Source organism: Argopecten irradians, chromosome 13 (genome assembly GCF_041381155.1).
Source record: "Argopecten irradians isolate NY chromosome 13, Ai_NY, whole genome shotgun sequence".
In the NCBI taxonomy this organism is placed as follows: Eukaryota; Metazoa; Mollusca; class Bivalvia; order Pectinida; family Pectinidae; genus Argopecten; species Argopecten irradians.
Genome location: NC_091146.1, coordinates 20,304,405 through 20,376,493, shown reverse-complemented (window position 1 = coordinate 20,376,493; position 72,089 = coordinate 20,304,405). Strand labels below are relative to the sequence as shown.

Below are 72,089 nucleotides of genomic sequence, written 5' to 3'. Positions count from 1 at the left end.
CATACATCATCATAAACTTTAAAATATTATAATAGGTCTATCGTATAATTCGCAATGTATGCTCTGCTTTGCAGAAAGGGAGACAATTACTCATCTCTTGTGGGAGTGTGCTGAAGTACAGAACTTTTTAAGTGATTTTGAAGAACTCTTTTTTTTATACCTTTCGCTATCAATAAAGAAACATTTGTTTTGGAATATACAGCCACATTGGAATATTCAACAGAATTGATAATGAAATTTTACTCTATATTAAACATTACATTTATAAAAGTAGATGCTTACAAAATTCACTTAATGTTATGAGATTAGTCAATTCTATTAAAAAGTTATCATACTGTGCAGAAATATATAACCTTTGGAAAAGATTAAATGTATTTAGAAAAATATAATAATGATTGGAAAAATGGAGAAAACTGGTTAATCTTGTCTGAACCTTGTGTTTTTAACAATGTGTATTTTATATTATGTGCTACTTTATGTGTTTATGTTCAACTATGTTATTTTTCCCCTTTTTTCATACATGGATTTGAATAATATAATTATTTTATCTCTTTCAATTTAGCAAGTAATAAAATCATGCACGAAAAAAAAAGTCCATTCCGTCCTCCTCCTCATCCCCAGCTCTGTCCTTATATCTCTTTCTTCCCAATTCTCCTTCACCATTTACTTCTCTTCCCTTCACCTAAACTGTTTCAATCTTCTTTACGAATTTTAATGATTCTTTTTTAAGAATTTTAATGAATAATATACATAAAACTTCAAGAATGGTTCTTGACATGTTATTTCATTCATTTTGATGAATTTTAATGAATATACCCACTGAAGTCACATGACTTGTCACATGACCATTAGAGTCAGGTGACTTCTATGTCAATTTCCCGCCAAAACAGTCACAATCCAAAATGGCTGCTGTAACCGCTGGCATGTGGAAGGAGAAACATTATTTATCTTTAAATGGAAGTTTTGGCACATTATTGAACGGATTATTCCATTCCTGGACTTCTTTAAGCACAGATGAACACTTTCAGTAAGTTTTGATTTATCTACAGTTCTTTTTCAACATGAAATTGTTGCAAACTGATATTGCTATAGTGATTATGCATAGATATTGGTTTGTGAAATTTTGTCAAATGTTATTGAATTAAATTGTCCATATAAACTATCATGCTTTACAACTATAGGTTTATTTTGGACAAATACTAATTAACTTTGAATGTATAATGAAATCGATTGCTGTGTATCACTGAAAACAGATTTTGTTAGCACTTATCTGTGGCAGTATGAAAATACAATGAACACAGTAAACTGTTGGTGATCTTCTGATGTTATATATTAATATATGGATTATACTTATTTTCATAAGAATTTGTTTCATCAAATATTAAATTGATTAAATTGATAGAATTGTCATTGGTTTGATAGAAATTTTCAATTTTGGACCCCCAGGAGTGTTCATGAAATTTAGATGCCGCTGACTCCAAATCACATTCATTAAACTTCATGAAAACGACTCAAGTTCATGAATATTCATGACTTGTTCCAGTTCATGAAGTCTCATGAATATTCATGAAATGTTTGTGTAAGTTGTAGTTCATGAATAACTCATGAATTATCACGAATAAACATTCATGGTCATTCATAATGATTTTAAGTTCGTGAATATTCTTTAAATATTAATGAACTTTTTATGAATTTTCATGAATGGTTTGTTCCCTAATGTTTATGTTTTCATGAATAAAAGAGATTCATTAATGTTCATGAATTCGTGAATGAAAGGATTCATGAATGTTCATGAATTATTTTTTCCTAAATTATTCATGAAGTTTTAAGTTCATGATTTGCATGAAAATATTCATGAATAATTGAAGAAAATTAATGAATATTCATGAATTTTGTTCATGAATGTTCATGAATCATTCATCAACGTCCCGCAGGGGTTGACTTTAATGCTAGAATTGGAGACTTGGGTGATTACATTGAAGGAGTAGATCAGATTCCTCCTATGAACCACTTAGATACAACAGTAAATGGATATGTTGATCATCTGTTGGGCTTTTGTTTAGATACCCGTCTGTGCGTTCTAAACGGGCGGTGTGGGAACGAGCATTATACAGTGGCGTAGAAAGATGAAACATAATATGGGGGGGGGGGGCAAAGGTCCTCAATATTTCAAAACACCCCCCCGCGCCCCACACCCACAGGAGCCACAGGAGATACTCAATATACTTTTTTCATATATCATTACATATAATCATTGTACACATCTATAGATCTATAGATATCAAAAAAAATTATTTAGAATGGCAGAGATGAGCTTTACGATGCATTTTGTTGAATTTGCGAGCGCCTTAGGCGCGAGAGTGTTTGGGGGGTCTGAGGGATTTCCCCAGGAAAAAAAATTACAATTTAGAATGGATGAGATGAGTTTTACGATGTATTTTGTTGAATTTACGAGCACCGTAGGCGCGAGATTTTGGTGTCTGGGGATGTGGGGGGAGGGGGAGGGGGGGGGGGTCCAAGAGTCTCCCCGGGAAAAAGTACTATTTAGAATGGCTGAGATGAGTTTTAAGATGCATATTGTTGAATTTGCCGTAGGCGCGAGATTTTGGTTTTTGTGGGGTACAGGGGTCTCCCTCTGAGAAAAAATATTACGATTTTGTATTTTGATGAGTTTTAAGCGTTCTTAACATGGTAATTTTTCGATTTAAAGTTACCTGCATTTAGAAATGATAATTGTAAGTGTCGTCTTACCATTATGCAACCAAGCTCGATCTGATCATACTGGATTCACACCATCGGCACATTGTTGTGTAACTCAAAATAATAATCAACTGATTGTCTTGCTAAGACATATAAACAAATAAATCCTTTAAGAAGCATTTTTTGAAATAGTGTAATTCCTTGATGGACATTTTTAGTCTAGTTCGTGAGTATTGAATTTTCATTATTAAAGGTTTGAACATTACATGCTTGAACGTTTTAGGAAACGCGCTGCGCAGCGAAACATTTTCTAAAAAGAAGTTCAAAAATGTTTAGGAGGACCCTTTTTTTGTTTCAAATGTGCATTTTTAGAACATTTCACTAAGCGAAAATGGGGGGGGAAAAAAAAATGTTTGCCCCCCCCCGCCCCCCTGCTTCCTACGCCCTTGTTATACATGTACATTTGTATCTCCCCAAAGGAAAGTCCATCGTAGATTACATTATATTACCACACGAAAATCTCCAATTTTACGACAATTTTAATGTTATTAAATGATCGATGTTATAAATGTTTATGACTGTGTAAATCCAATCCATGTTCCCGATCATTCCTATCTTCAAGTATATGTCGATGTACCTATAATGACTACTGATCATGACAATACGCGTACGGTACACGAAGGTACATATATATGTAATACAGACATGTTCGATAACACTTCTCATCATTGCATGCGATTTAACGCCGGGAAGATCCCTGTTATGATGAATTGCGGTTGTATTACCATGTTATCCGGAATCGCTGTCCGCCCTATTTTGTCTGTTATTCACGCCGTCAAGTAGACGCTTGTAATGTTAAACTGTGTGTATGTTAAGCTTGGGCTTAGGATTATTGTAAATAGAGGGCGCTAAAGCCGCGGTTTCAATTTTTTTTCTTATTGTTGGACGAGCTCTTGAAGCGAGAACTCCTTCGACATATTCCTGTGTACAAGGTAAATATATATGTGTCTACAAGTATATGCGTCAGTTAATAATTTACGGTAGAGTTGAAATCGGAGATTGACGTGTATAATAAAATGATTTTTTCTTATTTTGTGTCAGAAGTGTGATGTAGCTTTTGTTGGTTCCATGGCTCGTGAGGTTCATGTCGATGTTGTGTTGTAATTGAAGAAGGAGGACTCCAAATTTCTGTCGACATTTTATTTCGTGTGGTACATTTTACAATATACGAGAATGCAGAATCATGTCGTGCCTAGCATCTTGAATCCCAAGTGGGACCGTACTCCCGAGGGAGTGGTGCAGACCTGAGACTCTCTAAGACTCTCTAAGACTCTATCTGCCTATCTCTGTCAGGCCTTTTTATAACCTATGTGAATATGTGCCTACGTGTACAAGTTTGTCAGAATAGATACGACATGGAAATACTTGTCAATACAACATATTAAGGTTATTACATATTACATGTATATGTCACATCTGACCAGACACTAACATTTAATCGGACATGTAAAACTGACAAATCTGTCATGTTATGGCCTGGGGGACATATACACGACGTATCAAAGGTATTTCTGAAATATGTGCCTGAAGAATATTCATACTGGTCAATCATACTATATATAGCTTACTTTAACTTAAATCTTAAAATTAAATTTCCATATCAAGACATCGTTATACCACACGTGCCTGAATAAGGCTTTCCTCCTCCGCGTTTACATACTTTGGAGAGTAAGTTGAAAACTGAGCCTTGGGATCGCTCGTTGAATGCTTGCCTTTATATGAATCATTGAGAGTACTAGTGATTACTCTGTGAGTACTCGGTAATATGTAATGATTGTATGTGAATCATTGCTTGAGTGATGGCTCTGAAAAAATATTTCTTTATTCCTCTCAACATTACGTCAAGGTTAATACAATGGGGGCAACCTACGTCATCGGAAGGGATATCGGGCACGCAAAAACAATGAAAAAACGCCCGCTTCAAGATGAAAAGCGGCTGAAATTATCACATAAAAGCAATGCATCTTCTAAATCTATCGTGCGTCAAAGACAGTGTGTTGTTAGAAACTCTGTGAAACTATTAGAAATCGTCAAACTAGCTCAAATAATGAAAACACCTCGACACAATGTTTTTCGACAGCAGGGATATCGGTCACATTTTTTCACAAACACGTTATAAGTTGTAAATAAACAAATTTTGCTGTCACAAAACTGTCCCGTTTACTAAAGTGTAATATATGAATGTTGAAAGAAAATATTTCAATCGTTATATCTGCTAGTGGAGAAACATAGACGGTGCTTTATTAGAAATTATAAAAGGGATATTGGTCACACTTAGAACATTAGGGGTCACGGTCACATCCAAAGTAACTAAAACTGAATATAACAGCATTGTACATGTAGTCGTTATTTAAGCAGCGACTCCAGTGGATACGGCGCAAAAAATACCTTTATTGAATTTATCTGATCTTGAAAGACGACATTTAACCCACTATCAGCAAATGGTTGGCGAGCTATTGAAATCGCCTTTCGTCCATTGCTCGTCATCCGTCCGTTTTTTGTTTCGACAGCGTGGCTATCGGTCACAGTTTATTCACTGAAAATATGTCAAGTGTAAATTTCGTAACTTTATTGTTATTTACTGATATAAATTACCTTATATTTTAAGTAGTAACTATAGTTCATTTTATCCGCCTCAAAAGTGACATACCTGTATAATTGGGGTTTTGTTGTTTTTGAAAAGAATGTCGTTCACATGGTAACGGTCAAATCCAAAGTTTTTGAAAGGGTTTGTCGCTTCGTAAAGATTGCTGAAATATTGCAGCTTTGTTTTCCTTATCTAATCATTCAAGAGGAAATACTACCGAAATACATGAAACATCATTAACTATTATCGTAACTATTTTTACTGAATACTTTGGTTATTCGTACACTGTATATTGTTTTGTTTTTGTCTAGACATGTATTTGTACTTACCCATTTGTTCTTGCATAGCCTTTGCGTGGAATGCTTGCTGAAGCAAAGTAGAACTGGGGCAACCCTTACCAAGACAAATTACATCTCCATGTAGTACCATTGTACTATTTTGAAGTACGTTTCTGTGTTAAAGTAATTATAATTTAAAAACTTCGCAGTGACAATATATAAGAAACTACATAAAACTTAAAGATGTATTTAAAGGCATCCGATAAACCACACTGATCTATAAGCAACAGAAATACGTGAATACATGATAGACAGGATCACTGAGAGTTTTTAGCTGATAGCGTTTGTACAGTTCTTCATGACAGTTCACTGATAGTTTCTCCAAAGATTTTCAACTCAATAATTTGCTTTATACAAATAAACACACAATAACGATTAAAAAGGTAAATAGAATATATCTTAACAACAATATCACAAATGATCATACGCAAACAATTTATAAAAGCAAATCAGTCGATAACAAGAGGCCCAGGAAATATCGTGACGTCTACCATTGGATTTGCAAATTAGTCAATTTGATATGTGGGTCCAATATCTTCAGCGCTTCATGTTGAATTAGCCGATGTCCAGTTAGCATTCATGCTCCCCTAATTGTCATCTGGACACATTTTCATTTGATAACAATTGTATGATAACATTTAAAGATATTTGCATATCTAAGGAAAAACGCAATATCGTCAAGGACGAAACAACTATAGTTTATGTGATCGATGGCACACAAATTATGACGTTACATGAAAATAGGCGGATAGCAGATCATGCACTCCTGAATGGCAAATGCACTTGGTAAGTATAAATAGTGGGGTTGCAGTGAAAAAGTAAATATATCTACTTGTATATGAATGCTATTAAACACCGTGGTAGTCAAAAATATCCAAGATAGCCAAATATTCATTATTTTGTAATATTATCTGTCCCAAAAATGAGCATTAATAAATACAATCCTATGACATAAATGAATATCAAAATATCTATATCAAACAATATATTTGATAATTGTATGTCTACATGGCAACGAACTTCAAGTTGTCGACTACCGCGCTTTAATTGGTGCATTATGCACAACAATGGTAAAGAGTGAGATAGTACTTATAAAATTCCAGAAAGGTCCATTAAGTACATAAATATGGGTAATAACTCCTATATGAAAACCAAAGATGACTACCAGTTGGCCATTGTGTCCATGGATCGGTCCCAAAATGAAATATGCATAACTATGCTCACATGTGGAATTTGAACCATAGCAGCAAGTTCAACTATAAGAATCAAGAAAGATGACTTTCTAAACATGAAATTTTAAATAGATCCTTAATACTCTCTGGCAAATACATGTATTTGTATCGAAACAAATGATGTTTTCTTGTTTCCCATCTCGATTTCTGATTGATCCCGAAATATTTTATACATAACTGGATCTACATATGAAACCCCTCCAGTACTTTCAGAGAAATAACAGAAACAAAAGACGGATGGATGACAATGGGGGAAAGGTTTTTTATAGCTCGCCAACCATTTGCTGATAATCGGTTAAAAAGTCATCTTTCAAGATCATATAAATTCAATAAAAGTGTATCGGCGCTTTTCCACTGGAGTTGCATGAATGCGTAAATAACGACTATATGTACAATGATGTAATATTCAGTTTTCGTAACTTTGGATGTGACCGTTACCTCTAAAGTTCTAAGTGTGACCAATATCACTTTCATAATTTCTAATTAAGCACCGTCTATGTTTCTCCGCTAGAAGATATAATGAATGAAATATTTTCTTTCAATAGTCATATATTACATATTAGTAAACGGGATGGTTTTGTGGCATCAAAATTTATTTTTTACAACTTGTTACGTTTTATTGAATAAAATGTGACCGATATCCCTGCTGTCGAAAAATATTGTGTCGAGGTGTTTGCATTATCTGAGCTAGTTTGACGATATCTTATAGTTTCACAGAGTCTCTAACAATACACTGTCTTTGACGCGCGATAGGTTTAGAAGATGCATTTCTTTTATGTCATAATTTCAGCCGCTTTTCATCTTGAAGCGGGCGTTTTTTCATTGTTTTTGTGTGCCCGATATCACTTCCGATGACGTAGGTTGTCCCCATTGTAATAATAAATGTGTTTTTTCCAAAGTCTGCACTCATTCTAAATATATCTTATTCTTAATATAGATTCCTTCAATGAACGTAAATATACCTTTGTTTAATAACATAAATATCTAACTATATGATTAATTAATATATACGACTTAAGATTGAAGGATAAATAGGCATATGTGTAAATATATACAAATAATTCTAAAAGTTAAAATACCAAAACTAAATTAAAACGTTAATGAAGTGTAACTATAAATATAAACATGACGTCATTGATTAATGGTTTTAACAGTTAAATGCAGTAAGATATTTTTGATATGATATAAAGGTTCAGTTTGTTTCAAAATGTTTGGGTACGATATTGGAAAGAAAAAAAAAACACCTTATAAATCATAAAAAGAAAACGTACTTTCGCTTTGAATGTGTGATTTTCGTAAAACCAGGTAATGCTTATTGCCATGCTATAAAATAATATTAATAAAATAAACTGGTTATATTAGACCATGATAAAATATTTAAACTTCATATTGCAGAAATAACATGATTAAACGAACACACTAAAAAGAAGTAAGCCAAGGTTTTACCTATAACGCGGAGGTCCTTCTGTCGTCAGCAAAGACGTCATGTATCCGATCTATATTATAAGTGTCCCCACTGACGTGTATGTTACACACGAACATGAATACACACTTGAATGGGGTGTTCTAGTACATTAGCATAATCACATGCATAACAAAGACTAGGTTGAAAGAATTCATTCTACAGAGGCGTATGGTAGGGGACAGCTCTTTAAAAACCCCTATTATGGCAAAATTTAGTATAATAGAGATCATTAATAACAATTATTGACAACACAATGCAATAACTAGATTATACGAGATGTGTGTACACCACTTCATGCAGTAAAGTTGATTAAAACTATGTGGCGGTACCAGGAATTGTTAAACACCTCAGGAACCCAATGTTTTGATTTTGGATGTTATCTGATCGAATATTTTTTTATTCATTCCGTTTTACATTGGATATTGTTAAATATCACACGATCTGTATATGTGATGGAAACTTTACACTGCATTATGTCTTTGTAACTCGTTCTAGAATTTGCCAATGTCACAATAGAGTAGAAAGGAAGTACTACAATAATGAAATCGATGAAACAAGAAAATAAAAGTTACACTTTATACAAGAATGTGTATTGTTTTATTCCATTATTATAAACATTCTTTGGTTTTTGGAATAATAATAAAAAAAATAAAAAAAAAACAAACAAACATTTATCAAACTTTCATTCCCCAATGAAATATATAATTTGCAATTTTGAATATAGAACACCTAAATCTAGCTAATCACATTGCCTTCCAAATAAACTCAGAAAACAATATGAAATTACGGTATTGATCAAATGTTCTCAATAGTTTGAGTTCTTGGTTTACGGGACCGCCGAATCGCCACTAAAATCCCAATCACCGCTGCCCCTAGTATAATGATGAGTACTGGTTTAGTTAGGTAGTCGTTTACACTGATATATTGGATTGTATCAGAGGTTTCCAAGTTTAAATTTTCTTCTAAATCGAGATGTGAATAACCTGAAATAAAAAATAACATTTTGAAAAAAAATAATAATGATAAAATCTGATAATACATAGCCAAGCATTTTACGACCATTTACGATAGCAGTGGATTCATATTTTTATAATCAGCTGTAAAATATGATAACGTCACAAATCTATCGGACTTGAAATTAATCGAAATTATTTCATTTATTTCAAATTTGCATGTCTGATTAAAACTAAAACACATTTAAAAACTCTCTTCAGACATCATAAATAACATTATGACTAGATATTATATGTTTACGCACCATTAGTCAAGCGTATAACCTCGAAAGTATCTGCACGTTGTAGGTTAATATCGGCCTCCGATTGGACAGCTCTCCTGTGGACGCGGTGACATGATTGGCTGCTTGCTGACGAATTGTCGTTCTCGTTACAAAATGTAGCAGTACAAAATAAGTATAAATTGTCCTGATTGGTGTATTCAAAATTTCGGAAGACGAACCTAGACTCGTGAGAAGATTTATTTAAGACGCGGGAACTGACGTCATTGCTACACCTGAAATGATCGAAAATATGAACAAATACACAAAATCAAACGATAAAAGTAAAGGATGAATACAGTGTAATAGGAAAAATTCGCGTACCAAGTGATACATGATAAAAGTAAAGGATGAATACAATGTAATAGGAATAATTCGCGTACCAAGTGATTATTTTTATTGATGCTGTGAAGGCTTTAATAGATGCTATCCCGCGCGAAGCCGCGGGGTTATTATTTCTTGATTATGTAATGGCGTTAATAGATGATATCCCGCGCTAATGTCATTTCAACGGGAATATTCCATTACCACTTGGGATGCTAGTCCCACAAATACCCTATCAGGTAGAGTGTGGTACATTAATTAGTCCCATTGCAATTAGACTTTCAATTCCACTCATCTACGATAGTCTATGATACGTTCCAATGCAAGTGCGGAATTACACGTCTACATTTAATTAGGTCGATGATCAATATATAGCATCACTATAATCCAAACCACGAAAATAAACGATACATATGAAATAAAAAAACAGGCTATAACATAATTATAGGATAATCATAATGCAAACCTTAATGTAAAACGATATAAAAGAAAAGAAAACTACCGTAAACCAATTTCAAAACAAATTTCAGAAGATTCCTTTTTTTCAGAAAATTGAATGAAAATTCCTATAAAAATAAATACTACAGATTATTTTCGCGAAGATAAACGAAATTAAGTAGCTAGCGAAAGAAAGTTGGTTTAGAGTAAACATGTGTATAACTTAAGTTAAAAACTTAAAATAAAACGAAACAAAAGTAAGGAATACGATACAGCATATTAATACAAAACTCAAAGTAAAACGATTAAACAAATACATTGTATTCACATAAAGTTGTCATGTGAATCATTAACATCAACAGAACCAAGCGTTCAGGAAAATGAGTTATCTGTTTCCATGACGTCACCAAGGCAATTAAGGTTAAATCGGTTCAAGTAATGATAAAAACAATATATGAATTTGGTGTCGGGAAAAATCATTCTTATTGATATTACAGAAAATGTTATAAAACGAATTTATTCATATAAGCGAATTTGTAAAGTCCATTCGGTTCGATTTCTATTAATACCAATATTTCTATGTGGCCATGATTGTTGAACATTTATTTTGCATTCGAATGGATACTGTTTTAGTAATTTTTTGTCTAAAATTGTCAATCTGTAAAATGATTTTAATGAGTAAAAGAAATAACGTCTCCCTCAGATCTTGCCATGCCATAACTAAAGTTTCTTTTGGAAATAGCTCATATCGTATTAAAAGACACAGCTGATGTTACCCCAATGTTTTATAAACTCTTAGACGATAGTAACATTACATGATATACAGCCATATCAACTTAATTCACTTACCCATTTTTTATCAAGTAAAACTTCAAATGGTCTCCAGCATTCGGAAATGGAAGCGTGTAGCATGACTCTATGTTCATTATGACGTCATCAGCTGAGAGGGGCGTGGTTACTGTGATATAAATTTCCTCACCAATATTGACCAGCAGTGGACTTCCGGTCATGAGCTTTCGATACGCTGGGTCCCTAGAGGAAATCAAATTCTTATATATACAAAACTTCCTTTTATTCATTCACCCCTGAAGACGCACTTAAACTCATCTGACTCAAAGACTGAAATAGTTCATTATTAATGTGGAGGGGTGAATGGGGTCAATTCTTGAATTGAAAATGAAACGGGAAAACGTATTCAATCATTAAATCTACATGAACTACATCATAAATATTTTATCATCAGAATTTTAAAATATCAATATTAATGGGTTAACATTTCAATATCATATTTATTCTGACACTTGTGTACCAAAGTATCGAATTATATCGTTCATACCTGTAAAATGACATGTGGACATTATAATGACCGGAACCGGAAACAATTGGGTTTCTACTGCGGGTGCGCACTTTGTTGTGTGTTTCAATGAAGTGTTGAGAAACAGTTTCCTGAGTCGGCAAATCACAATGTACGTCTATTTTGAAGCGATAATCTCTGACGATAAATTTATGATTTGGGTCTCTGAATGCGTAGACAAGCATGTTGGTGTGCCTCCATGGCTTTGGGAGTTGTCTGGAAATGTACAGAGCATGATCTAGATACATGTGTATGTTAAAGTGACTTTCTATTTCATCAAATTTTATTTCAAAACAACAAGTTGTGCCTGTATCAGATATCTCTTAAATGTTTATTAACTTCGCGGTTTGCGTGTAAAAACATTTTGCGGTGTTTTTATTTTCAAAAAGATAATAATATGTTAACGTTTTGCATATTTTGAAATATTGCACACGGGGAAAATTATCGCGCTTAAATAAATCTTCCGCACATATAATTAGCGTACAATTAACAATATTTAAGTAATGACACCATTCAAGAACAAAAATATTGTTAAACGTTAGACGATTAACATGGCAAGCAATTACAGTATATGTAGACATTAAAGGGTAAATGAGTTGGAGCAATGACAATGCAAGACGACAAAATCACTATTGCAAAAAAAACAATTATGAATGGCAGCACTAACTACTAAGAAAAAAAATCGTGTGGGATTCTAAAAAACACAATAAAAAATATTTTACTGGGAATATTTACGCAACGTGTTTATTGTTTATTTTGTAGCATTTATTTTAAAATCATACTCACGAGGAAATTTGCATCATATATTTTGCCGTGTGATTTATTGTCGAATTAAAGTACATTCACAGTAATGTTATGAATGTTCAATTCCTCATCCTAGGACATAAAAGGTATATACGGCCAAGTCTGTCTATAACGACCACTAAGAAGACAAGGAAACTATAGTCTTAGCTTTATAGGCAAGTGATCTTTAAACACATGGTCAAACGGTACAGGAACCGTTAGTCATTTAGGAGCCAGCGAACAAATGGCCTCACTGAGGAGGTACAATATATCTCTATGCTTAACACAGCCTGGCCTTATTGAGCAGGTGGTCTTTATACAGAGGGTGGTCGCAAATACAGGTTTCACTTACCATCAGGTGAGTCAGACAGTTGGTATACTGTTGGTTTATTAAAAGATAGTCTCCGGATCGGTAGCCCTCACAGCCAGGCCGGCCAAGGTAGATATCAGAAGGATCAAAGTCACTATGCAGTTTGTAAAGATTGGGTAAATATATACGGATATCCCAAGCGTCTTGGTCACATTGAGTACTAATGGCGCGGACGTAAAAATCTGAAATACATGTATATAATATGTAATTGTAAAAGCAATTATTCCAGCTTTGGAGCATGTCTTGTCAATGGTTCTTGTGATTTATTAATAAAACGGCAGGTGATGAAATTCAAGGGATAATTTGATTTAGCTCATTTGATTTATCTGCTTATAAACTCAAAAATTATCATGTGACATACAGTATTTCCCCATTATACTGCTACCCATTGTCCAGTGTCGATTTGGAAGTACAACGGGGAAGGTGGTACGACGGGGTTTACAATATGTAGATTCCAATCACGATCTAACGCGACCTGCCGCTTCTGTTCATGTAGTAATTTTAAACCTAAATACAAACGCATAAATATCGTATATTTTAAAGAAATAACTGAAATATGAATTTGTATCATCTTTGTAAACTGTTTATAACAAAGCTATCAACAATTTTACCTAGATGAAATAAGTGAGAAAATGAAGTATATTATATATTGATGACTATAGTGCGTTGTTGTGAACATTGTAACCTTCCTCAATGTGCACATCGTAATAGTCATCGAAATTTCATTTTTTTAAATAAACGTTGGGTGTGTAATACATATCCTTACGCAACCCTACTAAATGATTTGGTGAGTTATTGGTGCTAGTAATAATAGCGGTATATCACATTGCATGGAATTATTAACAACTTACCCGAGGAGTTCGATACACCAACGGCCTCGGTAGTTTGTTGGTTATCTACAACAAACCCATTTCACTGATGTAGACTTTGATGTTTCGAAAATGTATTACCGAGGTAGCTCTTAATGGTGTCGTTTTAGATTTACTTATTAACGAATCCATGGTATAATAAATGACTAACAACACGTACACGATATCAGAAAAAGTGTATACGATGTATATACACAGTACTATAGGGGTAAGGTTTTTGCTATAAAATTATTTGATACAATATGACGATTTTCATACAGTCCAACCTGCCTTAGCGACCATCTCTGTACCACTTGGTTTTAAAGACCATCATTGTGGTCCCTTGGTTAGTCTGTGGTATTTACAGTTTTGACTATACATAAATATTTATTTACCCCCCCCCACCTTTATCTTATTTTATTTCTTAATTTATTTACTTTTATTTAACCATTTTGTGATACATATACAGTTTTTTCCATATTCAAATTGTTATAATCTGGAGCTGCGGGTAGATATTAATTGTGACGCCATGTGTTTGCCAGTGTTACATCATATATATATAAATAAAAAGACGTGGACTCCGCTCATGGAATGTCACAATAGATACCTTCCCGAATAGAAAATGCAAAGATAAGGTGAAAATTGCTGTCGAGAGTCAATACAACCTATTGCATGTAAGTTCTTTTCTGGTGACAACCCTCTGATATTTGTAGGTAAGCAATTGTGTTTATTAATTAGTAAATCTTCTCGCCATTGCTTCAACATAACTTACCAGAAGTCGATTGTACATAATTTACAGTTGTTGTTTCTACAAAAGAAAAGAAAACGGAAATTAAAACAAAAAGCCGAAATAAGCTGCCGGATATTGAATCGAGGTCCATCGTTTTCTCATAAATATTAATACAAATACTAATCAATTCTTTTTTGCAATGTAGAACACCTTATTTTCAATATAAACAGAAATCTCTGGAATCCAATTGTGTGAAATCTTGTTGAGCAACAGATGAGTTTTAAATTTAAAGTCAAAGTGGAGTACAAGGAGTATTCCTTCATGTAAGGAAGCGGAAATAGAAGTTAATATTGTTCCGTATAGTTGTTAAATTTTGCGGGTGTAAAATTTCGCAATTTACTGTTTGGATGTTATTCACGGGTTTTTTTTTCGCGAATTGTCTTAGTAGCCTTCGAAAGCTTCATTCCTATGACATGCTATAATTTGTAAATTGTGATTTGCGATAAATTCGCGAAGTATTAGCTTTCGAAAATTTGGATGGATACGCGAAATTAGTGAAAGTAAAACCCTCATAAATACAAGTAAGTATACAGTATGAACTGCATATGTTGCAAATATTACTGAAATAAAATTCAATGCAGAATCTTAATATTATCAATAATGGAATACGGTAAAGGCCGACATTAGAGGATGAGACGTTACGAATAACCAACCAACCTGTGTCATTGTCCACTTCCTGGAGCGTGGCTCTGAATCCATTTGTTGTGAAGGCGATGTCTGTTACATACTCCACTGTCATTGTATCGCTAGTGGAATCTACGTAGTATGGCAGGTCTAGTCGGCCTGTTAATCTGATGTAAAACGGTTTTTTTGACTGGAAATACAATCCTGATGTGCCACAATGTTACTGTGACAAATCAAATTTGTGGCAGTATGCTTTTTTATTGTTGCTTATTTCGGCTCTCTTAAAATCGCAGCGAATATGTCCATGGGTAAACATTAACAATAAACTCAAATATTACATGTAAATGATATAATTATTAACATTATATCAGGTGCACCGTGAGCAAATTTCCACATCGACAACTGGTTGGAATCTGACGAAGCCAAAACATTATCATGCAAACATACTGACATTTACAGTGATAGGTTTCAATACATAATTTAAGCATAATGGAAACACAAAATTGATCGAAATACAGCATTTCTAAGGTAACATAAGTAATACCTTCTACACAAATTGAAGTCTAGAATGAATTAAAATACACACCTTCTCTTCGTCTTTTCATCCCAGCATGCCTTATATCCGTCCCAGCATGCCTTGCATCTGTCCCATCATGCCTTGCATTAATCCCAACATGCCGTGTATCCATACCAGTGTGATCGATTGCATTACCTTCTGAAGTCAGCGCTCTAATCGGCTCACTTGTTTTCAACTCCGCTGTTTCGAATGTTAAATATAACAGCTAAAACAGAAATCATCTTATCAGTTGTTAATTCGTGCTTTTATTGGGTCGTTTAAATAGTGATACGATTCGTGTTTTCGTATTTACCTTTTGATTAAGCATTGAAGTCACTATTTTTTAATTTCATCGGGGTATGAAAGAAATTTTGTTTGCAAACTGTGTGAATCCGCGTAGCGGATTCTCACAAAAGTTTGCAAACTAAATTTATTTCATAACACGATGAAATTACAAAATAGTGACTTCAATGCTTATAATTAATTTTCATAATGGAATGACAAAAATGAATAGGCCGATCAGAAAGCCAGAAACAAAGAGAAAATTAATTATTCATAAATATTATCCAATCTGTTTAATTTCCGTCTGATACCGAAATGCAGATAAACATGTCACCTTTTAAATTGAGCTTATCACCTTCAGATACATGAATATCAAAATGTTTAGACATCAGCAGAAACAAAAAGAAGACCAAATTAAAGCACACTTAGATATTCTTGAGCACATTAAAGTACGGTGTAGAAATTGCTAACTCAGATCAAGATACAAAAACGACAGATTTTTAAGATCGGATATCCCATGAGCATGTCATCCTAACACGTTGGTAATCTAACAAATCTATAATTAAAACACATATCCTTACTATCACTACGTTTGATAAGAGGATATTAGAAAATACCAGAAGGGGTCATATCCAGGTGACCTTTGGAAATGGCTAATCAAATTGCTGCCTGCAAAATCTTGACAGTGAATTTCTGGGGACGAAATTAGGCCTAATTTGAGAAATTGTCAAAATTTTCGTGTACGTAGTCATCTTGTCCAAAAAGCACAACATAGATATTTGTATATGTATACTGGGACGAAATAGCGTTTTTAATTGATGTTGCAAGGTGTAGAAAGTGCATGTGATCTGAAGTACAATTGGTATAACTTGACCCCTTATGGGATGTTGTCAGATCACCTATTAAACGGAGTGTTATATGGATATGTACTTTAATCAAATTGATGATCTAACAAAATAATAACAGTAAAAAGATTTGCCGTTTTCGCGTGTGTTTCATTTCACGTCGTTGTCATTTAAGCACGTCTTCACTGGTACTATTGAGGACAAGAAGACAACAGGTGACCCCACCCAGTCACATTTATGACAACACGAGTTTGATCTGTCAGTGAAGTTTCACTGTTTTAATTCATGCTTTATATATAATAATTTATCAACTGCCGACGAATGGTACTTTTTCTCTATCAAAAACAGGAGCAGTCGAATTAGTATTTTCTTCAGTTACAAAAGTAACTTTACACCATTACCACCATTGAAAAGTTTGAGATTATTATTTCAATTCAACATTTCTTTTAAAATAATACATTGTGTCACGAAAACATTCCATGGCACTATGGCCTAAATGGAACTAAGTACTGATTTTATATGCATTAAAAGCAAAATGAAGTGTTTTATGTGTTTCGTGTTAGTTTGACACATATAAACACGATTATACATCAGGTATTGTTCCAATGATGGATATCGTTTATGCTTTGTTGGCAGTGGAGCATCTTTAAAACATCTTCTCGGGACATGGTATACGTAGTAGCATATGTTACTCCATCCACTGGTTACTGCACTCACGTTTTCTGACCCGTTTTTGGAAGAGTAGTTTAATGCGTTTATGGTTGCATGAACGCATCGGGATACATGCATATCCAATATAGCGCGGTAGCTTAGTAATATATATATGCATGGTTATGCAAGATTTATTTTGGTGCTCGACGCGGAAAGCCGAGATGACGCACCAATATAAACCCTGTATTGTAAGATACTAAATATAATCGTTTATTCTCTATTCCGTTTTGCATATTATAGACTTAGCTCCCCTGCGGGTTGGTATCGTTTGTTACGTCATTATTTTGTGAGTGCAATTTAGTGAAAAGTATGACGTTACGCTCACATAAACTCTACGTCACAATCAATACCTATCCGCAAGGGCAGATAAACTCTGTAATATGCAAATACAGAATAAAGTACACGTATATTAACAATTGGGATTACCTATATTATTGTACTAATAAATGCTGCTAAAATCCGTGCATATAATGTATAGAATGTAACACTAGACTTACCATAACGAGAATGAACCATTTTACAGTCGACATGTTTAATGTCTAACTTGGCCCGAGATGAATTTGACGAATGCGGAGTAAAAATAGATAATATATTATCATATGTATATACATAAGTAGCTGATTGTTTATCTTAAATTGTGTTGTTAAGGTCATCTTTACATCGTTCTGTACACAAAGTCCGTCACTAGATAACGTGTATTTCTACATAACATTTTAGTTCTAGAGTAATAGGAGTCTGATATTTTCCGAATAATCACACAAAGAATTAATTACATAGCTTTTCACGAAATATCATCTATGTCAAAAAATTCTTCGTAATCTAAGTGTCATTTATATCGATACCTGGTGAATCAAGTTGTTTTACAAACTTATTTGGCAAAGTATCTCCCAAACACAAATTGTACTGTATTGACAAAAAACGATTATCGTCACATAACTTGTGTATTGAATATGGACGTTATTTAGATATAGAATGACGTGAGTGTGTGTAGTTTTGTGAACCTAATCGTGATATTGAGGATAAATATCATTTTATTCTTATTTGTCATGCAATTTACCAAGATACCAGAAAGAAATGCTTTACAAAAATATTATTGAATCAAAGTACTGAAAGTACTAAATGGCTCGGTCTTGATGATAGGAGGAATATATTTCTAAGGTCAATACTAATGTAGTTTTGTACAATAAGAAATAAATTTGGCTGGTGTTCCTTCCAGTTTGGACTTTTGAGGATTCCTTGAACACCAAGGTGTAAAATAAGAGACACATACTAAAATCTTGGAAGCCCATTCTAATATTTCCTATGATGTTATATGTCAAATGATTTTATAACACATTCAGCATTTTCCTTGTTAATTTGATGTTAATGAAAATATCCATTCTTAATGACTATTGTCATCAAGTTCCTGGGACCACAGTATCAGTTAACAAGTATTGTTTTGCAGCAGAGAAAGGCAAGAGGCATACTTTTCTATGCCAAAATGTCTTAAATATAGAATATGTCTGTCCTCTAGAAGACTTATCAATATCACCACGTGATTTTTGAATAAATTGGTCAATTAATCTACTTTTAACAAGTTTTGTAATTATTCTTTTGTAAAACAGCAAGTTGATTGATATACATTGTACTTCAATTCAAACCGGATAACTTGTTAACTCACCATAGACCATAAAATTGTTTGTACACTTTCTTAACAGGATTGTTTTACAAAATTACAACTGAATTTTTCTACAACATTTTTTATTTTCAAATCCCCATACCTCTGATGAGTATACTAAAACTGTCATTACAAGTGAATCAAATATTTTCAGTTTAAGATGAACAGCAAGAGATACATTCCTTTATTTCTTATAAATAGCAAACACCGATTTAATTGTTTGTTCAGCAGGTTTTTCCCTTTCTTTAAAAACGCTACTATTAACATTATTTTCTGTACCTAGATATGTAAACAATTCTTATAAATCTAATTCTGTATTCCATAACATCAACTGGTGTTGTTGTACCGATTTACGTCTTGAGAATATCACAATTTTTATCTTTCTGATATTAAGTTCTAATTTCCATGTTATGCAATATTGTTAAAATTCATGTAACATTTGTTGTAGACCATCAGATATTTCTGATATCATACCAGTGTTATTGGCAAATAATATGATAAAAAGTTTGGGATACATTCCAATATCATATACCGTAAAACTGGTATAATTTGCACAGGTACTTTTTAGGGCTGAAAATGCTTAAAAAATCTACTATCAATATATTTTGCGCATCAAAAAATGGGGAAATACAATGTCCAGGGAGTCCCAAAACCGATGTATGAAGGTGACAATTTCAATGCAAACTAGAAATTGTCATAGACAATTTGGCGGGCTTTTCACTATATTTAGTTTACAATACCGTCATTGCCAGGTAATTTAAGAACTAGGTAATGCATGGGTTTTGAAGTTGTAACCAATAAATGACCTTGACTTTTAGCCCCGAATAAAAATGTTTTAGTGAAGATCTGCATGAAGTTTGATCAGCCGACGAGAACTCTCATCTTAATCCAATTCATATTTCCAAATTCGTTCAAGCAAATGATAACGTGATCGAATGTGCCTTAACGTCATCTGACTTGCGGTGTTGTTAAGTACATATACCCCGGTATGTATATTTAAACTCTGGACCCCTGTGACCTTGAACGTATGAAGACTCTTGTCATTTTGGTTATTGTTGAGTCATTTCGACTTGCTTACCAACATATGAACAAGCGTAATCACTTATAAAGAAATATACTGTTACATAGGTTTTTAGGGGGAGTTATCTTTCTTTGCGCAGATTAACTTTGATCAGCCGAAGAGAACTCTCATCTTAATCCAATTCATATTTCCAAATTCGTTTGAGCAAATGATAACGAGACCGAATGCGCCTTAACGTCATCTGACTTGCGGTGTTGTTAAGTATATATACCCCGGTATGTATATTTAAACTCTGGACCCCTGTGACCTTGAACGTATGAAGACTCTTGTCATTTTGGTTATTGTTGAGTCATTTAAAGATTTGAACATATATGACTCATGTGACCTTGAATATGGGTCAAGGTCATTCCTAACATCTGACTTCATAGCCCATCCCCTGGACATCTTATATATGAAACATGAAGATCCTAGACCTTACAGAACTTCAGGAGAAAAGTTTTCAAGTTTATTGTTAAAAACAGGAACTTTAACATTTGACCCTTACCGAAAACCGGAAGTTGCCATTTTTATAATAACATGTAGAGAGAAAAAGTTTACGCTTAAGATTATCTGCAAAAAATATTATTGGATGAACTCTGTGAAAAGAACTGTTAGTGAGTTATAAGCATTTTTAAATTTTTAGATATGACGTCATAGCGGCCATTTTGTTTTTTTTGATGAAGATGAAAATTATATCAAAGGTTAGAGAACATTAGAGGGGTCTTTTCTATAGCAATTGTAGACTATATTAGTCATTCAGTTCGACAATATATAATGTTAAACATTTTGGCGGGAATTTCGCAAAGATCAAAGGAATGTTCAAAATGGCATACAGCATTAACCGGAAGTGCTACCGAAAAATAAAAGACACCAAATTCATCAGAATGACATTCTGCATCGATATGTAAAAAGAAATTTCGCAAAATCAAAAAAAATAAAATTCGTGAACTTTGACCCCATAGCGAGCTTTTTTTGTTTGACCTTTGACCTAATTGCTGTAATTGAATAAAAGTTAGTCTATTATACGATCTACATAAAACATCAAAAATATTTGCTGTATCTTAAACGGTTTTTGAGTTATGGCTGTTTTAAACTTTTTAGGTATGACGTCATGGCGGCCATCTTGGATTTATTGACCTACTTAAAAATGTCGCGATCACCTCTTCAACTCATGCCATACAATATTACAATAAGACCATTGGCATACCTCTTACCATTTTGAAGATCTTTTGGACACAAAAAAGTGTAGAATAATAACAATAAAAAACAGAACAAAAACAATAGGTCTTTTCACCAAATTGGTGAAAAGCCCTAAATATTCCCCATAAATGCTTGACAACTTGCACAAAAAGTGTTGTATTTTAGAAGAAATAACATATGAAAACCGCATTGTGTTTGTTTTTCTTTTATTGGCCACCGTAACCTGAAACTGAAATATCTAGCAGTTGTCCAAAACATCGGCTGTCTGGTCCGCCGTACTCCGTGCACATGTCAATGTTTGAGATATTACACATGAATAGTAATCAGGAATATTTGAAAAGAGTAGAATATATTTACATTGGCACAATAAGTAATAAGTGTGTTTTGAGATCATTAACAATCAACAGTAAATCAGCTAGCGGATACGTAGTTTAGCTTGCAACAATCACAGTGTGCATAATTTGACGAGATTTGTAAGACAAATTATTCTTTTCCACCAGGTAAGATTCTAAGTCATAAAGGTAGATTGAAAATAGGAAGGGAGATAACATAACCAGATAAATATTTGTAGCGGGATTCAGACTGGTTGATTATCGGTAATCAGGTAGCTCAGTCGGAAGAGCTACATTTTCTTCTCTCCTGTTACAGAATTGGCACCCCAACTAAATAACCAACGGTTGTGGTGTTTGAAAGGGTCTCGTATGTATTCAAAAAAGGAGGGAGGAGTGTAGCGGGACTGGGACTGGGTCGATTATCGATGACCAGGAGAGCACTCAGCTAGTGTTCGGAGAGTCCCAGGATCGAATCCCGGTCTTGCCGCTACATTTTCTCCTCTCCTGTTACATATGGTACCATAACTGTGCATGTAGATATTCAAAAGGTAAATCAACAATGTTCGCTGATCTTGCAGAATTGCCCTCACAGGGTTATAATGAATGCAGTAAAATGTAATGTCACATTGGTGTGATTGATTTTGTAAAGGCAGTTCATGTGTTGACCGAAAAAAAGTAGAAATCGAATACATTGATAGTCAAGGCTGGGGAAAACATGTAAACGACCTGTGTTTATACAAATTATGTTTAATTTTGAAATTTCATTAAATTGTCCTCGAAGGTGATGATTATGTGTGTTATGAACGATAAGCTTAATAATGTATTTTGACAAAAAATATTAAAAACAGCTAAATGTCATATTGTGTTTTAAATTATAAATAAATCTTTTATTTATTCATTTCATTTCATTTCAAGCATGTACATGTCATAGAATATAAACAAATATCAGGTTTATGCTTAAATCATATTACAGTTAAATTCACAATAAGGAATTTGAAGATGATGATAGTAATTATTTTCGGATTGAAAATGATTACAATATTAAGCTTCCACAGTTGTGAAAATTACTTCTTTTTGTTCACACAATTCTTCTCCTAGACTGTTTCCAGTTGAAATGATACATGCATGCTGACATTCTGTAAAACATAAGGAAAAAATAAATGTGTTAACAGAGTAATATTAAACATTTTAATCATAAATACCAATACCAGCATAGAGGAAATATTATTGAAGTTTAATTCCCGCTGTTCTTCAGTCCTCCTGTTCTTACATGTAAGAGTTTTGTCCTTCATAAATTGTTTGTAATATAGCAGTTGTTATATAATGTGCACAAAGAAGTAGAAATATACACACGTATGCATGGGTACAGTGGTAAATTAATAAGTTATACAGAAAATGATGGTGCTGATCATGAAAAGCGTAAAGTCTATTTTGTTGGGTAAAAAGTTAAAAAAAACTAACATTGTTCACACCCTAAGATGTAATCGCGCTAAAAACAGTGATCGTGTGGGCTTTTGTGCGATTGCATTTGTAAGACTGTGCCAGGTGGTAGAGATTAGTTCCGCTCGAGTGATCACACAATACAAGTGAGAGTCGGGAATATGTTTATGTAAGTTTTAATTGCTAATCTCTGAAGCTTGTTGGTAAAATATAACTCAGGATAATAGGAGATTTCAGAAAAGATGGCGTGACGTCACAGAAAGTATACATCCGGGTCCTCAAAGGTACAAACACAGTATGGCGACTAATAAAAACAATAACAGATACGTACATCCCTGCTATACAATCGATACGTTGACAAAAGTATACACTTTCATACTTGCAAATTCTGATTTTAGAATGTTTTTTTGATTGTTTCAGAGGTTGACAGACATTTATATTTTCATATTTACAATTGTTTATTGCTAAATATATCTGTAGATTTAGTGTTGAAGCCAGCTTGCGAAGCGGTGCCGGGCCGTCACAAGTACCCGTTTTTTGTTCACACGTAGAAATCCAAGTAGTGAAAAAAGTTAATGAATAGATAACTGATTTCAATGTATTTTGTTTCTGTTATACATGAAAAAGCTGTTCACAATACTATTTAATATAAATATAACGAATGTGAACCACCTGGCCAGACCACGGCCGCTCATGCATGGCTTCGCTGGTAGATCACCTCGGGCCACAGCCCATAGTTGGGAAATTAATAATATTAATACGTTATTACCAACACATATCTCAATAAGTACTTGTAAAATATATATATTTCGTTTATTTTCCATGTATACACTTGTTTTAAAGGAATGGTATAAGCCCACTGTGTTACACGTTAAATGCAGATCTATATGTACGATGTACGTGCACGTAACATCGTACAGTATAGCTGCAGATTATCTCGATAAAAAAAAACAAATGGTTTGGAAATCGTAACAATTTCAATTGCTTGTAGGAGAAATGTTTTTTTTATAAATAATTTGTTTGGTCACTTTTAATTCCATGGCTGCTATGGTGAAGTTCCACACAATTGAAGTGATGTTACTTTTAAATTAATTTGAATACCATGGTTAGAATAGACTACAATATAGCTAAATCGTAAGTACTGTAAATGCCGTACCAGGTCACATTTGCGCACGGATTCGGAGAATCCTAAATTAAACTCGAAGGTTTTGTTTTAAAATAATATAACAAAGTAACTATAAACTGACTCATTTGTATGTCATTAACTAAATTCCAAAATTTCTGACGAAAAAGTTATCCAGAATACGTAATTTTGTGACTCTGAAAAATGACGAAATTCGGGATCTCGGCAGTACTGTACGTAATGGCTGCCGTGCGCTTGGGGTAAATTTTAGTTTGGTCATAATCACACATCGTAAGGTGTTTACCAAGTAAGACTTAGACAACAGTAATCGCTTATTAAAATGTCAGTATGATATTTCGGGAAACTTGGAATTAAATTTATAATTTCAAGCTGATATTTTTAATATTCTGTCAATGTTTATACGTAGGTCTAATGGCGACCTTGTTTTTTTTTCTCGTGGCGGTCGAAAATGGAGTATAAACAGAGTAAAATATATCAAGGACGTATATGAGACGTATATGAGAAGGATAAGTCACAGTGGGTTTTGGGGGAGTACAACGTAGGAGCTTTTGTGTTTGTGCACTGAACCGTGACGTTGGGTGACGACCGTTTTCCTTTGATATCTGCCGGCGCAGCCTTTGATGTAGCTTGCGGGTGCGAGGGTTACCGTCTTACTTTCTAAAGCGGGACCGTCATTTCATGAGCTGTCGTACTTTTTAACGAAAATTTAAGACATATCTTCTAAATCTTCCGTCCTTAAAGCAAGTGATAAACGTTGTAAAATTTAATAAACTTTACATTGGTGTTTCGTTTGACTTGATAAGACAAGTATTTGTTGAGAAAAACGGTTTTTATTCCCGGTTCATAGGCGTCTCGTGTGGTGTTTAGTAGTGTAAAGAGACAGTCACGAATCCTTCTCACTTATAAATTCTCACTTATAAATCCTTGAATATATGAATGCCAGATGTTTATATTTATATAATATTGTTAAATATTATTATTTACACTTTTAAAAATTAAAATAACGCAATAGTTCTCGGATTGCCGTACTGTTTATTACAATAAAAATGTAAACAAACATCTCAAGCGGCTGTGTTCCCACATGTTTATGTGTACAGATATACGGAGTTGTACCTTTGAGCGCCCGGATGTACATTTGTGTGACGTCATCGCCATCTTTTCTGAAATCTCCTATTGCTAAACAATTAACAATTAATTTCTCTACATTTGTTACAGATTGAAAAAGCTTTTTAAGTGCCGTTTTACGGAAGAATTATGAAAAAGAAATCGGCATTTTCGTCGATCTAGTAGTCCAAAAAATATCACTTCGAGTTATATGAACATTCCATATATGATTTATGTCATTCGGCCAAAAATTTACTTCGTATTACCTAGTTTAATGAATATGCTGTATGTATATGATCAGAACGTCAAGCTCCTGTGGTGAAAATAACTAAAATGTTTTAAAAGTATGGTTTAGTCAAGGATTTATAAGTGAGAAGGATTCGTGACTGTCTCTTTACACTACTAAACACCACACGAGACGCCTATGAACCGGGAATAAAAACCGTTTTTCTCAACAAATACTTGTCTTATCAAGTCAAACGAAACACCAATGTAAAGTTTATTAAATTTTACAACGTTTATCACTTGCTTTAAGGACGGAAGATTTAGAAGATATGTCTCAAATTTTCGTTAAAAAGTACGACAGCTCATGAAATGACGGTCCCGCTTTAGAAAGTAAGACGGTAACCCTCGCACCCGCAAGCTACATCAAAGGCTGCGCCGGCAGATATCAAAGGAAAACGGTCGTCACCCAACGTCACGGTCAGTGCACAAACACAAAAGCTCCTACGTTGTACTCCCCCAAAACCCACTGTGACTTATCCTTCTCATATACGTCCTTGGGTTTAGTGGTAATCTCTGAACGTACTTTAGTATATGGATATAATCTGATATTTATACATGTGCTTATAAAATTATATCGATAATTATGGATGTGGTAAATATTCATACCTTATTAACTGCCGTTAGTTTTAAGATTACGCCACCTTGGACATTTACAAAATGTTCACCGTCTGTCACGTACTATTTTATCAGTAGACCAAGTTTGTCCAAAATTTTGTTAGAGTTGTCTTTCTTCCATTGTAGTTCCGGATGAAGGCCATGTGCCATAACACAGCCGTGATCAATGCATCTCCATTTCGCCATGAAATGTATTTGCTCCGAGACAAATTTGATTCAAATTACAAAATTCGTTAAGGTAACAATTTTGATGTTCCAGGTGAAATATTGATTTCATTTTTTTCCGTTGCGGGATAACTGTCACTAATAGGGAGTAAATGACTGGGGGAAACCAGCTTCGGAGCGAAGCATTTTTGGGACGAAACGTCTTCATTCATTGTTAACACCATTTTGGGAACGAAAAGTCTAGATACTTTGTAAACCATTCAGGTGAAATTTTTCAAACAGAAGATCTTTTGGATAGTGTATATAGTAGGGATATAAAAGCCGTAATATACTATTCCTATTTCAACGTTACAGATACGCTTATATCAGTAACTTTCATATTCAAAATTTGCTATTTAAAATTCCCGGTAAAAGCAAAGTTGTTGAATACACTGCCGCTAGGAGCGCTAGTATCTGCGAGCAATTTCTAAGCCAATCATATTGAGGAAATTGACTGTAAGAGAATTTTGCAACCACGATTACAATGGCGAGGTGACCCTCGCCAAAAAAAACCCACCTTGTGTATTTAAGTTAATAAAATCCTTTTGAGTACTACTGATGTAGAGTAAATAAATCTGCTGAGTAAATATATATAAAATACAACTACTTTGAGAAAATCATTAATGTTTCTCTACTGCCTTCGGGCAAGTTTAAGCTTTCCTCCTGCATGTAGATTCCAGATTATATTTGATTAATTGTTGAGTTGATTCGCGGTTGATGGACATACTACTACTAATTAAACAAAGAGTTTGAATTTGAATCTGACCAGCTGTCTTCATGTTTTACATTAGTGTTATTACCGACTGAGGGGTGGGGTCGTTCGGCAAGCAAGAATGCGGCCAGTGTTGTTCGCTGTGTTAATACTACTAAGTAAACTATATGATCCTACTATTTAGAAAGTAAAGACACGATCAGCTAATTTACCCCTGGCATCCATCTCCAAAGCTCCCTCCCCAATGATCACGGCCACATTCACACGACTGAGTCCGCATCACAATATGCAATTCCTTGTTAATTGATTCCATAAGAAGCCAACAAAAGTCCAGCGCAACTTCAACAGCTCAGATGTCATATTTCATAGGAACCAATATCAGGAATTTAGGCCAATCAGAAGTCGTTTCAAAATTTTGTTTTGGACATTTTATTCAGTAATTGTCAAGAAGTCGTTTGTTTCAAATTATACATGTTTTCCTTTGTGACCACTAGTACTTACAGTGGTTATGGAAATTGAACAAACTTGGTAGCCCTTCATCTTGGGTTGCTACAGACCCAATATTAGGTCTCTTAGGCCTGTTAGGTATTCACAATAGAAATTGCTGAAAATCTCTACCTTATTGTTCCTCTGTAGCCATGAATGAAATCTGATTGAAATACAGATCCTTATTATCACGAAGTTGATAAGAGGATCTGACAACATCCCATTCGGGGTCACGTTCTGGTGACCTTTGGAATTGGCCAATCAAATTGCTGCTGCCAGAATGTTGACTGTGGACGAGATAGTTTGAAAAAGCTGTCGGAATTATTTTCGTGCAAATAGTCATCTCGCCCAAAGAGCATAACAAAGCTAAATGTATATGTCGATTGACATAACAATGTAGAGAATACATTTGATCTGAAGTAAACGTGGCAAAAAGGTCATCCGAACATGGCCCCTTACGGGATGTTGTCAGATCCTCTATTGAACGTAGTGGTTATATGGATCTGCATTTTAATCAGATTGCCATGAATGAAGGATAACGTCATTCATATAAACAAATAGCATAGCTAGTTATAATTAGTTAACGAAACAAAATCCGCTTAACTAAGCAGAAAGTGACAGTAGGGTAACCCGGCCGGCCCCGTCCTAAGTTGTTACATTATTGCATTATTTCAATACAAAATCCATCCATTTGTGACATCACAAACTTTTCTTACGTAATTGTGTTTAATTTTTACATAATTGCAGTTTTTTCGGTGCAAAATTGTTAACTTTAGCAGAGATTTAAAAATGATTAAATCATCTATGCCTCTGCCCTTAGTAAGCAATGTAGATCTGTTTTACATGTCAAAGACACCAAATATTTATGTTTCTTCCATTTTTATCACTACTGTATTAAGTTTTCACAAAATATTTCCAATGGTTTTATAATTTTATATTATAACGCTGTAGTTAGACTTACCACATTTGAACAATAGAGCCCAAATTTTGACATTTTGACATGAGTGAAATAAAATAAGAAAACTATTAACGTAAATTTGTAATGACTATTTTATTATCGGATCATGATTATGTTACTGCTGATTTCATTACAAAATTATAACAATTATATATAAATATAATTCAATATGTAATCAATGACTGGATTCGAGTAAAATATCACAAATAAAAATATAAACAATACACTCTAACAACAATGTGTCATCAACCTTAAAATAGCATCATCATCCAAATCATTATATATAACATCATGATATCAAAAACAACATCCACAAAATTATCCAAAATTTCCTTAGGAGTTTGTTCTGTGTTTTGTTTGTTTGACAGCTGCAATAATGGTAGCTGACCTTGTTAGGTTTCCAAGGTCATGGCTCAAAACATTACTATGGAAACAACTGATATCAATCAACTAACAGAACAAAACCAGAACGTTTAAGAACTGTGTGATATAAATATTCAGGGGCTAGTAATTTACTTGAGGTATTTATATAGAGTCACTCCCCTTGTTTTTATTCAATATGTACCGGTATGTAATATAGAGACAGCGTGAAAAGGGAAATACATTGATAACTCAGAATGTAGTATATATTAGGTTATTTATTCCACCATTTCTTTTTTGATAATGGATTGGAGTTGTTTAAAAGTTATCACATAAAATGTTATTACTCAATCTGATCTATGAGAGTTACTTCCCTTCATTTCACTATATCAGTAATGTCGACGGAGTGGGACTTAAACTCGTACCCGTAAACAAAGTTATATTATTCATGAAGGTACGTTTAACCCTTAAAGTAAAGTAAAGTGAGACTAAGGGAAGTAAAATAATACTGTACAATCCGTTCATTCGACCATTTTGGTCTGAAGCAAACTTTTGCATGGCAAGATACTGGTGATAACCTTGTTAGTGTCATGGTTTAGATAATATTTAGATTTATCATAATAACTTCTAACACAAGTAATACCATGCAGTTGGCCAGTTAATTTGAAAGTCAGATTTTAATTGACTTTTTGTCTGGTGTCTAAAACGAAACAGAATGATTTTGATTCATTTATGCCCTTTTGTTGCCCTATATAATACCGACCTAATTGGTTTTTTTTTAAAGACATCTGTCTGGATAAATAATGAATGTGATGTTGAAGTCAAGATTTGAATTACATGTAAATGTAAATGTAATATTTGCATAGAACTTTTAATTACAATGAGATCACCTGTTTATTCAAAGCTTTTTATCTTCCTACAGAAAACTTTTGGTGTCAGTAGTATCTCAAATGATACCAACAGTATATGTACATGTATGGCTACTTAAGAAAAATGGATTCGAAGCAGCTTAAAATGTATTGGAATACTGTATCTGACCAGTTAAGCTCCTAAAAGCATTCCTCTGCGTTTTAGAGTCCTCAATTTCACTTTCATTGACTTATATTCAAATTGAAACTATCAAAACCGTGTAGGTTTCTGCATTTTTTTTGCAAATGAATTACTGCCACATCTGGTTCAATTATCTTAACTGCCCTGGGCTCTTATTGGGTTAAATATGGTAATTTGTGATAAAATTGAATAAATTATAACCTATTCCGTCTTTGCATACATTATTACACATTTAGCTCCCTTGCGGGTAGGTATCGATTGCGACTTCATCATTTTGTGAGCCCAATTCATGTTGCTTTCTCTTAAAAGTATGACGTTTACACTTGCAAACACATGACATCACAATTAATATATACCTGCAAGGGCAGATAACTCTGTAATATGCAAATACAGAATATATATTTGTTCTAAGCATGTCCGTTTTGTTTTTAAAGAGAACTTTTTGCCTGGCGCCTGAACAGGTAATGTGCGACGTGCCACTGATTCCCACCGCTGTATCCAAACACTTCCGAACAGAAGATATAGAAGAGTCTCCAGTTAAATAGCTGTTGTCCAGACTCCTGTCCGTACACAGACTCAAATATGGACTTCACTTTGTCAATGTTCTGGTCAAGTTTGGTCAGCCAGGCCTCTAGGGTCTTAGAGTAGTGCTGACCATTCCATAGCCACTGGTCAATAAGACACACATCTTTCTGGAAACAACAAAGATCACATGATATATAAACTATCTTTATTCATCTTTCTATTTTAAGGAGTTTATTGCGTATGTAAATAACCAAACTGCCTTACTTATACATATCTTACCTATCAAGTAAATCTAAGAACATGTACATACACTGCCCTCCAAAAGTTCTGTTACAAATGTTAAAATTTCCTGACAATTCATCTCTAAGAAAAATTCCGAAAAAAACCAATCAATGAGTTAGAGAAGTTAATAAGTTGATCAATAATATACACTGATGCCTGAATTAAAAAGATTAACATATTACTATACTTGATGTATATTTGTAAAACTGCATATGTAACAGACTTTTGGAGGGCAGATGTATATGTAGTTCTATCATTATTTTCTACGTTAAGAAAGATGAGGACTTATGCAAGATTGTGTGCTTGTGGATTGCCTAGGATATGCACATTTTAATCATTCCGAATTACCTCCCTTCATTTCACTCTGTCGAATGTACAGACAGAATGAAATGAAAAGAAGGAACTCTGATATATTAGAGTGGGAATATGATATACATATCATAAAATTATAATTAATTAATTAATTAATCATTAACAGTACAGATAGAATATTTGACATAAGAGAGAGTTGGTTTACTTTGTACCTTATATATTCACATTTAAACTTAAATGATTCAGTGAGTCTGATATAAATATTCTTATTACAATGTATACCTCATGTTTATAACAGTGTCTGCAGTGATAAGTTGAAACACATTACATGGTAGGGAAATAAAATGTTGTATCAAGGTGACAGCCCATCTTTAACACAGAGTTATCTCCCCTACTTATTGTACAACAATGAGGGACATAGCATAAAACGACACTGACTTGGAAGCCCTCAAGAAATATTACACTTTTGGTAAACAACCCTTAAGGGCCATAAATGTATCAAATGGGCCATTTCCATTTCATCATTTCATCACATTTACCATATTAGACCAAATAAGTGCCCCATCTGAAAAATTTCTGAACACCCCCCCCCCCTTACTCCCACCCCCCAGGTAAATTTTCTGTCTAAATTGATTCCATTAATAACCCATAGTCCCAAACTGGGTATCCCTCTAATTCACTGAGAAATAAAATCAATATAGAATCACCTGAAAGTAGAGGAAGAGGTCTGAAGAGGGCATAGTTCCTCCGCTGAAGAAATTTTTAGCCATCCATTCGGTGTCGGAGCCTGGTTTGGTGTCAAAAGAATAAGGATGTCTGATATGACAAAGGATCTGAATAAACAGCAGTCCTGATGGTTTGAGCCAGGTCGAAACCCTCTGCATCAGAATTTCGTAGTTCTTCATGTGCTGAAAAGAGATATTCAATTAATTAGTTTTCATCTTTAATGTAAGGTAAACATACATGTAACAACAAAATCCATCTAGACTTACGTAATTTAATATTATATTGCTGTTTGGACATTAAACCATGAGGAAAATATTGAAAAAAAAACAATTTAAAGTAGTCAGTTACATTTGTAGAGACTCTATCTTCAATATTTTGTTGGTAAGACAAGAGGGTATAGACATTGACTTGGTCATGGAAATTTTTACATTTATGCGTGATACAATAATTGAAAAAGTTAAATTTAATTTTGTCCTTTCAAAGGAATTTAAAAAGAAATTAAAATTACAAGTTGTACCATCTTATCCCAAGAAATAAATGTAATTTGTCTCATCTCTACAGTTTTGCCATTATTTTGTTCTAATAATAACTGCAAAGTGTCAAATAAATAGATGTGTGGAAATGATCTCAATTTTCTACCAACATATTGTTGCATGTAAGAACAATTTCAAAGATTCTGGATATCATAAAAATATGAATTGAAGTTTTAACTCATTCACCCCTGAACACGATTTCAGATTCTTCTAATTCAAAGGCTGGGATATTCCATTTTGGAATTTCAGGGGTGAATGAGTAAAGAATAAGTCTTAGTATATACTGATAGATAGATACTCACTTCAAACATTTCGATGGACATGATACGATCATATCTTTTTCCGGTGGTGAATGACCTTGCGTCTGCTGTGATGCATTCGAGTCGGTCAGACACGCCTCGTCGCTCAGCCTCACTTTCGATATGAAGACGCTGGGTGTTGGAGTTTGAGACACATGTGACTTGACACTTGGGGTATTTTTCCAGAACATAAAGACCAAGCGAACCCCATCCACATCCGAGATCCTACAAGAAACACATTGATTAGTTATTGATATCTGAGGATATATTCCAATTTTCGTGTTACCCCTACAGCATGGAAGTTTTATTTTTTGTGCCAAAATAGAACTTCTATACACATACACATGTAGAGTCCCATCCTCGATACTCCAGAGGTTACTATTACAGTCGTTATATCCACCCCTGGACTATATCATAGTAAAACTGGAGGCAACAGAACAGAACAGGTAATTTAGTCCTTTGATGTACATCAAAAGAATTATATAACACTACAATGTGATTGACTGTGTGGCTTTGAAGCCTGTGATAAGTCAGATTTTTTCTTCTGAACCGTCTCAGTTTTATTACTATATTCCAGGGTGGATATAACGTCAGTGAAAGTAACCCCTGGTGTATAGAGGATGGTACAGTACATGTGTAGCTCAATTCTACCATGACCATATACATATTTTGAAAATACATCTTTGAGAAAAAAAATACACTTCAGAAGAGGTTATTTATTTTCTAATTATTTTCTTTAAGATGAATTCATTTTTTTTTCTTACTACATGACTGTACTTCTGTCAAAATTCACAATCTAAGTGATCTTAAGAGTTGCTTCCCTTTATACAATGTAACAAAAATGAAAGTTCTAAAATTATGTTCAATTTAAAAATATTTTTTAATCCTGACAAAATTTTTCTATTTTTGCACAATGTCATGAGTTTTTATTTTCTTAAATTCTATTTTAAGATATTTATTTTTTTTAGTAAATATAATACTTTGATAATTCAAAGCTTGACCTCAATTTAAAGTCAAACTTTGCATTATCAGTTAACACAGTCAACTCTTTGTCCATACCATAACTGTATGTCCATCTTCTAGGCGTGCTCGCTCACAGTAGATTTTAAGTGAATTATTCTCAGCTGAAACAGAAAAAGAGTACATATTAACAAGGCACCTACCATTGAATGATCTATGTTTGTCAAAGTAAAGAGGAATCTTTTCTCTGCTTTTACTTTTTCAAACTTATCTGTCAAAATCCAAGAAGGTTACAAGTCAGCCATCTTGTACATCTTTGTATCGATCTCAAAATGTAAATTTTAAACTAGGCACAAAGAGGAACCTGTATATGAAATTTGATAAGAGTTCCCTTTTGTATTTACTGAGAATTAGTGCTTACTAACTTCAACTGTCAAAACCCAAGATGGCTTCTGCTTGGCCATCTTGATTCTGGAACAGTCTCAAAATACAGTGCGCATAACTAGGCACCAATGCATGAGAACCTACATCTGAAATATTTCAGAAAAATTCTTTCAGTACAAACTTCAAGTGTCAAAGCCCAAGGTGGCTGACTGTCAGCCATCTTGTTTTTGGATCCGTTCTAAAATGCAGCAAGACAAGGTGTCACCATCATTGTAAGGTTTTTAGGCCTGGGACACAGCAAGTGTTTGGATTTTCGAGAGGATTGGACAATTTTCTCATTCACTCCTAAAATTTCACAATGGACTGAGCTAGTCTTTGATTTGGAACAGTCTATTTATGTCTTCAGGGGTGAACGGGATAAGTTTTCAGTATATAGTGAATACTAGGGACCAACAATTACTCAAAATAAAACAGGACCTGGATAATTTGAATTATCTAATTTCAAGTTAACGAGTTTCAAAGTAAAAAATGTATAAGAAATTCCTTGCTACCTTCCTCCAAATTTTTGGTTCCAGCATCCCAAAGACATGCACTGTATTTCAGTCGTGGTCCGAGTGACTAAACACATCAAACAAAAATAATTTTATAATTCATTTCACTAAATTAATAAAATCTAAGTATCTTATCAATTTGCTAAAATATGTTTTAAGCTCTTTGGCATTAATCTGTGGCAATATCTGTCTAAAGTTTCACAAAGAAAACATTAAAAAAATTGTTATTTTGAGAAGTTTTGAGTAAACCTAAATACATACATGTATCTAAATTAGAATTCTTTATTAATTTTACTGAAGCATTTAAACAGAGTCTGATAATCAATATATATAATGCATATATAGAATGTATAAACATGTTGTAAATGATGAAAATAAAAAAGATATTCATCTTGTTATAAAAAATGTACTGAATGTATTTTTTATATTTTTCGTTAAGAAAAGGTGCTGATTTAATTACCGTAATGAAAAATTCTGTTGGAACTTCATAATGCTGTTCATTTGCCTTGTCTGTTTCTATGGCTACAGGAGAGGTTTTCAGCGACTGGATGAATTTGGATTTAAATAAATGTTGTTTTTCGATGTCCCCACCACAATCTAATTTCCTTATCCAGGAGGCGAGGTGCTGCCGCACACCTGAAAAACAATGCAACAAAATGACTACATCTTCATCTCAAGTTCACGTCGGTCATTTAATATTCTAAATTGATTTTGTAAAATGTATATGTAGCAAAAAATGGGTATAAACAATTGTGTTATTTGTAGACATGTTTCTATTATGTCAACATTGCTCTTTATAATTTGATTAAATATAATTCTCTATAGGCAGGTATCCTGTAGGTGGTCTGTATAGACAGGTGCCCTTTATAAACAAGTGTCATTTAAAGACAGGTATTCTTTATAGACAGGTGTCCCTTAAAGACAGGTGTACCTTATAGACAGGTGTCCTTTATAGACAGGTGCCCCCTTTATAGACAGGTGTCCTTTTGTAGACATATGTTCTTTAGAGACAGGTGTCTTTTATAGACATGCGTTCTTTATAGACAGGAGTTCCTTAACTCCTTAAAGGCAGGTACCCTGTACAGATACTGTATAGACATGTGTCCTTTATAGACAGAATTCTTTATATACAGGTGTCCTTTACATGTATATACATGTGTCCTTTATAGACAGATGTCCTTTATATATAGATGTCATTTATAGATACAATGTAGGTGTCCTTTGAAGATATATTTCCTTTACAGGTACAAAATGAAGTTGTTTATATATATAGTCAGTTGTCAATATCCTGAAAAGAAAGCGACAGTATATTTGTACTATATATATAGTATATGTACATTTTAGGTGTCTTGTAGGTACAAAAGTACATATAAATGCAGGATTCATTTACAAACAGATGCTCTGTATGGACAAGTATTCAAACACATTTTTTTCTCTAACTATAAAACTAACCATACACTGTATAAGAGTTACTCCCCTTTACATAATGTACCGAAAATGAAAGTCGGATTATTTTTTGTCAAGAAAGGTAGTGAACTGTATTGTCTATGATTGCAGGTAAATGAACCGACTATTGGTAGTTCGCTATCATTAGACTATTAGGTCTAATATGTGGTAACTGACACTAGCTACATGTGTATAGCCTAGTACAGGTTGTCCACAGCCAGTGGACATGTGGTGCAAAGTCCAGACTAGGCCGGGTGTACACAATATAAAACAGTCGCACACAGAAATGTACTTTGATTAATATTAAATTAATTTTTGACAATCTATAAGACCTGCTACGTTTTTAAAGAAATCATGGAACAGTAAAAATGCATTATTCAGAAACCTAGATTATATGTCACAATGACCTACCTTCTCTAAGTGCTGTGTCGCTGGCCATTGTTGCTATACGGTGTCAATGAAGAAAAATGCCCGGTATAAGAATGTGTGCCGGAACTGATTGAGCGAAGCTTGACTGGAATACGCGGGACCGGCTATCAGAAGTCATGGGTTCGATCCATTGTATGGTTCAATCACAGACACACGCATTTTTTTTTAAAACGAAAGATATTATAATAGATACCTTGGAAATAATCTGATCATATACACTTTGGCATTTTGTCAGATATTTTTTTAGTCTGCAAATGTCCGTTGTTCAATATGGTCTTTAAACCCTTTAAATAGAAATGTTAAAAAACCTTATTTTATGTAGATACAACGATTATCGATACATCAATGTAGAGTCTCGATGTATTTCGATATTTGGAAGGCAGCTTAATTAAATTTCTTAAAACTGATAGTGTAATGAAGTATTATTATATTGTTATCGTTATTTTGCATTTATATTTTCAGTTTTGATAGAATTACAAAATAATTGATCATGCATTTTTGGCTAGATGTAACAATACTTGGCAAAATGAGTGAAATGTTCTATCTTTTAATTTATTGACTTCAGATCTAGAATCTGCGATCGGTTTTAGATACGACCGGTGTAAGCAAATACATGTACATGTATACATGTACATACATGTACATTGATAGAAGTATGACCATAACGTATCATACTTTAATAACAGGTTATATAATATTATATCTATTCATGGGAAACATTCATGATTTATTCTTTTACTAAATGCACATAATGTCATGTTTTGAGAAAATTGACTTCTTCGACATAATATCTTGAAATCAAATTCTATGATAGACTTTTTCATTTTCTAATTCTACAGCAGAGCATACAAAAATATAATGACATTCAACTCCAATTTATCTATTATTACATATTTGGTAAATACGTTGTTTTGGTATATTTCTATGAATTCCAGTTTCTACAGGTAAAATGTTATTTCTAATTCTTAAAATTAGAAGCTCAAACTTTTCAATGGTGGTAATGGTGTAAAGTAAGTAACTTTTGTAACTGTAGAAAAATACTAAATCGTCTGCGCCTGTTTTTGATAGTGAAAATTACCATTTGTCAGCGGTGGAGCATCTTTAATGAAATATTAAGATAATGTTCAAACTTAAATTCTTCTTTGGATACTCTATTGATAGTAGGTTTTGGAGAATTATGGCATGTCTCAGACCAGCTTTGTTTTTTTCTAAACATTTTATATTGGCAATTCAGTCAAAGAGTACATTAAAACTTAATTTGCCCACATATCGGAAACAAACCAGTTGTAATGAAAGTGCAATCAGCTAGTTTTACTATGATATGCCAGAAAAGCCAACTGTGGTGAAAGGTTTATCTATAATACCATCAATGCCTCTCTACAAGTGTGTACACTTTCAACGAGGCCGCCATCAGCGAAGTATCAGCAAAGTACGTGTTTAACTTACATTTTTCACCAACTCCTCGGTGGTTAGGCTATGTATTGCATTTGTTTAACTAACGTGACATTAGCTCGGGCATGGGTACAACGTACACTTTGTACCTGCTGAATGGTATTGCTATACGATTTGGAAATTCAACGGTTTCAGTTAAAATACTTCAAAATGTCATGGATTTTTTTTTCAATATCTCATTTTTATATTATTAATAAGAAATGTAAAACAATACATTTATGCCATATTTTGCTTCTTGGTTATGTAACAGAATAGTCCTTTCTGGGTTATTTTTGTTTATCGGAGAGTACATACGAATTTAACGCTATTAGCATCCTCAATACACCAGGGATTACTATCACTGTCATTATATCCACCGTTGACAATATGTGTTGGAAACTGAGGGCTCTGTGTGCGACATCAAATGAACAGGCAAATTTGGTCCTTTAATGTACATCAAAGGAATTGAATAACAGTACATTCTAAAGTTTTCAGTGGCGTAGGAAGTTGAAACCTTATGGGGGGCAAAGGTCCTCAATATTTTGTAACCAAAGAAACTTAATATATATATATATTCATATAACATTACATATAATCCTTGTATACATCAATAGACAGTGGCGTCACTAACAGGAAATTAATAAATACGGAAATTAGCCAAATTGGCGTGCGAGACATTTTTGGTGTTTGGGGGTCTGGAGGTTTCCCCCTGGAAAAATATTACGATTTAGAACGGCTGAGAAGAGTTTTACGATGCATTTTAATGATTATGCGAGCGCCGTAGGCGCGAGAATTTGCTGAGTTTGAGGAGTTCGAGGGTCTCCCCCAGGAAAAAAATTACGATTTAGAATGACTAAGATGAGTTTTACGAATCATTTTGATGAATTTGTGAGCGCCGAAGGCGCGATATTTTTGTTGTTTGGGGGTCCGGGGGTCTCCCCGGGAAAACGTATTACAATTTAGAATGGCTGCGATGAGTTTTACGATGTATTTTGATGATTTTAAAGCGTTCTTAACATGGTAATTTTTCGATTTAAAGTTACCTGCATTTAGAAATGATAATTGTGAATGTCGTCATATCATTATGCAACCCTGCTCGATCTGAACATACCGGCTTCACACCATCGGCATATTGTTGTGTAACTCAAAATAATAATGAATTTATTGTCTTGCTAATACATATGAACAAGTTAATCTTTTAAGAGGCATTTTTTTTTTAAATAGTAGAATCCCTTGATTATGGTGGCTGATTACGGCCATCTCGTGTTGTTGTGTTGTCGCCTTGTCGTGTTGTCGCCTTGTCGAGTTGTCGCGGTCTCATACTGCGACAACCCGAGATTTAACAGTTAAAATGTCGACTTGTCGCGTTTTCGAACCGCGACAAGTCGACAACACGACAAGTCGACATTTCAAACACGCTAATTAGCGCGTATACAGAATCTCGTGTTGTCGTGGTAAAATGTCGACTTGTCGTGTTGTCGAGTTGTCGACTTGTCGTGTTGTCGCCTTGTCGTGTTGTCGATTTGTCGTCTTCCTGTTACACATGCGCAAACAATGGATAACACTCGCCATATTGGATTGCTAATGAAAATAATTGTGTGCATTTGTTTGTAGCTAGATGAAGATATTTGATAGCAATTTCTTTACCGAGAGTTGTCAAAGTATTTTTCTCTGAACTATGAATTTCAATAATTTGTTTATTATATGATAATCGTGTAATAATGGTCTGGTCACGCCGTCTGATAAGTACGCAGTAATCGTCATCTGTTAATTTTAAAGTCACTTGAACCGCTAAGCTAAGGCCTAATAGTTCGAAGGCCCGTTAATCCGAAAATTAGAAAATATTGCAATTTTATGGTGGCGTATGTCTGCCATCGATTTGACGACTTACGACTTAATAATGTCGACATCTTTAAGGCATTAAGTCGACATCATATCGGAAGATGTCGACATAAACAGAAGAATATGTCGACTTACCACATGTACATGCCCACATAATGATTCCAAGATATTTATGTAGACAGTCGGTATAACTCGCGGCGATTAATGTGTTTATGCTCGGGTGTGACACCGACTTGTCAGTTATTGATGTCGACATCTAAACTAAAAGATGTCGACATCTGGTCTTGAAAGTGGAATTCAAAGGCCACCCTTTCATAGAGCACTGTGCATATGCAGCAAAAGCCATACAGAAGAGATCGACGTTGATTTTGTTAATTCAAGTTTTTATTTATTTGATTTCAAAATAAAAAAAAATGTGATCCTGCACATCCCGGCCATGAAACTGTAGCCTGCGTGTACGTAGCTGTTAGCCCGAGCTAAAGAAGTGTACAACGAATTATTAATATATATAACCGTGGGTTGAAAATTCGTTTCAAAGCTGTGTGTGTGTTTTGTTGATTGGCATTCGTACCAAGTCCATGTAGTACATACCGTACTTTACTATATTAAAAGAATGAATGAAAAAATAAATTAATTTTTTTTTTTTTTTTTTTTTTTTGTGTTGTATTTTCTTGTGAATCCCGAAAAATACCAGTTACGTAATTTAAAAGCCATAAAGGTCACAGTACAGGTACACAATACACATTGGGAAACCAGCTTTACTTGTTAGCTTGGCCTGTCCATATATATATACATAAATATTTACATCCCTCGATACACTTATATAAAGGCACAACGAACTTTTGTTACGGTCTTAATGGTCAGATTCAACCTTTGGGCTAAAAATCCTCCAGGGACGCGGTTTTAAACTCCCAACTCGCGATACATCTGCATCTATTTTTCGTAGTAAAAACATGCGTTCTTTGTAGTAAAACGTAGTAAAAAAAAAGTCACGTGCTTATACCTCATTCATGACATTTGCCGGAATATACAATTGCATTATGGGTAACTAGTGATCACGTGATTTTGTGTTTACTTCCAAATATGGTGATAGTTAGCTTGCCATTTCTTCGGAGAAATTGATTTATTTGAAAATATTTAGACTCCAAAATGTTATTAATATTGCATGCATATCAGTTTGACTTGCACATATGCACTGTTTTACTATACATAATGAACTGAATGAGTTGTAAAACTGCAATTTTCACGTTTTGTAAATAAATGATATAATACGAATCGACCAATTCAATAGGTCTAACCGTCTAATCTAAGATCAGCGAAGATCGGCTACTCCCGGCTAAATTCGTAGAATTCTAAATTTATATTTATATATATTATTACCTGCTTTAGGGTTCAGAACATATACATATAACACAGAGAAAATAAGGCCAAATTATGTATAAATACCAGGTCAGAGAAATCACTCTATTTGGAAGTAAACACACACTCATGTGATCACTAGTTACCCACTAATACAATTCCATATTTATTTCGGCCAATGGCATGAATGAGGTATAATCACGTGACTTGTTTTACTACGTTTTACTACAAAGAACGCGTGCTTTGTACCATTATGGGGGAAATCCTCCGCGGATCGTGGTTTCATTTCCACCATTTGAAATTGTTAGCAATACTATCATATCATAGTTTATTTTCCATATTATTTCGAAAAAAATTGTTAAAAGTTTTCGCATAGCCCACTTAGCTTTTTGGGAATCTAATACATACATGTATGTACACATATACTAAGAAACACGGGCTTATGTGCTTACATGGCAGCTTCCCGCCTGGTATATGCTTCGGTAGGTTCCGTACGAAAATGTATCATTTTGTTTCTTCATAGATTGAAAGGTCTCAAGGCCCTCTACCAATATTGTGAATTTCATGGCCCTGAGGTCTCGGGAATTTTCCCCAGGGGATAGGGTCTTTACCATAGTTTATATAGGGAAACACATTTATGAGCATTATTTGCTCAATTTTCATAGGAAACAGATGTAATGGATTCAAATACTCTTCATATATTAAAAGGTTAAATGGATATCATCACTGGCTGATTTCATGGGCCTGATAGGCCAATATATGGTGCTTATATACAGTGTATGTATTTGTTTCCATTCTGTATCCGAACTCGGGTGACCAATCAGAAAAAAAACATGCATGGCTGACAGGTGGCTATGTGTTTTGTTATTCCTGCTATATAGACTTCATTTTTAGTTTTCCCATGTTATAAAACATTTCCAAGAGGAAAGAAAAAGGTAAAAAATTACAGAAATAGAGAAAAGATCCATCTTTTATTGGCATGATTTACATCAGTCAGTAGTGGGTACCAAGTTCATTAAACTTTTTAAATGTGCAACTGCAGGGGCGTAGGAAGAAAAGGGTCCTCCTGCACATTTTTCGTACTTCATTTTAGAAAATTTTGCCGCTTTGCGGCGCATTTCCTAAAAGTTCAAGCACGTAATGTTCAAACCTTTAATAATAAGAATTCAATACACATGAACTAGACTAAAATGTCCATCAAGGGATTCTACTATTTCAAAAATGTTTCTTAAATATTAAATTGTTTATATGTCTAAGCAAGACAATTAAATCAATTCATTATTTTTTTAAGATTAAACAACAATGTGCTGATGAGTGATGAAGTCGTATGTTCAGATCGAGGCAGGGTTGCATAATGATATGTCACATTCACAATTATAATTTCTAAATGCAGGTAAATGTAAATCGAAAAATTACCACGTTAAGAACGCATTAAATCCTCAAAATACACCGTAAAACTCATCTTGGCCATTCCAAATCGTAATATTTTTCAGCGGGGGAGACCCCCGGACCCCCAGAACACCAAAGTCTCGCGCATTCGGCGCTCGCAAAATCATCAAAATCGTAATTTTTTTCCGGGGGATACTTGCAGAAGAATTTCAAAATGTGTTTTCAAGACGGCGGCTGTGGCGGCCATCTTGGATTTCGGATTGACTCGAAAAATAACAACACTTTGTCGGGACCACGTCAGGATCATTTCATGCAAGTTTCAGTTAAATCGAACCAGTAGAACTTGAGAAGAAATTCAAAATGTGTTCTCAAGATGGCTGCTGTGACGGCTACTTTGATTTGGGATCAACCAGAGATATAACAACACTTTGTCGGGACCATGTCAGGATCATTTCATGCAAGTTTCAGTCAAATCGCACCGGTAGAACCCTGAGAAGAAATTCAAAATGTTTTTCAAGATGGCGGCTGTGGCGGCCATCTTGGATTTCGGATTGACTCGAAAAATAACAACACTTTGTCGGGACCATGTCAGGATCATTTCATGCAAGTTTCAGTTAAATCGAAAAAGTAGAACTTGAGAAGAAATTCAAAATGTGTTCTCTAAGATGGCTGCTGTGACAGGCTACTTTGATTTCGGATCTCAACCGAAATATACCAAACACTTTGTCGGGACCCAATGTCAGGATCATTTCATGTAAGTCTCAGCTATAATCGCACAGGCTAGAACTTAAGAAGAAGTTCAAAATGTGAAAAGTTAGCGCACGGCGGACGGAGGTCGGCGGACGACGAAGGGCCAAACATTGACGACTAAAAGTCTTCCTGACCTCGCCCAATGCACCGGTATTCGCTCACTACCTGATCATGGTTCTACAATGATTTTGACTGTTTTCATCAGGAATTATTTCCATGAATCTAATCCCGGTTATATTCATAACAATTACTCTTGTATCCCCTAATGTGAGAATTCATATTGCATGCATGTCTATATTACTCCAAGGGGGACTGCATATTTGAGACACAATTTTAGTATTTAAATAGCGTTTATGATATTTAACATATTACATACTTTGCTATCTCATTGTTGGAATGTCAAGAACAAACCTAGATTATTTTCCTGTTACATTGGAATACTTAGAACTGTAGAGGAACATGTTGATTCTCTTTTGTTTCCCCCTTAACAATCACCACCACAAAAACTTAATGTTCACATAATTAATTTTGTTTTACCTAATTAATGTGAGTGTTAATCACTGTTAGTGCCTGTTTTAAGTTATATGTGTCATACCTGGGCGAACATTTTAACATGTTTTTTTTCTTCTGTAATTTATTGAAAATCATTAGATGAGTTAAATTGTGAAAATCATACAAATGGATAGAAAACCACGTATAAATGTTACTTACAACACAGAAATGTAATGTGACACGTAATGTAAAATTCTTGTTTTTTATGCCTTATGTATGTTTAGATGGAAACATACCGGCAGAAATAACTTTGCAGTTACACTGTAAAAAGATGAAATAAAATTGTAGACCGCATCTTGGTCTGACCGTATGTACTCATTTCAATACACTATCAATGTAATAACTACCAAAAACATGCTCTTATTTGTACTTGTCAAATTAAAACATCTATGCACTGTAAAGATTGTTATTATCTAAATGCTGGTAACTTTCGGTGGTGAAATAACATAGTAAAAGCTCTTCATGATTCGTGAGTATGAAAAAGACCGCACTTATAACTATATACTCTCTTAACACACTACGAATATTACCAGATTCCGAAAACAGATGTTTTGTGGTTTCGTGCGTTTTTTTTTACAAAAAATCATAGGATTGATCTTGTTTACTTAAGTTTTATTCATGTTGATAATTTACAATTCGATATGTCCAAGGTAGCCGATGGTTAATATATTATTCAACATGTTGTACAACTAGCCCTCCACAAATGCACTTTGAGTTCGAATCCCTTACAGGGCTTTAGTTTGCACATCCAATTTCTAATAAACAATCGGTACTTATAGTCAGTCGTAAGACGCTAAAGCTAATTAAGGAATTAAAGGCTGGAATTATTACATAAAAATATTATTCTATATTCCATATGAAAAATAAAACAAAAGATATTCACTAACTCGTTATAACGTTATTTTTTAAGAAACTTAATAGCCGCCGTTGCGATTCATGTAAACAGGTTTGATGTGTTCACTATACAGAACCGATCTGGTATCCGTAAGGTTTGCAAACGGAACAACTAGTCAGTGGCATAATACAGTACGCAAGCGATTTTTTTACTATATATTCTTACTCAGTTTACACTTTTAAAAACTTCTCTCCAGAAATCAATTGCAAACGTAAAAACTTAAAATTTGACAACATAAAAGCTAGTTACCTAGCGCTTATTTTTAAATGATGAACATGTTCTTCCGCTGCAATATGTCCGAGTTGTGAGCGTTTATATTCAAACAACGTTTGGTGACGTCACATTTTCCTCTTTGTCTATAGCAAAATGGCGTCATAAAAATACATGCCTACAATTAAGATTGATTTCTCGATAAATTTGGCGCAAAAATATTTTTGATGATTAGAATCCAAAGATAGTTCTTAGTCAGTACATAAAATCTTGTTACGGTTGAATGCAAAAAGACGTGAGGAATAACAATGAAAATAAAATATGTAAAATATGTAAAATATGTAAAATTACTAAAATTACTAAAATTACAAAATTTATATCAAAATTTTCACTTGCATACTGTATTATGGCCACTGACTGTAGCTACATGCATACAAGTTGCTGGTGACAATCCATGGCACTATGCCCTATATGGAATTAAGTACTGAATTGTGCATGCACCAAAAACAAAATAAATTATTTTATATGCAATTTGTGTTAATTAGACACATATAAACACGATAATACATCAGTTATTGTGCAAATGATGTGTATCGTTTATGCTCAGACGGAGATGGAGCATAGTTAACAATAAAATATGTTTCAATTCAAATCCACTACAGTAGATCTAGAAGTGACCCAGTTATTGACAAATTAAAGGTCACGTCCCTACACTACCGCGGGTTTGGGTTCGGCCTACAACATAGTTCCACTGAGCCTTTTTAGAGGTGTAATATTTTCGTATCGCATACCGTGATGAGGGTAGCTGGGTACACTCACGGACATGTCACAATGAATAACAGCTACTCCACAACTACTTTCATTAAAACAATTTTTATTTTTATGTAAATCAATATTTCATCTCCCTCTATGGTACATACATATACACAATTTTAATTTTTGATACATATGATGTATAGCATGGAAGTAAATATATGGCCTTAATTCCAGTTTATACACAAATCACAGATGTTTGATTAACTTCATCCCGTTATTCCCATATATATATATACACTGTATATACAATGTGGTATTGCAGTTATGTTTGTTAGACCTTGCCTCCTACATAAATCACAGGTAAATATGGTTGAGCAAATCACAGTATGCACTTAGTTGTACGCTTATGCAATTTTTGAAGGTTATAGACCCTTTTAAAACTGGTGATATCTTGTATGCCTATATATTACGTTTTAGATATATTTGAACATAACTAAGTTGATGAAAAGTGTGTAATACATGCATCAGGACTAACAATAGTTACTACTGTTGAGTCATATATCGTTGTGCTGCATGTAAAATTCACTAGTTTAAACAAAGTCTAAAACCTCACAAATCACAGGTATGCTTTATGAGGTACATGTAGCATACACTATTTATTTTCATGCTAATCATAGGTTTAAAATAAAACAATTACAACAATAGTCCTAGGTATGATGTGTAAGATATCAAATAATTGTTATCCTAACACAAATGTCAGGTGACATTTACAATCTTAAATAGATACCATATCACAGTTATATAGTGTCAATCGGCCTTGACCTTGGCTTCTTGTATCTTCGAATCACTACAAAGATAGCAATTGCAGATATGCCTACAGCACTGACGATCACAGCTATAAATAGATGGTCGTCCACACTGATGTACTGCGCATGACCGGATGTTTTGGTTTCATCGATCTCCCCGGTTTCCCGTCTTGAGCGACCTGTGAAAATATGATCAGCTCTTAATGAACATCAACATTACGTAATCTCCAATTCTAAACGGATAGAAAATGACGCACAAATTACTGTAAAACAACCTTATTTCGAGTCCGATTTACCTTTCTAAATTTTCCCACCCAAGAAAGTTCATGAAAGTTTACCACGGCGAATTACCTTCTACAGTATATTTGCTAATTATAATTTCCATTTTATTTTTCATTCCTCGAATCATAATTATCGTGAACCTGTTAAGAAATGAAAATTGCGAAGTTTGAAAAACCGCGGAAAAAAGTTGGTTGCTCCAATTGAGCTACCTAGTCACCAACATTTTACCCTGTTATAGTTATATTCACGCAGAATACATATGTACATGTACAACAAATTCTTGGCTGTTCCATTTTGTTAGTAAAGCTCAATGTCGTTATTATTGATAATGTCATAAGACAAGGGAAAGTAATAATAATAAAAAAGCAAATTAAGTGTATTTTTAGCACTAATAGTGTGCCATAGCACCAGTTTTGTGGTTCAATTAACGTATTAGTGAAAACGGTTTTAATAGACTATGAAATAGTAAATGACATACTCTGTTTCTTCCTAAATGTGATAGAATACATGTATGTGATTATGTTGAACCCACTTAATGCACATCATAAAAAAAAATTCACGTGAAATTCCGGACTGCTGATTGGGTAAATTTTATGTTTTGATTCAATCAACGTACAACATTTTCATAATTCGTGCATCTTTTTTGAACATGTAATGTGCTTTAACTCTTTTGACACGCTTGTGTAATCCGTTTGAAGATGTGTTCAAGTTCAAGTTTTTATTTACTTTGAGTCTGCTGATTCATCAGTTGGATATACATACATACATTAATGCATGGCATTCTAGTGGTATATCGTATAATACATATAGGTAGACAGTATTACATTCGGAAGAGTATAACTAATTGATTTAATAAAAATCTATTTGCGTTAGCAGCTTTGAGGTATTTTGCTAGGTTCTGTAATTCTTTTACATTTGTTACATTAAAAAGTTGCATTAGTTTATACATACTTGTTTTTTGAAGAAAAAAATCATGAGTTTTTACGGATATCAGAGTAACACTAGATTTTAAAACGAAATGAAATGTACCTTCAACATTATTAAAATGACACAAAGTACATATTCTTAAATTTTGAAAGATAACTTCAATTATTATATTAATAATAATAGTAGATATTTCTTCTATAACTTTACCTTTAGAGAGATGTAAAGCATCAGAAGTCTCCACGCGTCGAATGAAATTCTGAGACGCTGATTTGACAGATCTCCTCTTGACGCTGTGACATGATTGGTCACATGCTGACGAATAGTCGGTCACGTTACAAAACGTAGCTGTGCAGAATAAGTAAAGATTGTCCTGATTGGTGTCATATTCAAAGTCTCGGAACACAAACCTGGTCTCGTGAGAGGATAGGTACAGCACGTGTGTATTCACGTCACTGGTGCATCTGTACAAAATGTCAATCAAAAATTAAAATCAACACCGCTGCATGTACAAATAAATATCAAAACCATAAATTGTTGTCACGATTTCAAATTGTAACGACAGTTGTATGCATGCATAGTTTTTGTTTAGATGGATTTTTGTAAGTATTCAAGCATGATTGAGCTATGACAAATAATACTACAAGCAGAACTGTTTTTTTCCTAATTTACATCGATGGTGGATTAAGTTCTACAACGTTTAGAAATAACTTTCTATTACAGAATTTTGACGCACGAGTGGTCAATCTGAACTCCTTACCTTTTTATATCCGTATCGGTTTGAATCTGACCACTTCGGTAAAATGTAAATGGAGTAACTACTGCATTACATACATGTAGATTGTTATTCAAGATATCAAATTTATTATACTTTTTATACGTTTTGGTTTTCGTTCCAAAGTGTACATACAAAGTGAATAATAAACAACTACATGTATTGAGAAATGATGTTTTACCCATCTTTAATCAGATGAAATTTGAATTGGTTTCCGGCATCCGGAGATGGCAGTGTATAACAGGAGTCTACCTTCATCTTCACGTCAAAGTCCGAGAGAGGGGCGTGTTCACACTGACAAAAAATATCCTGCCCAATGCTAACCGTCAGAGGATTTCCCAACATCTGTTGTTGAAATCCGCGGTCCCTTGATATTTATAGATATAAAAATAATTATAGAAGATGATTTAAAGATGCTCCACCGCCGACAGAGCATAAATGATATTCATTATTTGAACAATAATTGGTGTTCAATCGTGTGTATGTATGTCTAATTAACACAAAAATAATATATATATTTTCATTTTGCCTTTGGTGCATGCGCAATCAGTACTTCATTCCATATAGGATATAGTGCGTCGGAATTTTTTCGGGATGCAATTAATTATTTTTCATATTTTTAACTTGACGTAGAATTAGAAGCTCAAACTTTTCATTGGTGGTAATGGTGTAAAGTGGGTAATTTTTGTAACTGAAGAAAAATACTAAATACTGTCGGCGGTGGAGCATCTTTAAAATTATATTAAGCAAATCAAACCTTTGAGAAGGCAAAGACACGATTAACATCATGATATCTTAATATCACTAATTACATATGTAAAACAATGATGATGCTCCTTACAATCATTATTTATTTAATTACCAGTAATATCAATAAAATGGTTGCATGAATAAAACTATTCATTTCATGTTCCTTACCTGTAAAATGTCATATGCACGTGATAATGACCGGAACTGGAAATGGAGGGGTTGTTACTGCGCACGCGCACTTGATTATGTGACTCAATAAAGTGTTGAGAAACAGTCTCTCGGGTCGCCATATCACATTCCACGTCGATCTTAAAGCGGTACTCTCTGATGATGAATTTATAATTAGGATCCCTGTAGGCGTATACAAGCGTATTGGTGTAATCTACCCGTCCAAACGTCATCTAAAACACAATGTTCAACATTTTTAATGAATATTAACTTAGACGGTACGGTTAATGAGGACATTGATGACTGGACTATGAGCTAGAAATAGATATCAATTGAAGTAAACGCATTGTTGGATAAAAATGCAGTTACCATCTATTTGTTTTTTACGATGAGTTATAGAATACGAGATACCAAGAAATGAAATGAGTAAGTAAAAAAAAAAGTTTAATAAAGTAGCAAATAAAACATCACACAAATGTAAGATTAAGATCACATGATATATCATACTAACAATACAAATATTCATTTCATGTAACTACACGCAGATAACAATAAACATTATTTAAATGCAGCTGTTAGTGGTAGGATTCTAAGGTCTCTAATAGCCACCTGGACATCACTCGCCCGAATTCCTTTTAAAAATAACACTATTCAAGTGTAAGCCAAATTATTTTAGCGGTGACTGAATTCCATGTTTTCATACTCAACAGGAATAATTTCACAGTAGTTTGATTTCGTAAATTACAGGTAAAACTTCCTATTGTATTTGTTGTTAAATAATCTCGGTGATTTATTTGACGCAAAATACGCAAAAACGAGTTGAGTTTTTTTCTTTCAAGTAAAGATTCTCCCATCGGTATGGAGCCTATTGTACATGTACTCACAAAGTGATGCGTGTCACAGTTACTGTACTGTTGGTCTATTCGTAGGTAATTCCCGACTCGGTAACCTTGGCAACCAGGACGACCAAAGTAGATATCGGATGGATCGAAGTCAGTATGACGCTTGTAAAGATCGGGCAGATAAATCATGATATTCCAAGCGTCTGGATTACAGTCGACTGTGATTGATCTCACATACAAATCTGAAATAGAAAATTGCCATTTAAGTGAAACTTTTACATACTAAACAAGTTATCCCAGCCAATTTTTGTTCAAATCTCGTGTAAAAATTTCAAATGGGCATACATCTTATATTGCTGGTGCGTGTTAACATTTACTTGTTGAAAACGGCCAAATTTAGTACAAACCGGTTCTCATATGAGGTTTGCCCAAATATGGAGTATGACACATGAAACGGTTTTCTCGATACATTACACGAGGGTTCCAAATTCTTTATTGAAATTATAATTAATTATCGCACATAAAATGATGATTGTACGAAACTATTGAAAGATTATATGCGAAGTTTCGATGACTTGTACGATATGGACAATGTAGTCTTCGTCGTCATTAGACAAATGTTCAGGTAGCATATTCACTACCTTAGATATATGTAGTTTTTAATCAAAACAATCAAAGAACCAAACTAAAGAAGATATCGTTAAATGAAAAATCAAAGAAACACAATTTAACAAAGCATGACAATTTATTGACTCGTGCCCTATCCAGGCCTCGAACTCACGATTTACAGCACCCAATCGCCTAGCCAAACATACCTGCGCCTTTTACCACTGCGCCACATCAACATTTGTATCCTTACATGAAATAAGATATAAACGACCGTTTTGAGGAAATTGTATGAAAATTAGGGATATTTCGGTAAACATTTTTACCTAACGATGCTGAAGTTGCCACAGGATATGCCATTGTTGTCGCCGTGTCTGTCAGCAAATAAATAAAATGAAAATCAATTGATATAGCAGCATAAATCTAAGTATTACCTTGAGAAACACGTAACATTTAGACAACAATCCTGTAAAAATACAGTTTATGAAGACGAATGCTCAATGTCTGTATCACAATAATTTTCTATCAAGGTTATGAGACGATGTTACTTGTAGATAGACCTGCAATAATACAATCGTGATTTACTCAAACTTCAAAATTGAAATACGTGTAGCATTGTTACATTCCATGTTCAGGTAGCATACATGTGTATACTACCTTAAATATATGTAGTTTTTAATAATAAAAAAAATCAAAGAACCAAACCGAAGAAGATATTGTTAAAGTTATATGTGCCGTAACTGGCCGAATTTTTTTTCTTCAATTATCTATTTAAAACCATAAGTTTAAATGAATAAAGCTGTGAAAATCATTCAAATGGACAGACAAACATATATAATGCCATATAAACGTTAGTTAGAATACATAGGTTATGTACTGTGAAATTTTTGTTTTTATGCCTTATACATGTTTAGATGGAAACATACCTTCAGAAATCACTTTACAATTACTAATAATACTGTAAAAATGTGCAATGAAATTATGGACAACAATATGGCTTCATGGTCTGACGGTATGTACTCAATTCACTACACTGAAGATGTTAATATAATTGGTAGTACTGCCAAAAATTATTTTCAGCTCTTTTTTATTCTTGTGAAGTTTAAACCTATACATTGAAAGTATCTTTAAATCTCAAAATGTTGGTAACTTTTGGAGTTGAATATCATATTAAAAGCTCTTCTTATGAAAATGACTATGAAAAATACGGCACAAATAATTTTAAATGAAAAATCAAAGAAACACAAAGCATGACAATTTATTGACTAGTGCCCTATCCAGGCCTCGAACTCACGATTTACGGCACCCAATCGCCCAGCCAAACATACCTGCGCCTTCTACCACTGCGCCACATCCACATTTTTATCGTTACATGAACGACCGTTTTGAGGAAATTGTATGAAAATTATGGATATTTCGGTTAGTAGTTTTACCTAACGATGCTGCAGTTGTCACAGGATATGCCATTGTTGTCTCCGTGTCTGTCAGCAAATCAAAAAATGAAAATAATTTGATGTAACAGCATAAATCTAAGTATTACAGTTGATAAGAATAAATTAATGCTTATGTTTTTATCACAATAATGTTCTATGTGAATTATTGACATGATGTTAGACCTGCGATAATACAATGATTTAAATATATGCAGCATTGTTACACTCAATGATAATGATTTTGTAGCAAAATATTAAGCTTACAGAAAATAAAAACAAGCTATAAATTTTCACTAACCAACAGTGGTGTCTTCTGAAAGACAAATTAGAATAAATGTTTCAGTTTAACACGAAATTTATAGTGAAATAAATTATCAAGGATTTTTCGAATATGTTGTTCAATCAAATCTGTCTATAGAGGCAACCGAGGGGATCAATACGAATGGTCGTTACAGTCATGTGGTCATAATACCCAGGGCGAATGGTGTTGAAATGGTTAAGAATAAGGAACCCGAAGAAAGTGGTCGTATTAAGCAGGTGTCTTCTTGCAGTGGTGGTTACTAAGACTGGTTATACTGTACTTTGGTTTGTTCATTTACATACATAAGATATAAGAGAATACACAGATAGTTGTTGAACAAACTGTGTGTTTGTAGTCTATGATGCCGAAAAAAATACATGAAACACTGTGTGAACTGTGTGATACCTGATATGAGTAAAGGATCGGAATTATATGGGGTTGATATTATAGTGTGGCTCATTGCACAGTGAATGATTAACATTATAACATCAGAAAAAGAGAGCAGTATAATGCGTTACGTAACCTACATGTACGCGTAAAGCTGTTACATTTTAATCATTTTCCGAACTTGATTCCACGTCTCATATTTTTATTTCGACAAAGTAAATTATAAAGGTTATGGACATACTGTGGCGCGTTCTTAGCTAAAGGTTTTAAGGCAAAATAGAATATATGGAATGCTCATAGTCCGGACGAAAATGTCACGGAATAGATTACCGTAACATTACATAATGACTTAGGACACATAATTCGGCAGTCTGAAGAATTCGTAATCCGGATGGTTAAGGGTGGTATAAAAGCTGTCTGGATTATCGAGGGTTAATTGTACATTAGGTTGGTTTGATACAATATCAGTTGTGCTCGGCACTTATGTTTTCTTGTTTTTTTCGGTGGACTGCCGATTGTTTTAATTATTGTATACATATAGCTTAAAGAGTTAATTAATGAAGGCTCATCATAACCATACAATCACACCTCGATCTTTCGAAGTTCAAGGGAGCTACAGAAAAACGTCAATACATAGAGACTTCGAATTATTAATACAAAATGTAGTTGGAATTAGACCAATGCTTATCATCATAACCAACTGTTAAGTTACAGTTGTGTTTACCCAAATTAAACAAAATAAAAACGAAGTATAAAATCAATCCCATTTATTGTTATCGTTAATGTAATTTTTTTTTCAAAATTAATTAGGATTAACATAAAATAATATGCTAAGCTCACTATTTTACAACGTGTCAATACTCTTGACTTGTCAGACTCTTGCAAAAGTTTATCGATCGTAAAAGTGGCATATTGATGTAAATCATGTGATGAAACCTTATGTAAAAGATTTTTGAAATAAGGTTTACGACTTCATTAAGATGTTTTGTTCACATAAACAATACCGTTTTTGTATGCTTTTGAACAAACAAATATAATTAATGTCTCAGATCCAGGCTCTGGAATACGGAAACATACATTATACTGCATGGTCTATCAACATTCACAGTATTTAACTCAATTGTAAGTGTTTAAAATTGCTACACCGCTTTTATATCTATATCGAAGTAGAAAGAGATTAATTAGGTTTTTTACTTCATTTACAAATGCTTCTTACTGCATACTATCATAGAAATTTGGATTTTTTTACTGCAGGATACAAAATGTAAAAAAGAATATTCAAAATAATTAATTGCATCCCGGAAAAAACAGTCCATGACAATAGGCCCAATATGGGATGAGGTTGCACAGACAACAAAAGTAAAACAAATATGTATATTTGTGTTTTTACACGATTAAATATCATTATTATTCAAATGATAAAATTATTGTTTATGCTCTGTCGGCGGTGGAGCATTTTTAAAGTAGAAATGTTCTAATTACAAACAATATTTAGTTTTAATAATATGTTTACCATTTTTACAAACATGATTAACGGCTAATAACTACGGGATATTCCTTATTTTTGTTAAAGAGTGTATGAAAAAAACAACTACTAACCGGAGGTGTTTTCTGAAAAGCAGTCCAAATAAACGTCCTCGGAATTGGAGCAATCGTTCACACCCCAGGGGTTAGCGGTACACTGAGGGGAGGAGTGATAATACGAGTAATTGCACTCTAGTTGATCCAGCCATATTGTGTTAGGTGTTGTAGGTCCGTATCCACCGGTAAAATACCTGACTCTCCTAAAATCGAGTGAATATAAAGTACAGTACATGATTCATGAACCTAGATTTATAGCATTATAAAACTTTTCTGATTGACTGCTATGACAGCGTAGCGATTACGTATAAAATCTGGAATTTTTATGTTTTTGATGCATTCGATTTTTTTTTAATTTTTAATTATTCAAACATATTTTCTTTGTTGTCAATCTATAGCTTAAACAATAATAGTACGCTCATCATACACGTGATTTAGATCCTGATAGGGATATGGATTGGCTTTAAAATATAATGTTTAGCTTGTTATCATCCCATTTTTATAGCTCATTGATATGTTATGAAAGTTTGTCCTGAAATAAACAATACATTGATTTTAAAATATGTCGAACGTTCAGATCTTACTTTGACCATGTTCCGTATATATGGTAACATATCGTTTCAGCAGTCTCGGTACTAAAGCCATCATCACACACAGTGCCCCATCTCCCGTCGTGGTATACTTGTAGTTGTTGTCCGTTAAGCGTAAAGGGGGCCCCGGGCGGGGCGAAGTTCCCAAACACTAACTCTGATAAGAAAAAAGGTGGTCCATGTGCTTACTCTTTTGCGCCATTTAAATATTTGTTATTTTTCAATAATTTAGATTAAAAAATAAAAGTGGTCAAATTGCCATTAAATGTAAAGATAAAGTGAGAAAATTGTATCATTTCACACATTAATGCTTAATATAATCTACTAAGAATAGGATTAAGAATATTTTTTAGGAAAAACACCTCTGATATATCATGAGATATCAAAATGTTCTGTATCACCTCACGCATACATTTATGAAAACTAGAAACATACTTCATAAATCATATTTTAGCTCTATTGTTGTTGCTCTTTTTAATCTTGAAATCCTGAATATTTTAACCAGGTAAATATTACTTTTGCCACCTCAGGTATTCAGCGTCTATAGCTTGTTTAATTCGAGTTCTGTGAATGTTAAGCCTATAAAGTAAATACATATGTAGTATTATATGGGTTAAAGAAGAAATATCAACAGGATTTTCCAGATGACACGGGATCCAATCAAGCTTAAGTCTGTAGGGTACGAATTACTTCAAATGGTAAATATGGGACAAAGAGGTAATTCCAACCGTGTGGACAAAAAAAAAAACGTCAAATTTTCGATGCGAACTGCCACTTTATCAAGACACAAAACGAACACGATTACATAATATGATACGAACAGTAATACGGGACAATGAAAGTAGACAAATATTTAACAGCACAATGGAGCGCAATTAACCCTTCGGCAAGTGGCAGCCAAAGGCCGCATCTATGTAATATTCTACTAATAAACGTGTTTTGCTTCTCCGTTGCAAGAGAAGAAAATGTTTATTTTTTTATACTGCAATGTTATACACATATGAATTTATGAAAGCTGCTATCATTTGATTTTCCGTATATAAGACTAATCTAGCAATCATCAATAGATATATTGAACAAAACATAATATTGCAATATTTTATTATGTATAGCGTATATTTGGTCATAAATATGAGCATAGCGTATATTTTATTATGTATTTGGTCATAAATATGAGCATCGCAAGGAACAAAAATTGCTATCCCATTTTTTTCTGTGAATTATCGGATTTATCAAATGAATTATATACAAGTTTGAGAAAAACTTTTAGTTTGATATTTCAGATTATTTTTTTAAAATATGGTCGGTAAGAAACTGACAGCGTTTGCACAGTTTGAATGCTAATAATCTTCAGTTAGAAGCTTCCATTCTAGTGTTTTAATCAGCATAGCAAATATCGATCAATAAGAGTTACGTAGCTGTTTCCTAAGATTTACCCGAGACTTTCCTGGAGCAATTCTGAGACAAATTATCACCACCTTTGAAACACCCTACCTATCCAGAATAAGTGCTCAGCGAAGACACCAAGAAATAATTTTAAATAAATGTATCTTAACGCATAATAGTAAAATTGAACGCAAGGAAAAGTTCTTCATTCCAAAAGCTTGGACACCATTTTATTCTTGAACAATAATGAATATCAAAACCCTCTCTGATCTCGTAATATAACTTTTGTTGATCATATTCGACATACTTGGTTATCACGGAACTTCCATGAAATTTCGAGATTACGAAGGGAATGTTGTTTCACTGCATCAAGCAAACCTTTGCATACGAAATAGAATATCTGACATAATCATGACAATATTCTCACTTGTCATGAGACATATTTTATGTAAAAGCACGCGACCAATAGTCTTACCGATAGGGATCCTTCCCCCTATTGACGTTAGATCGGTAGTAAAGGTTGTTATTTCTGGAAAAATAATTATGATAAAAATAAAGTTTTCACCCTTAATTAATTACAGTGTACGTTTATACGTAATTAAGTTTAATTCAACAATCCCCCATGAACCTGTTCATTCATGCATATATTAATTTACGGAATATATAAGTATTCAAGAAGGATCGATGTGGCTTGAATTTTTCCATTAAACCTCAAACTGAATATGTGTAAACGAATTCTAAGATTATTTCATGGCATCTCAATTACATCAATTGTTATCTTTGAGATATACTGATCACAATAAGTAACTGCGGAAATTGCCGTACGTTTTCTTGAGAGTATATGGAAAACGCTAACCATAAGTATTTTCACAATTGCAATCCAAATATATGTCCTCGGAGTGCGAGCAATCATGCACACCCCATCGGTAAGAGTAACAATTAGTGGTGGAGAAATAAGACGAATGAGTGCACTGGAGTTGATCCAGCCATATTTGGTCCGGTAGAATGGGCCCATATCCGTTATTGAAAAACCTGACACACCTATATCAAAATTAAGATTAAGTGATACATTATTAAACAGAATTCCGTCGTCAGTGTTCATGTCGCTTCAAATTAATTGACTGATATCACAACGTAATGGTTACAATGAACATTTTGAAAAATGATATAATCGTAATCTTTAGATTTTTTTGCAAGATTCGAAAACATTTCCTATGCCGTGTATAATTTTACAGTTAAATTCATCATGTAATCTAAACACATTTGTAATTGCTTATCTCACAAATCATCTCAAAACGTAAATGAATTAATAGTCGTTTGTAGGGTTGACGCTGTCTGTCCGAATACAGTGAAAACAAATAGTGAAATAAAAGTTTCATATCAATTCTAAAATAAACATGTATCTATTATTCCATTATGGAACTACCATCTGTCATCGTAGGCATGTTTGCTGTATATCAAAAATGTTTTGAAATATAATCACAACATAAAATGTCCGTAACTAGCGAAAATTGATACATAACTTACGTCGGCCATGTTCCGTATATCAGGTTACAAATCGATCGAGTCGTCTCGGTATTAAAGCCATGATCACAAACAGTACCCCATATCCCGTCGTGGTAAACCTGTAGCTGTTGTCCACTAAGCCTAAAGGTTATCCCCGCCTCTGTATATGCAAAAGACGTTTAATAAAATTGCTTTGCATTTGGTAGACAAAACATCAAGTGAAGACGGTATACGTATGTGTCAATCACGTGTGTGTGTTGGGTGTACGTGGACACATGTGGTACGTCATTGTGTGGGTGAGGAATGATTTGATGAATTTGTGGAATTATAAAGGCAAAAAAAATAAAAAAAAATAAGAGAGACCAACGAGACAACGAACAGTGTTAACAAATTCGCGAAAAATGATGTGCGAGCGGTACTCCGATTGTATTTCAACGTCAAGGGCATGTGGTAAAAGAAATGTTCGTTTCAAATGATTCGGCGAGTTCATGTCAGTGAATCGGGCGCTGCACAATTATTGTCTGTGATGCGAAAGTACATCGACAATGCCAAAATCTAGTGAACGGCTCCATTTGGAGAGGATCCTGGTACACCTGCGGACGGGCAAAAAAGAACGGTCAGCGACAGATCAGCGACCACAGTCTGCAGAACGCCAAGCCAACAAGATAAGCAAAACTGATAATTCATAGGGAAACTAACACTATAAAAGTATCTCAAAATACCTGAAATATTTATTCATATATTAATGTATCTATGTATTGTCTCTATTAATATCAATGGCTTACGAAATAAAGCAAAACGGCAAGTTTTTTTCTTATGGTTATCAAAAAAGAAGTTCAATGTAATAGCTTTACAGGAAACTCACTGTACGAAAGCAGATGGATGTATATGGAGTAAAGAATGGAAGAGTTTGAGTGGGGATGGATCTATATGGAATAATGGTACTTCTGCGTCAAGAGGGGTAGCAATATTGACCAAATCAACGATCAATATTTCTATCACTGAATCAAAACAGAGATGGTAGGTTTTTAGTGTTAAAGAGCGTTATAAATATATACGCACCAAACACATGTGCAGAGAGGAAACTATTTCTGAACAGCATTGACGAAAACAGAAATAGAATGAAATGTGTAATTATGGGTGACTTCAATTGTACGTTAAATAATACATATGATAGGATACCAACAACAAACACTAATGATCCAACCACGCAACAATTTAGGGAGTTTATTGAAAAATATGATCTGAAAGATTTATTAATGGCGTAGGCAATGAATTGTTAAGATGATTTTGAGGCAAGATAATTTACCTAATAAGGTAAACACACTACTGTCAGAGCGATTTGAGCAGTTCTAGACAAAAGTTGCATTACTCTACGAGCAAGGGAAAGGGTTCGGCATACAAGATGTTCGACCACAATGTGTAATGGCGGATAGCGAGCGAGTTTGAACATTTCACCACCATGGGCTTTTCTGGCATATCACAGTAAAACCGACTGGTCTAATTTCCATTAGAACAGGGGGTTTTCCGATATTTGTACAAATTTTAATGTTCTCTTAGACTGAATTGTCCCTTTAATGATAAGGTTAATGCAATATAAGTCCGTCTATATATAGTGATCACAATATGGTGACTGCAGAATTGAAACTAGACAAGGCAAAAAATTGGTCCTGTCGTATGGAAAATGAATGCTACAGTTATAGAATTTTTATAAATGAGCAAACAAAATTTTATAAAAAAGTTATTTTCTTCTGAGGTAGAGATACAGCAAACCCTCTTTTAGAAAACGACAATGCTAAAATTACTGATCAGAGGGGCGAATTAGAAAGATGAAATACATAATAGTATTTGCCAAATAAAAAAAATAGTGAACATACTCGTATCACTCAAACATCAGCAACTTCGATTGATTTTGTTTTTACCAATAACAAAAACATTATAAACAATGCATGTGTACTTCCTCATATATGTAGTGATCATTCATTGATTAATTTCAATATCTCTTACACAGTTTTTAGAAAACACTAATATCGTAAAAATTCTTAATTATCCAGATGCTGATTTTGATAAAATGAACAGAACAATCATGGGAAAAGATTGGGAAATCCTTATAAAAAGAGATGATACGAATGAGTTTAATAACATATACATGACAGTACTTAATGCGTCTAACATTCCCTCAAACGCGTTTTAGATTCGTTTGCGTTTCTTTCGTTTAGTTTCGTTTGCGTTTTGTTTCGTCGAGCGTTTTTCGTTTGCGTTTCGCGTTTTCGTTCGTTTGCGTTTTGATTCGATTTCGTTTGCGTTCGTTTGCGTTTTGATTCGTTTTGGCTTTCGTTCGTTTTCGTTTGCGTGCGTTTGCGTTCCAATTCGTTTACCGGATGTTATTCATTGATATTTGATTAAGAATGGTTGACTGCGCATGTGTTGGCTAAACTAAAAGTGGAGTCAAATGACGGTGTAGGCCGATAAATTTACGTGTTCAAAACAATGTAGCAAACATACACAAATATTTTTTTTAAATCCTTTTGTATCTAGACATTAATTACATTTAGTACGTGTAACGTACACACATTGTTTGATAGTAAGGATCATTTGTATACCTTTCTGCAAGGACTTGTATAGCACTAGCTATACACGTGTATGTGCTACAGGGGGACAGGTACAATGTACACTTGTAACACCCGCGGGGCTCGATAAAGTGGACTGAAGGATTACAGACAGGTGTGAACTCACACCACAGGACGCCGTACTGCTGGTCATAACTCATGTCATCACTGGTGCATGCATTATAAAAAAAATATATCCGACTCATCACTGTTAGCATTGAATCACGTTATTTTCTAGTGATACACACTATTCTAATAATAAAATAACACAATTAATAATATCTCAACCATCGCTTAATACAGTATTTAAAACGAATACATTTTTTTTACATATTTTATATAAAATCAAACGTACCGAAGTCAATAGATATCAAATCATAATTGACATACAATGTATATATATATATACATAATCGTCCAACACGAACTGACAGTTGATACATTCAACTGCATCTCTGTATTTACACGTATTCGTCTAATTGATCATGTATTTTATTGATATGCTGATGTAACAAAACACATGAGGACTAAATTAAAATCACCATAGACCTGATTTTCTGTAATGACTAGAATAACACAACATTGTTGTTTTCGTTGTATGCTTTGGTACATGTACAGGGTCACGTATTATATATCGTAGCCTACACAAACATGTGAGGGGCCGTGCGCGTCTGAGGTTATCAGTGAGCCATTGTTCATGGGTGACTGCACTTGACCAGGTGTGATACAAGTTGACACAAAATCAAAATATGCCGCTGTCAAATAACAAATGGTATAAATGACAGCAGGTAAATCGAGAGGGGGAGTGGGGATGGGGAGGGGTAGGGTGTTGTGTTGTCCGTGAATTATAAAGCAAATATATATAAGACCTCCCAATGGGTCGGGTAAATGCTACAGGTGAGTGTCCACATTGATATCTATATAACAGGTCCGGGGACCTCCTCTGGAGTCATATGTATACATGTAATACATAACTACCTAACCGCTAGACCTAGTGTTTATACTTGCAGTAGCCAAACGTTCATGTACACAATACCTACATGTACACTAAAATAAGAAATTCTTCTGCAGTGTTTTCTTTTCTGAAACTGATAATTTCCATAAAACAATGTGTGACGAATTCAGAGCAGACTTATAGATACTAGCATTGATTGAAGACTATTTGTACACATGCATGTTTTATAATTATTTTTAAAATCTCGCTTTATAAGTTAAAAAATGTATTGATGCTTGGATATATATGCGTAATCACATACTTATTGGTAATATATTTATAACAATTGCATATTTTCTAAGACACGATATATTTTTCATAATGATAAATCGTACTAAATCAAAATTGCGAACGTAAAATAGACATCGCTTTCAGAATCCGGATCACTAAGCTACCGTAGTCCCGATCGACATTTATGATTGCATTCTGGTCTTCCGGTCACGCTTTCACTTCGTTTACGTTTTTCGTTTTTCGTTTGCGTTTTTCGTTTTGCGTTTAGCGCTTGACGAAACGCGTTTTTCGTTTTACACTATTCGTTTTTCGTTTGCGTTTTCGTTCGTTTTCGTTTAACATTTCGTTTGCGTTTTGCGTTTCGCCCTCGTTTCGAGGGAATGTTAGACGCATTAAGTACTGTAATGTGATACAATAAAAAGCCTAATAACTGAATGTATCCCTAGTAAATATGTTAAGTAAGATATGGAAGCATTGAAAATCTACAAAAATCCCTAATTGATAAATCTATTCCACCTAATAAATGGTGGAAAATTGCACGTAATATCTTAAATATCAATACGAAATCCACCTCTATACCCCCTCTTATAAATAATAACTCCTTCATTCAACAGCCATTTGATAAAGCTGAGTGTTTAAATAAGTATGTTTTATCCATATCCTCTACCTCTGAAGGTGTGGAACCACTACCTGAAGTTATCGACCAACTTCCCCACTCCATTTCTAGTATTACTATAACTCAGCAGGATGTCAAAGATCAGTTATGTTTACTGAATGGTAATAAACCTGCAGGACCTAATGACATAATTCTTAAAAAAAATAAAACAACTACAATTATCTTTATTTTTCCCTCTTACTCTCCTTTATAAGAAGACAATTGAAACAGGTACAATTCCTTCTATTTGGAAGATGGCAGATATTAATGCAATTTACAAAAGTAAAGGGCAAATTATTGATGTTTCTAACTCTAGGCCTATATCTGTCACTTCATGCTTAAGTAAAATCTTTGAAAAGATTATTTTTAAATACCTATATAATTACCTTTAAACATATCAAATTATTACCAAACACCAATCAGGTTTTAGTCCTTAAGACTCAACTGTAAATCAAGTATTGTCCAATTACCATACTATAGTTAATTGCCTAGATCAGCATAAGGAAATAAGATACATATTTTATGACATCAGTAGGGCATTTGACAGAGTTTGGCATGATGGTGTGCTTTACAAGTTGCACTCATATGTAGTTATAGGTAATCGTTTAATTTGGTTCATTTTTTTATCATCAAGAAAGCAAAGAGTTACTACTGAAGGGTACTTCTCAACCTTTAATCCGGTCCAAGCAGGAGTTCCTCAAAGCTTAGTCCTCGAACCGCTACTGTTCTTCATTTAATGATATTGTCGATTGAGTCTCAAACAAAATAAAGCTATTTGCAGATGATACTTCCTTATATGGTATATGTGATAACAATCCCAAAGAATTAGCCGAGAATCTGTCATATAATCTCAATAATATCAAAACATGGACCACAAAATTGGACATCAAATTTAACTTTGCTAAAAAAGAGTCTGTAATATTTTCCAGGAAAACTGTTAAAAATCATCCTGTTATATATTTTTATAATAATCCAATTACTGAAAACAAAACACATACACACCTTGATTGTTCTCTTAGTGATGATGCTAAATGGAATCTACATATTTCAAACGTATATGAGAAAGCTTTTAAAAGACTAAATATATTAATATTGCTTAAAAACAAAATTGATAGGGAATCACTAAATACCATATATATATCCTACATTAGACCAGTAATTGAATATGCAGATATTGTTTGGGATAATTGTACACAAGTTCAAAAACATCTATTAGAATCAATACAACTGGAGGCTGCAAGATAGATAGCAGGCCTACGTAAAGACACATCTCATAATAAATTATACAAAGAATTAGGATGGGAAACATTTAAGGATTGACTCCCGTGTAAATGTTACATGAACTGCTATCATTTGCACGAGATTAACTTTCTTCATCAGTCAATGCAAGCAACAAAATTGACAATTAATTCTGATATTTACATGAACCAATTTAAAATCCCGCTGTTGAAAAAAACACATTCTATGTATTCGGTATAAGATTATTATACAAATTTGCAACATTGTACCAGTTATCGTACATGTATGTACAACTGTTCTTCTCGTCAATAAGGCAACATAAAATTTTATTCCGAAAATAAGTACATTGTTACGATTTAAAACGGCGATTTTGAAATATTGTTTTTTATGTACAAGAATGAATGGCTTAAATTTTTATCATAAAAACATTATTATGTAGCTTCAAATACGAAAATTGCTGCGCAGTACTAGCAGTGCAGTCAATTTGTAATCTGGTTGCTCGATTTAGTTGGGGTCCAGTTTTGAATTCATTTGTGTACATAAAACATTTATTATTCCGGTATATGTAGACTTGTACATGTAGATCATAGTAACTTAATGTTTTAATCGTCTCTCTGTTTATTTGATAATCATTTGTTTTCTCTTTTGTTGTTTTAAAATCATTAAATATCTAAGTGAGGTCACACCTAAGCAACTAATTGTGGATAAACACTTGTAATAACAAAAAATAGTTGTAACTCCAGAAATCAAATATATGTATATCTTGTGAGATTGGTTCTTGATTCTGTTGTGGCGAATAGGACCAATATCACAAAATATACATACTATCAAGTATATTTAGAATCATGTCATAATTTTCGGTTATTATATTAGAAGTGAAAATCAACTATTAATTTATAGAGTTACAATGTACCATGAATATGATCAAAAATTATATCGATCCTCATCAAGGAGTTACCTCCCCTTATTTTCATAAACCTCACCATGTATATGTGTTTTTTATATAATTGTTTATTTGTACCACCATTATCAGGATAAGACTAAGATAGACTATACCTGATATCTAATCCTATTGACACATAACATCTTTTGCCAATAAAATATTTGGAAATTGAAATTGAAAAAGAAAAAAATCTCCAGGCAAAGATGGTATTATATCCGAAATTTATCAACAATAATGGTACCTAATAAAAGGAGAATTCTTCGAAGTTTTAACAGAAATATTTGCTTCAAATACATTATCTGAATCTCAGTCTAAAGGTATGCTTACTTTATTATATTAAATGGAGAACGAGAACTTATTCAAAACTGGAGACCGCTAACTTTACTTAACGTCGATTATAAAATTATTGCAAAGGTTCTGGCTAATAGAATAAAATCTTATCTAAAAATATTATTCATTCGGATCAAAAAGTTTTCGTTCCTGGTCGACATATTTCAGATGCTAATAGACGTATCCAAGATGTTTTTGAATATACGGATTTAGAACAATCAATAATTTTTCTAGATCAATCTAAAGCTTTCGATAAAGTAGAATGGTCATAGTTAACAAATGCCTAGAACACTTTAATTTTATGGGTATGTACGTGAATATTTCCTGATACCGAGATCAGCAAGGCAGAGTTGGCCAATCGCTCCGATTTTATACATCCTACAAGCTGAGCCGTTAGCTTGCTCTATAAGACGAAACGAAAATATTGAAGGCATAAACTTCCGAATAAAAAGGAACTGCATATAAAAACACTGTATAGAATTATGCAAAGTGATATTGACACATGGAATTTGAATTAAGAGTTAATTATTTTCTATGTAAATTATCAGACATACGCCCTATTGACATATCAAAAATTCCATTTTTCTACAGAAATCGTATTGAAGCATGGGCAAATTTCCAAAAAAAAAACTAGCCACTCAACTCTCAACAAAACCAAACACTAGAACAGCTAATTTTTTCGAAATTATTTCATCCAATATACTATAACAGCCATATATTCTCCTTCTTTTCTCAAAAGCAATATTTGTACAATACAATATTTATGGGTTGAACGCAGAAATAATTTTAAAGAGGATTACGAAATATATAACATGTTAACTGACAAAAGAAATTGTATCACTGAACTAGCAAAGTTTAAGATCGCATTTCCGATACAATGGTTGAATATTTTATAAGGAATGGATGCGGGGGCAATACATTTTGTTTACCCTAGTATAAACGTCAATCTTGATATTATAGGGAAAGATAAACCGATTGGATACAAAAGTCTGAAACAAAAAATGATAACGAGTAAAAGAAATCCTGATGCAGATCCCATCTGTAAATTAAAATATACAAAATACCGTTACAACAAATCAAGTAAAACAATTTCACTGGAAGAGTATACACAAAATTATATATAGAACACAAAATAAGTGATCTGTCAGTTCTTCTCAATACAACATTATTGTCCTTCAAATGGTCCATTTGGAAATGGAGAAATGATATAATGTATAACAAAATAGAAATTGCTATTGATCATATGTATAGGAAAATACCTATTTCATAGTAGTGTAGCAATGTTTATAAAAAAATAAAAAGAAAATTGTATCGATAAATTATGTTCAGAATATTTTAGATAAATTTAGGAATTAAGGAATGAGCTGCAGAATGCGAGGATGAATTCAGAATGAAAGAAATGTAATAAATGAGTACAGTATGAATGATTCACAGAATAAATGTACCAATGAATTATATCAAGAATGAGAACGAATAAGTGAATGCTTGGAAGGTTAGAGAGAATATAGGGAAACTAATGTTGAATGAGAGCCCTCTTGCAAGAGGACAATTATGTACGGATGCTGAATCCAGGGTCCCAACCCTGGCAGTCACCTATGCTTATCATGTCTCGGGAATAAAAGAAATATTTTTTTTGGCTTTAAAAAAATTGTTACAGAACATATCTTTGGAGATGTTATATTTTTCACTATATAGTAAGGGTTTCCATTTAAAGTCCCTGTGGTTGTAAAGGACAACACGTCAGCACATTTACAGTCATTAAGTCATTAAAGCTAAATATTTTATTGGTTTAATGGATATAGTTTGAATATGGACTTGGCGTAAAGGGATACTCTATGCAGCAGACACAGTGTACGAAAAACATTTATTATCTTGAACATGTTCCTTTCAATACAAATTACAATTACCTTTTTCGTTCTTCTGATTTTGGAGCATCATCACCAGTACTACTCTAGTGCTTCCATGTGAAATAATCTGAGATGGTTCAAGTAATTCAATAGTTTTTGAATTCATAAGTTTTTTATTATAACAATAAAAGAATAAATCCATTGAAAAATACATGTATTTACAATGCATATCTTTTACTTTTACAAAGTTAGAAACGAGCATATAAAACAATAGAAACAAGAACTATTACGGTGAATAAATTATTTGTTGTTGCAAAAAGTGCCTAAAATGAGGATTTCAAACAATACTTTGGGTATGGGGCAAGGGGACCTCTTTTTTCACCTTTTAAACATTGTTTTATTTTCTTATTATTTTTGTTAATGAACGATACTTCATTCTTTATTTTATAACCATTTATTATGATATTAACCAATTATTTAGACTACAAATTAATTTTTCAAGCAAAAAATATTTTTGGCAGGATAAAAAAGTAGGGTATTGAGTTTGCTCCAAATATTTGGCATGTTATCGATTTTGTCAACACTTTTAAACCATTTTAAAAGCATGCTATAGGTTTATATTTATAACAGATACTTTTTCACAAAAAAAAGAAATCCGGGAAAATAGCATTTAAAAGGCTGAAATGTAGCCAGAGAGAAAAATCAACATTTGTCCTAGGTGACTGTAAATTAAATAAGGACTATATTATATAGATTCTATACTAAAACAACAATTTGTGATAGAATAACTATATATTATATATCATTTTCCCTAACAGTACAAAAACCATAACACATATGCTCTAGCGTGAAACAAATGGTTTTTATTTCAGAAATCAAATAATTGTTAGATAATTATTGGAAAGAAATGTATTTTTGTCATCAACTCAAACTCAAAAGATACAAATTAAGATTAGCCTTCACTCTAATGTGATTTAAACTATTTGAAATTGAATTAAAAATGATTACAGAGCGATACAGAATTACATTTAATTTGCAAATGAAATATGTTTAAAGTAAAAAGAATACCAACAGCACAAAGGCAACAATCTTATTTTTAACCAATCAGGGGACAATTCTTTCTATACCATGGCAAAGAAGTATTTCAAACTGTGTCTATCTAGTATCTTATTCGGCATATATCATAACCTATATGTACCAAATTTCAGTCATATCTAAAATATCAATCAGAGTCTCCCATTTCGGAAGTGTTTCTATGTTAATCACCATACTTCATAACCCCAATATTCCCATTTTCACTTAAATCTGACAATATCTTAATTTCAACCAATCAGGGGTCACCATTTTGAGAACTAATCCTTTTGATAATGATACCATGATATTCAGCATACCTCATAACCACTTTATACCAATTTTCATTTCAATCAGCCAATCAGATGCCTCTATTTTGTTACCGTGACAACCAATATTTTCAAAGAGTTACTATTATATTAAGCATCCAATTTTGTTTTTCTATGCACTAACTTTCACTTAAATCGGACAATGGAAACTTAAACTAGAATTTTATATAGCTATTTATATTAGCAAAAGGTGTTCTGTTGTTCAATGTACTCGCTATAGTTAAGTATGCCAAAAAATGTTTTCCCAGATTTTAATTTTGAAACTAATTTACACATAGACAGAGAGTATTTTAATGTAGGGTACAATTGTGGACACAACCTTTAACAGGGTGAAATGAGACGACAAAGAGCAATATCTTATTTTCCTTTTTTCCAATAAGTGTAATTATTAATTTGTAAAGATAATTGTTTCAAACAAACCTTATGATTTTTTGAGGGAACTTTGCTTACATTTCATCGAAAATATTCCTTATCCTTTCATTCTATACTGACAAGCATACTATTGTCTATGCAGCATAAGGATTATTCTTTAGACACATATAAGACCGGAAACGGCTCTTGGTAAAATTGTAGGCCATATCGAAAACAATCCATTTAAAATTGAAGCGGCGTAAAACGGGGTCAACAATGTCATATCGGACAGAGGTCAGTACGTGACCAATCACCTTCATTGAGAAATGAAGGGAATTTATTATTTTCATTGAGACGGAACAAAGTCAAACCAATTTTCACCAATATGATTGTATATTGGTTATCTTAATAAATTAGTTCATGGTGCAATACTATTCCCAGTATTTCGATGAATATTTAGTAACAAAAAAATACTTGAATTTTACACCCACACTCGTGATATCTCTATTATTATAAACATTAGCAGTTATCGGATTATTCTCCAACTTTGCCACGTTATGGAATATCATAAAACAAATCTTAAATGTATCAAATGCACAAGTCAAATAATGAAATGAATATACCAATAATTAACCGTAATGGATATTGATGAAACGTTTTTGATATCTTAGCAAGGAAAACAGAAGAGATTCATTGTTAACTGAGTGCTCCAAAATGATTACATTGCTGCATTACAAAACACTGTCCTTCGTGATCTTTAATTACTGACGTCATGGCTATTTCATTGTTTCATAAAAAAGAGTGAAATAGTGAAGAAATGAAATAAGTAAGTAAATTAAATCAATTCACACGTATTGCATTAAGGTATATCCCCTAAATTAAGGTCACTGACAAAACAAACAATTTTATCAATTGCCCCGTGGCTTATTTTATCTAACATTGGATCACCTGTCTTACCTAGTTCGATCCGTGTTTCTCTTGAATCAAGGGAAGTGATTTCTGAAAAAAATGATACATTTCTTCTATGTTATAAGCCATTATTATTGCATCTTATTATCGAAATGCATTCCTCACTACTACTTAATTACAGCTTAAACCCTACAGGAATACGTCAATGTGATCATAAATTAGAAACACTTAAGTATGGCGGTAAGGGGCGATCTAAATCGACTCCTTTGATCATCTTCACACCGATGACAAGTGAACGAATTATCAGAATAACTCATTGTTATTAAACATCCAAATCCGAAAATAAATTTAATAAAAATATTCAACTTTGACGTATACTGAACACAACAAATATTTCATTTTTATTGTCAATTTGGGTCCTCTGATTGTCATAACCGATAAGTATTAGTTTTTGTTTACAAATACCTTTTTCGAAATTAAGTCATGCTTTTCAATATGTTTTATTTCTACACATTATTGCATAATAATTAAGAATAAAGATATAAAATTTGGTTCCGTCAAAATTGGACCATACAGAAAATTACCTCTCTGTTTTAAACCTCATAACTTTAAAGAGACTCCGACCTGACTTTAATTTAATATCATATCGTGACCACTTAACTCCTATGTATCTATAAAAAAGCAAGAGGCCTAAGGGCCTTAACGATTATCTGACTACCTTGGCAATAGGCGTATAGGAAATTAATTATATATGGTGTCATGGTAGTCATCTATGATTTCGGATCAACCAGAGATGTAACAACACTTTGTCAAGATCATATCACACCAGAGCTGTCAGTTAAAAATAAAGATTGGTGTTTTCGTCATTTATTTTGTAACCGTCCATTATTTGGTTGTAAGATTGTTTTCATGAAGCAACATCTGTTCATAAGACCCAGACAAACTGCCCAGTAAATGACAAGTTATGTGTTATAATCATGCTGCTGTCTTACATAAAAAACTAAAACAAAAAAATCGAAATAAATTCTACATCTATGTGAAACTATAATTACCATTCGAAGCGTCGTATGTCAGGTAACTAGCATCAAATCCAATATTCTGAGATTCTCTATCAGTATGGAAATCGATGGTCATCCAATTCATCGTTGAATTGATACTAAATGGAACATTTGGTAGTCCATCTATTCTGAAAGAGACCACAGCATTTATATATGTATGTATTTCTTTCATACCTTTTTGTGTCATATAGGCATGTCCAGCACTGTCAGAAGCAAAGTTGCTGCATTGGCAGAATAAAAAAGTGTATAGTGTTGTACAGTTTTTTAATTTTTAAAGACGGTTTAACCAAAATAATAAAAAAACAGTGGTTTATAACCTCATTTCACGTTGCTACATTGTGATAAGTAAAACAATAATGCATTTACTATGTCATATAAGTTTGACGACTTATTTTACACAGCTTAATTCATCAAAACTTGTGGGTTCCAATAGACTACTAAACCAAAAAACAGGTAAACTATTTAGCGCAATTATGGCACCTATACCTTAAATAATTAATTTTGTACTGGACATCAGATTTGAAAATTGATGTCTTTACACATTCACATGTTTTGCCACTGAATGACGTCATAATACTCGATTTACAAATCTTTCAGTCTATGCAAAGATAACCTCAAACTTTAAATGTATCCAATAGAAATGAGTGTAACGTATGGAATTATGTCCATATTTTATAGGAATCACTCTCAGAAAGACTGTATACTACATCTAAAAAGACTCACAGCATAAAACGTTTAGACGGTGGAAAATTCATTTGAGCTGTGTATCAAACTTTTTTGTCAATCTTCTATCCATTGTTAGAAGATGAATTAATCTTGTTAATTATTTCACATTTACAATTATATTTGATACCATTAAAATAGCAAAATAAGTCGAAGTATTCCATCCAATACGTAATTATCAAAATTAACAGCTGAACTGGCAACGAAGTTGAATCTCTAATACCTATTCCGTCTTTGCATATTACAGAGTTAGCTCCCTTGTGGGTAGGTATCGATTGTTACGTCATTATTTTGTGAGCGCAATTCACGTCGTTTTCTCCGAAACGTATGACGTTACGCTCGCAAACACATGACGTCACAATCAGTACCTTCCCGCAAGTGCAGATAACTCTGTAATATGTAAATTCGGAACAAGTAATAACGAATCCACTGTCTTTGTTTATGCTGGGTTTTGATATTATCATTAACAACAATTTACTCATAAAACAGACATCGTTTGACATATCGTGTTTCATAAAAAACACCTTTGAGCTTAGCAAAAGGATCCCTTCAGTTCTGACAATACATATTGATACCATTTGACGATTTAACATTTTTTTGATGTGTTGATGTTTATGCCAACTATTGTTTTAGTATTGAATGCTA

The 72,089-nt window shown here is 33.5% G+C and overlaps 2 protein-coding genes, 2 long non-coding RNA genes and 1 pseudogene across 4 annotated transcripts in view; all 5 read right to left on the bottom strand.

The window, feature by feature from the left end:
• LOC138306570 (uncharacterized) overlaps positions 1-8,474 on the bottom strand; it is a 10,757-nt gene extending 2,283 nt beyond the window's left edge. Inside the window, exon 1 of the long non-coding RNA XR_011205885.1 lies at positions 8,364-8,474. This is a non-coding gene — a long non-coding RNA (uncharacterized lncRNA). The remainder of the gene's footprint in view (positions 1-8,363) is intronic.
• Positions 8,475-8,926: 452 nt separating this feature from the next.
• LOC138305677 (CUB and zona pellucida-like domain-containing protein 1) lies at positions 8,927-18,110 on the bottom strand (annotated as a pseudogene).
• Positions 18,111-28,861: 10,751 nt separating this feature from the next.
• LOC138306155 (uncharacterized) lies at positions 28,862-36,652 on the bottom strand. The gene is made up of 7 exons (XM_069246546.1): positions 36,617-36,652; positions 35,220-35,395; positions 34,760-34,826; positions 33,924-33,988; positions 32,868-33,089; positions 32,014-32,214; positions 28,862-30,879 (listed from the first exon to the last, which is right to left on the bottom strand). The coding sequence occupies exons 1-7, from the start codon at positions 36,642-36,644 to the stop codon at positions 30,616-30,618; spliced, it is 1,023 nt and encodes a 340-aa protein (XP_069102647.1). The 5' UTR covers positions 36,645-36,652; the 3' UTR covers positions 28,862-30,615.
• Positions 36,653-45,968: 9,316 nt separating this feature from the next.
• LOC138306045 (CUB and zona pellucida-like domain-containing protein 1) lies at positions 45,969-55,414 on the bottom strand. The gene is made up of 9 exons (XM_069246387.1): positions 55,258-55,414; positions 54,692-54,876; positions 52,405-52,452; positions 51,298-51,345; positions 50,408-50,607; positions 49,524-49,756; positions 48,787-48,972; positions 48,041-48,294; positions 45,969-46,803 (listed from the first exon to the last, which is right to left on the bottom strand). The coding sequence occupies exons 3-9, from the start codon at positions 52,436-52,438 to the stop codon at positions 46,616-46,618; spliced, it is 1,143 nt and encodes a 380-aa protein (XP_069102488.1). The 5' UTR covers positions 52,439-52,452; positions 54,692-54,876; positions 55,258-55,414; the 3' UTR covers positions 45,969-46,615.
• A 2,721-nt stretch (positions 55,415-58,135) lies between these two features.
• Positions 58,136-70,833, bottom strand: LOC138306046 (uncharacterized). The gene is made up of 3 exons (XR_011205765.1): positions 70,716-70,833; positions 69,712-69,753; positions 58,136-58,315 (listed from the first exon to the last, which is right to left on the bottom strand). It is a non-coding gene; the product is annotated as an uncharacterized lncRNA (long non-coding RNA).
• Between the last annotated feature and the right edge of the window lie 1,256 nt (positions 70,834-72,089).

What these genes read in the sequence shown, in the direction of transcription:
- LOC138306155 (XM_069246546.1), bottom strand. Translation starts at nt 36,644, where the DNA reads ATGGCCAGCGACACAGCACTTAGAGAAG. An exon ending in AACCAAAAATTTGGAGGAAG is followed by an intron (nt 33,989 to 34,759) that starts GTAGCAAGGAAT and finishes TTTCTGTTTCAG; the next exon opens with CTGAGAATAATTCACTTAAA. An exon ending in ACCTCTTCCTCTACTTTCAG is followed by an intron (nt 30,880 to 32,013) that starts GTGATTCTATAT and finishes TGTTGTTTCCAG; the next exon opens with AAAGATGTGTGTCTTATTGA.
- LOC138306045 (XM_069246387.1), bottom strand. Translation starts at nt 52,438, where the DNA reads ATGGCATATCCTGTGACAACTGCAGCATCGTTAG. An exon ending in GACAACTGCAGCATCGTTAG is followed by an intron (nt 51,346 to 52,404) that starts GTAAAACTACTA and finishes ATTTGCTGACAG; the next exon opens with ACACGGCGACAACAATGGCA. An exon ending in GTGCATATGACATTTTACAG is followed by an intron (nt 48,973 to 49,523) that starts GTAAGGAACATG and finishes ATAAATATCAAG; the next exon opens with GGACCGCGGATTTCAACAAC.